The sequence below is a fragment of the Buteo buteo genome, chromosome 9 (genome assembly GCF_964188355.1).
Source record: "Buteo buteo chromosome 9, bButBut1.hap1.1, whole genome shotgun sequence".
NCBI classification, from domain to species: domain Eukaryota; kingdom Metazoa; phylum Chordata; class Aves; order Accipitriformes; family Accipitridae; genus Buteo; species Buteo buteo.
The window spans coordinates 43,913,228-43,981,106 of record NC_134179.1 but is presented as its reverse complement, the minus strand read 5'-3'; the positions used below and the strand labels follow the sequence as shown (position 1 = coordinate 43,981,106).

General features: G+C 46.2%; 5 protein-coding genes and 1 long non-coding RNA gene across 13 annotated transcripts; 2 read left to right on the top strand and 4 right to left on the bottom strand.

Moving 5' to 3' along the window:
* Window positions 1-14,077: 14,077 nt before the first annotated feature.
* On the bottom strand, window positions 14,078-19,037 carry LOC142035075 (uncharacterized). 2 transcript variants are annotated; one of them, XR_012651796.1, is made up of 4 exons: window positions 18,930-19,037; window positions 16,749-16,889; window positions 14,607-14,692; window positions 14,078-14,462 (listed from the first exon to the last, which is right to left on the bottom strand). It is a non-coding gene; the product is annotated as an uncharacterized LOC142035075 (long non-coding RNA). The 2 variants fall into 2 exon arrangements; XR_012651797.1 differs by lacking the exon at window positions 16,749-16,889 and having other exon boundaries at window positions 18,915-19,037.
* A 7,392-nt stretch (window positions 19,038-26,429) lies between these two features.
* CALCOCO2 (calcium binding and coiled-coil domain 2) lies at window positions 26,430-38,478 on the bottom strand. 3 transcript variants are annotated; one of them, XM_075036403.1, is made up of 12 exons: window positions 38,364-38,478; window positions 35,265-35,453; window positions 34,809-34,911; window positions 34,308-34,441; window positions 33,455-33,580; window positions 32,849-32,976; window positions 32,647-32,737; window positions 31,720-31,842; window positions 29,734-29,829; window positions 28,919-29,060; window positions 28,477-28,514; window positions 26,430-27,968 (listed from the first exon to the last, which is right to left on the bottom strand). In XM_075036403.1, exons 2-12 carry the CDS (start codon window positions 35,442-35,444, stop codon window positions 27,786-27,788), a joined length of 1,344 nt encoding a protein of 447 aa, XP_074892504.1. In that variant the 5' UTR covers window positions 35,445-35,453; window positions 38,364-38,478; the 3' UTR covers window positions 26,430-27,785. The 3 variants fall into 3 exon arrangements, with proteins under 3 accessions (XP_074892504.1, XP_074892502.1, XP_074892503.1); XM_075036401.1 differs by lacking the exon at window positions 38,364-38,478 and adding an exon at window positions 36,296-36,410; XM_075036402.1 differs by lacking the exons at window positions 28,477-28,514; window positions 38,364-38,478.
* A 722-nt stretch (window positions 38,479-39,200) lies between these two features.
* Window positions 39,201-41,909, top strand: ATP5MC1 (ATP synthase membrane subunit c locus 1). 3 transcript variants are annotated; one of them, XM_075036900.1, is made up of 5 exons: window positions 39,201-39,289; window positions 39,919-39,967; window positions 40,553-40,630; window positions 40,909-41,084; window positions 41,685-41,909. In XM_075036900.1, exons 1-5 carry the CDS (start codon window positions 39,201-39,203, stop codon window positions 41,797-41,799), a joined length of 507 nt encoding a protein of 168 aa, XP_074893001.1. In that variant the 3' UTR covers window positions 41,800-41,909. The 3 variants fall into 3 exon arrangements, with proteins under 3 accessions (XP_074893001.1, XP_074893002.1, XP_074893003.1); XM_075036901.1 differs by having other exon boundaries at window positions 39,280-39,367; XM_075036902.1 differs by lacking the exon at window positions 39,201-39,289 and adding an exon at window positions 39,425-39,446.
* A 1,837-nt stretch (window positions 41,910-43,746) lies between these two features.
* Window positions 43,747-55,855, top strand: UBE2Z (ubiquitin conjugating enzyme E2 Z). 3 transcript variants are annotated; one of them, XR_012651725.1, is made up of 8 exons: window positions 43,747-44,108; window positions 45,955-46,027; window positions 47,833-48,020; window positions 49,966-50,077; window positions 50,685-50,797; window positions 51,339-51,429; window positions 53,257-54,129; window positions 55,794-55,855. XR_012651725.1 is itself a non-coding variant. In XM_075036399.1 (7 exons), exons 1-7 carry the CDS (start codon window positions 43,777-43,779, stop codon window positions 53,425-53,427), a joined length of 1,080 nt encoding a protein of 359 aa, XP_074892500.1. In that variant the 5' UTR covers window positions 43,747-43,776; the 3' UTR covers window positions 53,428-55,812. The 3 variants fall into 3 exon arrangements, 1 of the variants encoding a protein (XP_074892500.1); XR_012651726.1 differs by having other exon boundaries at window positions 53,257-53,637; window positions 53,971-55,812; XM_075036399.1 differs by having other exon boundaries at window positions 53,257-55,812.
* Window positions 55,856-55,893: 38 nt separating this feature from the next.
* SNF8 (SNF8 subunit of ESCRT-II) lies at window positions 55,894-60,464 on the bottom strand. Its single transcript, XM_075036400.1, has 8 exons — window positions 60,370-60,464; window positions 59,758-59,808; window positions 59,055-59,193; window positions 58,634-58,738; window positions 57,824-57,896; window positions 57,034-57,175; window positions 56,789-56,863; window positions 55,894-56,334 (listed from the first exon to the last, which is right to left on the bottom strand). Exons 1-8 carry the CDS (start codon window positions 60,421-60,423, stop codon window positions 56,197-56,199), a joined length of 777 nt encoding a protein of 258 aa, XP_074892501.1. The 5' UTR covers window positions 60,424-60,464; the 3' UTR covers window positions 55,894-56,196.
* A 1,185-nt stretch (window positions 60,465-61,649) lies between these two features.
* GIP (gastric inhibitory polypeptide) lies at window positions 61,650-66,782 on the bottom strand. The gene is made up of 5 exons (XM_075036899.1): window positions 66,709-66,782; window positions 65,486-65,632; window positions 65,013-65,144; window positions 62,783-62,875; window positions 61,650-61,787 (listed from the first exon to the last, which is right to left on the bottom strand). The coding sequence occupies exons 1-5, from the start codon at window positions 66,780-66,782 to the stop codon at window positions 61,778-61,780; spliced, it is 456 nt and encodes a 151-aa protein (XP_074893000.1). The 3' UTR covers window positions 61,650-61,777.
* Between the last annotated feature and the right edge of the window lie 1,097 nt (window positions 66,783-67,879).

Below are 67,879 nucleotides of genomic sequence, written 5' to 3'. Positions count from 1 at the left end.
GAGCCTGCAGCCGGGTGTGGGTCCCGCAGGCAGCCTGCGAGGGGACATAGCTTGATGACATGCATGGAGGGTCTGGAGGTGAGCCACATTTTTGGTGGAATCAGGAAGATTTTGAAGGCCTATTCTCAAAAATGTGCTCTGCAGGAGGCGAATCTGGTCGTATCCAGCCAGGGCAGGAGCAGCTCTCCCTTACCAGGCATGTCACTGCAGGGTACCTGGCACATGAGGCAGCCTGGGGATGGGAACTGGAGGAATCCCCTTCCCTCGTAGCATAAAATTATAGGCAAGCCTATAAGCTGGACTGTGCCTTTGGTCCGGCACAGCTCTGCTGCGCTTGATGGGTTATCACTCTCTTTTCTGGTCTCTCTGGTAGATCAGAGATTTCTCCCTAGGGCAGAAATTCAGACATGAAGCCTTTGTCTTTTGGACCGAGCCACCAATGCGGTGATCTCCATCGAAGGCCAGGCCCTAACTCACACGCCTGGTGTGATTCATGCCCTTCGCTCAGCAAAGTCTCACTGAGCTCAGTAGGATGGACCATAAATCATGGCAAGATGAGTGATGGCTGCTCCTAGTCCCAGGCTGGGCACGGAGGTGCCCAGGCCTGCGGTGTTCGCTGCAGTGGGAATTATGTCTCCTTCTCTTCATGGCAAAACCTTCCCAGGCCTTTGGGGGAGACTAAGGTCTTCAGAGCAGGTAAAATATTGGGGATCTGAACCTCCTCAGGGCAGCCACACTGTGGAAATGCCCCGCGGAGGTGTCCAGGGTGCAGCATTGCTGCTTTTCTGGCTGAATCTTGTGTGTTTCTCACCTGTGCTGCAGGGAGAGATCCAAAAAGTGGCCAAGTGCTTCATTCAGGCTTCTTCTGCCATCCTGAGCCTGGTGGTAGATCAATAATGCCTAAAAGGGCTTCCGTGCCGGCACAGGGCTGGGCTCAGCATTGCCCAGGCAGAGCAGAGACCATAGCAAGTATGTCGGGAGACTTTGTGATTAATAGATCTCCAAGAGATCACTACAACCGCTGGGAGACGGTCCGTGCATTGCCCTCACCACTGCCATTGCCACTGCCAGACCAGGTCTGAGGAGGTTTCTCCTGTCTCCCCTGCCCACTGCACTGGGGCATATCCCAGTAAGGACAGATGGAAAAGCACCGAGCATCACCCCTGGACCGACCTAGAGCTCCAGTGAGCGCTGGGCTGCAGCATCGTGGGGGACAGGGAGACACATCACTGTCCCGGTGGGTTTTAGTGTGTTTTTACATATTTCTACTTATTCTGTAACTGAAGGGTTGAGAGCAGAGTCTCTTCCCTGTCCCCCCCTCAGCCCTCGAATCCAGTTTGCGATCCCAGAATGAGGTGGGAAGAGCGATAGGGAAGGACTGAGAGCAGAACACGAGATGTGCGTTGCTGGAAAACACTCTGAGGCCAATCTGGGTCCGCAGAGCAACTCTTCCCCAATGCTGCCCCGGTTTCCTTCTCCTCCCGCTCTCACCCCACTGGTGAGGTGTAAAACCCCCCCAGTAAATCAGATGAGGAGGGCAGCAAAGCCCCCCTGGAGCATCCCCGCCCCAAGCTCCGCTTCCCACCGCTCTCCACCATTTGCACCCTGTACCCCGCTCCCCTCCGCAGCACTCACGGGTGGGCTGGGGAAGGCAGGGACCCCAGTGGATGCCCCCAGCTTTGCCCCCTCCCCCCGCACCCAGGGGTGGCCCTGAGCACCGGACCCACCCCAGCTCTGCAGGTGCCCGGGGTGGGGAGGGGGGAGCGGGGGATTTCAAAGGTCGCTGTTCTCCCCCCCCCGCCACCTTCCTTATCTCAGGGGTGGCGGCTGGGACCGCCCGGTGCGGTGGGACCGGAGAGGGTGGGCAGGAGGCGACCGGGGGGGGGACACAAGCAGCCATCCCCCCCTCCCCGGGCTGCAACTAGGGCTCACGGGGGGGCTCCAGGGACTCGGGGTGGGAAGGCTCCGGGGATTTAAACAGCTTTTTTTTTTAGCTTTAAATAGAAGCCGATAGGCAAATCCAGGGATTTCCTGGGATTTTCAGGGGTGAATTCACAGCTTTCCCCACGGTACGTTGCCGGCTGTTAGGATTAGCCAGGTGATGCCAAATTGATTCGGTTTGGGGAAGAAATGCGTTGCTGCGAATCAACGGAACAGCCGAACGCTACTTGCCAGAACGGTGGAAAAAAAAAAAACCCGCCCAGGATTAGTCGATGGGTGAGTGAATTGTTCGTTTACAAGAAGTGCCAGACTACATTAAATCCCACGCGTGAATACAACGGCGGGATTGTTGGTTTACGAGAAAGTCAGGGGCGGATGCTTTGTATTCTGCTTTGCAGGAACATAATTCCGTCCTTTTCCAAAGGGCAAAACACAGGGAGCCCGACGTTTGCAGTCGTTTTTCCTCCCCTCGTTGCCAACCGAGGAAGGAGGATTGCGGGGGGGGGGTCCTGTCCTCAACCCCACCGGCTTTGGGGGTGAAAAGGGGATTTCTGGGGCAGTTCAGGCCGTTTGCACTCAGAAACGGTTCCAAACCCCGCAGGTTTCAGCACACACCGGGGGGAGCTGGACCAGGAGCTCGGGCCGGGGTGGTAGAAGCAGCAATTTCTGTCGATGCAGAAATAACTGGTTTAGGACTGAAGGAATCATGTCTGAAAAGTTTACCGAAGTTGCAGTTAAAGAAAAAGGTAGCTGTCCCTGTCTACACGTCTGAGAAATGAATCCAGCCACTGAAGCAGAGTCGGTGGAGGCACAGGAATTCACATCTCGAGCGGGATAAAAGTTTTAGTATTCACGGCTCTTAACGTCCTCCTGATAAACTAGGACCGTAGCAGAGCAGCAAGTACGTTGCATGGCTCAGACCTCATGTCAACATGAGCATCGATGCACCGAGCCTTTTTCACTCGTTTTCCCTAAAAAGTAAGGGAATTCCTTGTATGTCCCCTTCGCCGCTGCTGTGCAGAATAACTCCTCAGGCGACTTGTGTTGCAAACCAGCCGGAACGATTACCATGGCCAGATATCTCCATCGAATCTTTTTTTTTTTTTTTTTTTTCTTTTTAACCAAATCCCTTTTTTGACCGGCCCAGAGACCCCCCCGAGGCCGTTCCACCCCCCCCGGATTCCTCTCCCTACACTTTGCTGGTTTTCCCGGTGCTCGGGACACAGAGGAAAGCACGGAGATTCCCACGGGGAGAAACCCACTGCCTTCCACTCCGGCCCATGGAGACAGAAAAATTAAGACCCTCCAATTTTCCTCAAGACCCGATATCCCTTTGAGAGCTTCCCTGAGAGATTTCTGTAACTGAAGTGCATTTATCAATATATTTTCTTAATAAGCATACGAATAAATACTAACATTAATCCTTAAATTAGTATTAATATTGATACAGTAATAACTATATTGATAAATATTATAATATTGACACATTATATTTATTATAATAATAACCAGTAACAAAATATCACCCTGGCTATCTTTTTATTTAATACCTGTACCCGCATATGAGTATATACAAAGGAGGGTGCAGAAGGATGCCATCAGGGCAGCGCGAAAGCACCATGTTCCTAAAGTCACAAATACACATTTTCTCTGTTGCGGTTCATGCAGTGGATCAGAAAGTTTTTTTTCTGTTCCTTCCCTTAGTTTATTAGTGGATGCCAAAACGCAAAAAAAAACCCCAAACCACAAATAAAAAAACCAACCAACCCCAAAACCCCAGCAACAGAGTACTGAGATAACACTGCAAAACAGAGAAATAATGATAAAATCGGTTATGATTTTTTTTCTTTTTCACTTAGTCCCTGTGTTGCCCGATTTACCCCAATTCCCGAAGGGAGAGGAGGTTTTCCCTTTCCTCCCTCTCTGTAATATTCCAGCGTAATCTGTTTTTTTAGCTGTCTTGGGAAAACGGTTGGTTTTTCCTCTCCCGTTTCGGTGCCACCGACTTTGAGGGTCTCCATCCCTCTCCGGGCGCTCGACAACCCCCGCTGGGCTTTGGGGGGTGCACTCGCCCCCCAAAAACCCTCCCCCGGGAGGGAAGGTGTGCTGGGGGGGGGAAGGTGTCCGCAGCAGGGAGAGATCTGCCGGTGCCCGCTAATAACCAGCTCCTCTCCTCCCTCATGGGCTGACAAAAGGGATCGAGCTCCCACCCTCTAAGGTAACTGCTTTTTTTTTTTTTTTTTTTTTTTTACGTTAATTATCCGGATTATTAAAAGTGGGCCAAAACTGAAGGTGCCCCCCAGGTGCCCCAAAAGGTGCCAGCGTAGCCATTAATTTAAGGAGAGGTTTAGTCGTGAGCGACTCAGGCGGGACCGCCTCCACGGCTGAATTGTGGATTATTTCGGTTTCATTTTCTTCTGTTTTTCTTTTTTTTCCGGCAAATTTATCCTGTGGGATCCAGGGGTCCTTGAGATCTCGGATGTGAACAGGGGACGGACCCTTGGGACTGGTTGGAAAACCTCAAAACTTTCTCTGTTGAATCATTCGTGTCCTCATGAAACTATAATGGAGATGCAATAATACATCTTTCAGCAACCATTCCCAACCTGATTTAAACCTTTTCACATCTTAGTTTCCAGGCGATCTCTACTGCTTCTTGTCCTCCAGCAAGGAGAATGAATTTTATTTCTTAATTATCAAACAATCAGGATGTAAAAAACTAAAGAGATTACAGCACTATCATAAATTAAAAAATAAAACACACGTGCATGGTGTTAGAGAAGTTATATGCAAACTAGACATTTTTTCTACCATTTATTTCTGTCTGCACCTAAGTTATTTTTCCTTGTTCCCGGTGGCAGGTACATTTCTCTTACCTAGAGACAGTTCCTGTCTTCGTGCCAGGTGTTTATGCATTGTTTGGAGTTGTCTACAGATTATGATTTCACTCCAAAATTCCCCATTTTCAGAATTCTGATTTTTTTAGCTTGCACAGTATACTTAAAAGTCTAGATATTGAAACACCCAGCACCAAAATTTTCAAAGGAGCTGTAGGTTTGGTATACTCAGCTCCAGGCACACAGCCGTACACCTGAGCTGCTCCCCACCTCCCCACAGTGATACCTCACAGCATCCCTGGGGAATCTGTCTTGAGCATTTTGGTGGTCTCAGAGTATATTTTTCCTTCTCATTTTAGTCCAGTCCTTGCTGCTGATCAGTGCAGTTGGGGAATAACTCAGATTTCCAAAGCATAATGTAGGGAAAAAAAGATTCACAATGCCAGGGTTATTCTCTGCCACGCTAGAAAGTCCTTTGAAAAATGTTTTCAGTCATTCCCTTTGATAAACGTCCTTCCAACACTGTCCAGTTTCTTTCCAGCAAAAGAGGAAGACCATGTACATACACTTGCACACCCACACAGCAAGAGACTGTATCTGGCCAGTCATTCTCCTCCCGTTTCCAAGACAATCTAGACTTTTCAATACCTGTGCCCACATCATTTCATATTCACCAGCAGGAGAAGCAGATCTGGGTTCTCCCTCCTTGCGTAGTGTGTACGCCACATCAGAGCACTTCCAAAGCACCCGTCTGACAGATGGTTCACAATTAATGTTGCCTTTCCACTGTCATTATGTACAACTTCTCCTGCTGAGTAGTCACGTACCGCAAGACATCAGGCAGTGCCGGATCATTTTATGAATGCCAGGACCAATAAATGCTGCTTGCTGGTCCTCGGCAGTTGTGAGCAATGTTACCACCCGTGTGACTTAATGTAATCACGTATTTCTGCGCTCAGGCCCCAACTGTTAAAAGCAGGGTGTGTGACATTGCCACCGGTGGCTTCATATTTTCCATTCATTACTGAACACGTGTCAGAAACACTATCGGTTGTTGCTTAAGAAAAGAGATTAAGAAGTAAATATTGTTTCCTCATGGCTGGCTTGCTGTAATCATCTCTTCGCTTGAGCTCCCCTTTTTTTTACTGCTTGTAGAGAAGATATTTTCCTCAGACCATAATGTCTGGTATCCTTCCTAAAGGTAGAGGGGGTTTATCTTGGACATTCTAAAAAAATCTGTATTGGCTCCCCCTGATCCCTACACTTCTCGGGTATAATGACCCAGGGATTTCAGACACAATGCCTCTCCTGGCTCCGCTGTGGGGAAGGGAATCTAGAATAGTTGCAGCAGAAAGGAGTCAGAGCACTCCACAAGCTACATCCCTCCCTGTCTCTGCTAGAATATAAATCTTCAGATATATGTTGTAATGAAAGAAACCATCCCATATGCACTGGAACTAATTAAATCCCAATCACATATTCCCAACAGAGGGGATGTGGCTTGAGAGCAGCACAGCTCCTCCACGCACACAAGCAGAGACTTGCACCTTCCTACACTGGCTGGTAGCTGGAATTACAGGCCCCTGAAAGATGCTGAGCAAATGTTTTGGCTCCTGACCTGTGTTAAGCCTCTGTTCTTCTGGTTTTGCTCCTGTTGTTACTTGTACTAAAGCTGGGGTGGGTATGGCGGGTATGTCTTCTGCTGCTACACTCATATTTCCATTTGTACGTGGGTGTATGTCCCAAGAGCCCTGCCCTAATCCTGCAGCAGGTTATCCACATGGCTTGTGCTGGACTGCAACAGCTTATGTTTATGATAGGACTGTATTAAAACTGAATTAACTGATGGCCATTTGTAGGATGGAGGAGGACTGACCGTCAGCAGCTTAGCCTTAGCAGGCCAGTCGTCTAAGAAGGGGTTCTCTGAACTCAACCCAAAAGGACCCAAATGGCCCCACTGTACCATTTATTTCAGGGAAGCAGGAAAAATGGAAGCTGAGGCTTGTTGTGCCACTAGCTCTTGAAATGAAGCTATCAGAGGATGAATATTATCTACACCAGCTGAAAAGCAATATGAAGGGAAACTGATGCAATTTTCACATGCAGATAAACCCTTTAATCTCATTTTGCATAATTGTATTGTTGCAAGGGGATTATGCACTATTGAAACTACAGATATCCTCTAGCCTAGATAATTTCTCTGAGCCTTTAGTTGACAGTATTGCTGTATATAATAATTATAGCTCATGATCATCTTCCTTTGCCCAGCTGTTATTGATATAACTCATCAGCCAGACGTTGTTCTAAAAACATACTACTAATAAATGCCACTGAAACCTGCGTGCATACAAAATATGATGGAGTGAAAAATAATAAACCCGCTACAGTGAATGATCAGAACAAAGCAATAGTCACGTATAGTGAGACCTGAAAGCCTTCAAGGCAGAGACATTTACTGAAATTGCTTCCAAAATACACAATTCAAAGTGGGCAGAACAAAGGAGGTGGTTTATCTCAGCAAGGAGCCAATTTATACCTGAGAAATCAAGGAGATGGTATTTGAGATTTGTACACAATGGCATGTCTTAGCTATATTAGCTGTTTGCATCCCCTCTGCTCCTGAGCTCAAGTGGCACCAAAGGAGGGGTGAGAATGTCTCTGTGCTTTATAATAGATGAAGCTGCCAGCCTAGTCTTGCGAGGACCTTCCCCACAGAAACACCCTTTTCCCTAGCTTTCCTGTGACTCCTCTTTGCTAGCTCCCATTTCACAGGAGTTAAAATGAAAAAAAAAAAAAAAAAAAAAAAAAAAGGCAGCAGCTTCCTTCTTCTGCCAATTTGACTTTTAAGTGGGAAGCGCTGAAAAGTCAGCACCATCCTGCCTCCCCCCTGGGCTGAGCAGCAGGGAAGTGGCACATGTTACAAGCGCAGATATTGCAAAACATTTCCTCCTAGCCAAATGAAATGAAGACAGCTGAACCTGTACTTGCCCTTAGCTGAAGGGCAGTGTCAATACTTCATTTTCTTTTTGATTAACCCTCAGATTAAGTAATTTAAAGGGAAGGAAAGTGATTCTGCTGAGTGACACTAATTTCAGTCTGATTCATTTTACAGTGTTGTAAAAACAATTATGTGCCTGGCACCCTCCAGAACATTGAACGCTGTTCAATAACCATCAGATCTACTGAGATGAAACTGATACAGCTTGTTAGAGCATAAACTTATTGAAAATGTGCTTTGCAGCCAGACCAAGCGGACAGTGGCGCTTTTTTTTTTTTTTTTTTTTTTTTTAATATGAGCTTGGCTGGTTTTCCTCAACTTAAGCAAAAAGGTGCAGTTGCTATAGTCACTTTTGATCAGATTTTTAAAGGAGTCTAATTCTCATTTGGGAACCTAATTGGATTAATCTGATTTTTCAGAAATATTAACTATCTGTGGAATTATGTGTTAGGGGCTTTCAAAGGACTGAACTTTTGTAACAACTTGGGACAGATTTTTAAGTATTTAGCAATTGTGTAGAAGCCAGAAATGGCCAGCTTCCATTTAAGCTGTTAAATAAAAAGTGCACATTCCCAGTGCAATTGTTCCCAAGGATATGCCATCTTGTCCTAACTCACTGGTCAGGGCCACACACAGCACACTGAAGAAGTTTAAAAAATCCAGTTCTTCTGAAACTAGCTGCTTTGATTTGGTGTTTCTCGACCACATTTACAAATCTGGCCATTTTAGTACCTGAACTGATACCACTATTAAACAAAAACCCAAAAGAATTAGTTCTGTATCCTTTTTCTTTTTCCACAGCGACACAAGAAAATGAAGAACTATACAGCTCAGAAACTTCTTCTTGTAGACATAGATCCTCTTTTATTGAGATTCTGCTATTGAAATAGATGACTTTTAGAAAAATAATAGCTCAATGAAATTCGCTTTTCCAGAATTAAAAGCTAAGAGGTGATGGATGGCCTGAATATATCCAACAACATCATGAAGGTTCACTATCAACTCTGAGATGGTCAGAACAAGGCTGTAGAAATGAATGTTATGGGACCTCACACTTTGTCCAAGAGTCAGGAAGAGCTAAAGCCCCTAAGGGTTATGTTTGCTATCGGTTCCAAGTCTGTGCCATTAACGGCTGGAGCAGGAACCAAAACCAGACTGAGGCTATCAAAATTATCTTCTCCACATTGGAGAGAATGAGATTTGATGCTGTTCCTCACTCTGAGGGTCACAGAGAAAGTTCCAGAGAGGTCCAGTGACACAGATGATCATCTCTGCCAACTAGCAACAAGCTCCGTGCCTCAGTTTCCCTATCCACAATACTGTTGTCATAACCATGTTTTCTCAATCCATTAGTGATGCTTTGTACAGACAGTGTTTCTAATATGCCATGCTGCTGCCCCTCAACCTTTAGTTATGCTGAACATGTCCTTCTCCTTTATACTCAAATATTCTTCCAGTATTTAGAAGGTCTCTGGAAAAACTGAAATTTCTCCCTCCACCTGCAAGCAGATTTCCTTTCATCTCAGAAATCCCTCTACCTTCCACTGTGTAGGTACTCACATGGCAGTGAAACACTGCGCTGAGAATCCAGCTACTAGAAGAAGAGCAAGGAGGCAATTCATGACCCCTTTCCAGGCTCACATGATCTTTCTCACAGTGACCTGATTAACTGCATGTTGTATATATGGTAGTTTCCAGCGACGTACATTGTACTGTATTTTTACATAGGAACAGTCTTGGAGTGGGTAGCTTAATTTCTACCAAAACGTCTATTAAAATACATGAAAAGATTAATGTTTTATTGATGTTCTGCATTGGAATTGTCTTCCTTAATGCAGACACATCTGTCTCACAAGGCTAAATAGCTTGTATCAGGAGCTGATTCAAAATCAGATTGATGGTATGCACTAAATTCATTCTTGGTGCAACATTGCTGAGGTCGGTGAAATGCAGAGCATCAGCTCAGTCTATGTTACAAAACTGGCTACTGTTAAAAAATGAGCTAAAAAAAGGTGAGGATGGGACACCCGTTACCTTTTAATTTTGTTTCATGTTGCTATTCTGCTAGGGCAGAGGTTTTCATCTCTTGCTCAGTCAGCTGCTCATTCCCCACCTCCCCTCAATGACTGCCCACTCTGACCTAAAGGAATTGAACAGTGAACAATTTGAACAGAAAACAATTGAACAGCGTCTGTAGCTACCTCTGCAGCAGATCTGGAAAGTGCTTTTGTTAAAAATCACAACAAAACCACAGCATTTTTCTAACATAATTCCACAGGCAAAGTTCAAAGTATGAGTGCTGAACACTTGAACTGGCATGATTAACAGCAGTAGGCTCCGTACCCCAGGATGAAGGTCAGGCAGAATGAGGCACTGGGTTGTATTGGTTCTGCTGCTGGTAGAGGAAACGTGAAGGATTAGCCTCAAATCCTTCTTTCATCAAGGCGGATGTTGTGAGTGCTTTGGATGGGGACAGTGCCTCCTTATCTAGAGTTTTGTTAATATGTAGTAAGTAAATGTACATTTTCTGAAACTGAGCTTGAAAAATAAGTTGCCTTATCCAATGAAGCAATTTGTCAGACACATAAGGTCTTTTTGCCTCTAATCAGATGAAAACTAGGCCAAGGGCGGGCATATCTGTGAGTAGCTGACTGCTCTCTTAACAGGGTTAAGTGCAAAACGAATGACTCTCAATGGAGCAATATAAACAACAAGCCCTGCCAAACCCCCAGACTTACAAGATCACAGTTGGTGTTCCTCATTTCAGCCTCTTCCACCCTTTATTCTTCATGAGCCTGAGAAGTGAGACTCTGCCATACCACATTAATGTATTTATTTTTATGCTCTTTACAGTCTTATGAAGACTCATAAATGTACAGGTCTGGTTTAAACATATCTTGCCTTGTGAATAGAAATGTGGTGCAAGCACTCAGCTGTTCAGCTGAAGTTCAGTACAGAGAACTTTTTTCCCTCACTAACTGTGTTCCACTAAGTAGATCAGACACCACACTGACATTCTTAGCAAACGATTTTTCATTGAGCAAAACAAGAGCTGGCAGCAATCAGATACCATCATAGCAAGCATATATACATCAAGTTCCAGTACAAGAGTTTCACGTCAGGACACCCAGAAACTCCTGACATTTCTCTTTTAAAGGCAAATTTCACTAGTCATCTATTGATGGATGTTATGTGCTAGCAAAGCTGTAAAAATTGAAGCAATTGCCAAAGCGTATATTTAAAAAAAGAAACAACAAAATGGTTCTGTCAGTTCCTAATGAACAATATTGTCTACAGAAGAGATGATCTCCCTGATTTGGGGAGACAAAATTTTGGGAGTAGAGGTTTGCTCAAGCCCCATAAGGAAGGAAATACAATAATTAATGGTATGTCCACATTACAGGCTGAAACTTTAAACAGCCTAGCTCAGATTCTGGAAGTGGTATAGCTAAGGCAGAGCTGCACTTGCATTGTCAATTCTTGGTGAAGTAAATTAAAGATAGCTCAGATATTGCTTCACAAGGGGGTTCCAAAATTAGCTTGCTCCTCCATGCTACAAACCTGCATGCAGGAAAGTGTTTCATTATTTTGGTGGTACTTGCTTATCATCACCTATGTGCCATTGCTCATAAAGGCATCACAGTTTGAGACCAGCTACTCCATACTACCACTGTAAGACTGCAAAACAGATACATGCTTTGGAAGCAGACTGAAATCATATAGTGAAAGAAAGCACACCCTTCCCCACCAGCTTGTGACACTTCTCCCACAGATTCTGTTAAACCCGTGCTGGAGACTACCGAACAGCTTGCAAAACAGTTCCCAAAAATCCTCTGCCTGGCAGTATATTTGTCCTGTGTTGTTTCCAGTAATGACATGATGGTCAAAGTGAAGGCAGCAGAAGCTGGCACCTTCCTTGTCAAGGTTTTCCCTTCTAAATATAACTTCTATCACATCAATACATAATTTCTGAGACAGTTATCATACACTGAATATTGCTGATTAATCATCTAGCCCAGAAAGCAAACTGGTTCCCCCCTTAGCAGTGTTCAATCCTTCATTCCTAAATCACTTTAAAACTAAAATTAGGAATCTTTTGCTCTTTCAATGCTTTGCCTTAACATCTATAAATAGTATATTAAGGATACAATGCTGAGTCAGAGGAAGAAAAATCACCCGCTGAGTAACTCACATCTCTCCTTACTACAGTGTGAAGTCAAACCTGGCAAATGATGGGCCCTACTGAAATGCACTTTTTCACTGAATGCAGTTCACTCCTGGCTGGCTAGCACCCACTATTTGCAGAATACTTCTGGAAGGTGATAGTTCTTGGACAGATAGATATTACCACCTAGTTTCTCCTCCTCCCCTTCCTTTGTCCTCAAATTTATTTGTAGCTTCCACTGTTTGTAACTTAGGACACACTGTGCTATTCTTTGCATCAAATAACTGGTATGCTGCTGCCACAAGGCATTTAATATTTTATAAGGAGATCTAGGTTTCAGAGGAATGGAATTAGAAAACAGAAAAAACACTATGAATATAGTCCTCTGAGTGTTTTTTACTCGCTAATCTGACTCTCTGATCTGTTGCAGGGTGATGACAACATACTGCACAATCTCTTGGGTCTGGACTGGAGTTGTAGCCATCCAGTGGCTCCAAATCTTACTTGATATTTGCTAAAAACCATACCCAGTCTGGAGCAACAGAGACAATATTGTTCAGCATATCTGAGCTCACAGATGGGCTAAAGAAATGGGTCTATACCACATCGCTGGTGTAATCTCAAGCACCCATACTTGCCTAGAGTTGAACTGTGTTTGTATTGTGTGGCTCCAGAAAACGCTAAAGGAGAAATTGTGAATCCAGTCTATCCTTTGGCATGGAACTTTTTGCAGAAAGCAGAGCCTACAAACTGGGCTCTGCCTCTGGCCCCGCTGCCTTTATTACTAGGACTGATAAGATACGGTAACTGATGTGAAAGCCCTTCCTAAAAGATCCCCCACCTACCTGCCTCAAACTGCATATAAACGGATTTCCTATGCAATTTGATGGCTACCTAGAACACAGTATGTATGGTGTATTAGGAAGTTAAATTATCTCTTACAGGTGACAGAGATGTGTGGAGCCAGGTCAGGGGATGCACTGTGCTTGATCCCAGCATCTAAGGTCAGAGGAAACATAGGAAATCTGGAGTTTTGCTGCTGGTTTCAACAAGGATTTGTGAACAAGGTGCTTATGCTGGAAAAAACACCTTCTTATCCAGCCTGTTCTTGGTAGAGTGATGCCAGCTGGTTTTTATATATATATATTGCAAAGAGGGAAACAAATAAGTAACACGCTCAGTTTGAAATTATAGCCTCAGGTAGAATGCAGAGTTGATACCAATCTAGTATGTGCTGGGAGTAGAAGAGGAGGATCTGCCATTAACTTGCTGTGCTCTGAAAACCACAGTCTGCCCCTTCCATTACCGAGTAACTTCCACCGAGGGTAATGCATAACTCTGAAATACTTCTGTATGCAAAGACCTGGAGTGAAGCTGGCCACAAAGGTGAGGACTCCTGCAGGCAGGCAACGCTCCCCGCATGTGTCCGGGAGCACAATCCCCTTTTTCCCACCGATTCGGTGTAGTCTATCCCCCTCTGCCGGCCACCCACCAGCCAGCCGGCTCCGGGAATCTGTCAAGAGCCAAAACGATCCGAAACTGGTGGTAAGAAAGAAGCTGATGCTAGCAACCAACAGGCTGAAAAAGAGACCGGTAAATACATGATCATGTTGCAAGATCAAGGAAAGACTCTTAGTAGGGTCCTCAAGCAATTGGGGCTTGGATTTGTGATTCAAGATAATATCAAACGTGCGTATTTCGAAGTGAGAACTACCCTGGTGTAACTGGGGGAGCACATGTGATAGTTAGGTTTCATAATAGCATGTGCTGTTACCCATATTTTAATAATAATAATATCTGCTATATGCAGCCACATCTGGCTGGTATCACAGCCATATTTCTGCATGCAGTTGTTAAAAGTGGACAGTTTCCTAGAAAGGGCAGGATATTAGAAACTTTGGTAACAAGCACAAATGTAACTGAACTGGTGTATTTCTACCCTAATATTGCAACAGCTCAATCTCTGTACTGCTTCTTTATATCATTATAACTGTACTCATGCCTAGAAACTTCTATTGCTCAAACTATTACTGAGTTAGAGCAATCCCATTTCCTAGTACAGGAAAGGATTTAGGAAGCAAAATGTAAAGAAGAAATGTATACTCCTGGATCACCTTATAAGAGTTATACCTTGCACAATCACAGCACTGCAGCTGATTTATTTACAAAGAAAGAACACAGAAGGAACATTGCAAAAGAAATGCTTGCAATAGGAAAAAAAAATACGTCTAGGTAAACTAATATAAAACTGCCTATCACAGCTGACAAAGATAACAAATACAGTAAAGATGTAGAATTGTTATAGCATGATGATCTAAGATTACAAGCAAAGTTCAGAGGGTGGTAACATCTTATTAGACAAATCAGTGTACCTGGCAAAAGCAGGCAAGCATTTAATCTCAAGACAAAAATTGAAACGAATCCAATGGATGCTGTCAAGCTGAAGTGGAAACTCCCCTCGTGGAGTATTCTTCCCAATTTTGGTGTTCAATTCTGTTACTCATCTGAGTTTCTTCACTTGCTTTATTCAACAGCAAAACATACAGTGCATTGGGGAAACACAAAGAGATGTTTTGAAGACTTCTGTCAAGCATACGAAGATGTACAGGAAAAGGTAAACACTACCCCCTCTGGGAGTAGCTTAGAAATGTTCTCTCCTTTTTACCTCTTACTACTGGTGTCTTTTTCTCTTGCAGAATTAACTCTGTTCTTGTTAATGGAATAATTTGTCAGATGCATGCATACATTATCCTGTAAATGAATGAACAAGATGCAGGGTTAGAAAGGTATTAGCCTCCTCCCTTCTTCTCTACATGATCCTGGTCACACTGCATAATGTACAAAGCATCTTAATTAAGCACAGAAGATTTAATGGCACTAAATATGATCAGCCCTATACTGATCCCATTACTCTAAAGAACCCAATAAATGAGGCTCAACAGTTTCAATTTCACTTCACTGCAATCTCATCAGCATTCCAATTCCATCACTTCTGAGAAATCAGCAGTTTCAATGGAAGATAACCTTCTTTCTCAGTCAGGCCCCATTCTACAACCACTTATTAGTAGAGCTAATTCTGTGTTGGAATGATCCAGAAGTGCATACCAGAACCTTTTCCAGCCATCAGCTAAGCCACAACTTCTTTTCATAAAGAAGTAAAACAAAATATCTTAGCATTTAGGACCTTTTTTTCTTCCAAGATTTCTTTTTCTTATAAATATATCTCCCCCACACCCCCCCCCCCGCCCCAATAATGCTTCATGAAAAATAGTACCAGAATAATACAGAAAGTTAATTGGGTATGTATTTATAAAAGTACTAACTGTGCCAAAACTTGCATGCAGCACTGATCTGGATAATATAACACATGCTGTATTCTACTACAGAATCTGCTCAAATATTTCATGCATAATTTTATTTATGGCACTCAAATACTACAAAGATGAATTACTAGTATTTATGAAGTGCTTAGAGATTCTCAAGAGAAAGATGCTTCGGACAGTCAAACCATTATGATTTCTCTGTATCTCTGGTTGCTACGTATTGAGCTGTCATTAACTTCTGCTAATAGGCTTGTTTACTTACCACATTATTATGCAAAAGGTCAGAGGATGCTGAAGTAGCAAAATGTGTAAGGCCCTCATTACAGACAAATATTCTTGGAGGGTCACAGGATTTCACCAGCACATAAATCCTCAGATCAAACTTAAATCTACCGATAAAAGGCTGGGAAGGCGAACATGAAGCTGATTTGCTTCTAAACTTGCTTGAAACACATGAACAACATTGGTAACTTACTAATCGCTATAGCAAAGGTGACAAGCCTAGCTGTTGTACCTACTGAACTCCTTTGCCAGATATGCTTCTACCATAGTCTAGCCTGGTGCTGACCTGGGAAAGATACTGAAAATGTCTCTTACTGGAGCCTGTGTCCCTAACACTGATCAAACTAGAGCTTGGGTCTGCACTACAGCAAGTGTTCACAGGATCTCCACTTAATTTAAAGTCGTAGCTGGTCTTTGTACAGCTCAGCAAGTGTTTGAAGGAATGAAACATTAACAGCAGAAAAGGAGCCTGTGGGTTAGTCCACCCTATCTCCTGCTCAAGAAGATCTGATTTCCTACTTTCTTTTCCTCCAAGCCAGAGGCTTCATGTGTCCTCCCTTCCACCTCTTATTATTTTTCCCAGACATTCACAGACTTTCATTCTTACCTTGGAACATCCCCTAAAAAATAACAATGAGGTCAATGCAAAGTCAAACAAATTTAGCCCATAAAATAAAGTGTGTCCAAAGGTCAACAATAAACCAAAGTAAATTAAGGTTTTGCTCCTCAAATTATTGGAAGTCTAAACAACTAGAAGCTTACAGAAGTTTTTATATTAGACTTCATTAGAGACATGACTTAAAAGTGTCAATCAAAAACACTTTGGTGAGACATTTATTTGGAACAGGATGATAGGGCTTAATGGGACTCATGAAAAATTAGTATCTTTTAAGTGCTCATTCACTGATGAGGGATAAAGTTTTTCTTGTTCATCTCTCCGGAATGCCCTGAATTCTTGTCAAGGTGATTCTCTCTCAAAATATTAGAAGTCATTTCTGAACAAGACTTTACAGAATAACATGCAAAGTAGACGTTTTTCTTTTGACAGTGATGAATTCTTTTGACGGTGATGAATCTGAAGAAAATGACCAGTGAATGCTATTTATGGCTGACTGACCACATCAAGGCAAGGCTAAACCAGGTATTAAAACACCAGCTCAGTGACAAAGCAGCAATCTTGAAACATGGAATGGAGGGATTACCCTTGAGATGTAGAGCTGGCAGATCATATCCTGTCCAGGTTTTATGTCCTCCTCAGGTTTGGTAATGAAGATGCCTCTGCCCTGACAGCCAGAGTCCAGTTTACAGATGTAAGTCTTGTGTTTCCTTGATCTGCTATTGGGCTACAAATGTCATAACTATGAGGAGGGAAACAGAACAGAGGGACACTACAAAAGTTACGAAAGAATTGCATTAAAGCTGTTTTCTAAAGCAGATTTTCTAGGCCTAGGTTTTCAAACTATTGCAAGAACTTTGCAAAAGTGTAACTTTAGCTGTAACAGCAAACAGGACTGTAAGAATATTGTAAGATTAAAGAATCAGGACTACTTTCCTTCAGTCCTCTGCACTTAAAAGAATTTTAAGTGACAGTTGCTTACTTTTCCTGATTTCTTTTCCAGCACTAATTTCAGAGAAAACTATTTGCTTTCCTCTAGCCCAGCATATTAATCTTTGTCTAGTATTCAGGAGAGGCTTCTAATATGCTGGAAGGTAGCCCCTTCTGACATGCAAATAATAGAATTTAAGTCTGATAGCCAAAAAATAATTGTGCCAACAAGAAAGTCAGGCTTTAAGAAGGGCTTACTCTGCAGGAAGACACTGAGAAAGAATTTGAATTCTTTTGGGAAGAGCTTTACCACCCTGCTCATGTTCCTAGCCAGCAAATACTTCCTACAGATCTCACTCCTTCCAGGGAAGTGGCTAATTTTCTGGGGAAAGAAGCCCGGGGCAGGGGGAGGGAAGCCATCAACAAATATTTTGATCTTCACCTTTTTGACTGCAAAAAAACAATAAAGGGATCCTCATATGCATATAGCCTAACCAACTCACACTCATAAGTACGTGATTATTTTTCATTTCCATTAACTGATCTGTTGAGACAGTATAATCTGTCCAGTGTGCTGTTCACTCCTCATTCTCTCTTGCTCCCCAAAAGCCATACCCGCTAGCAGCTCCACGCGCTGCATCGCAGAGCAGAAGCAGTTTCAAGAGAATGAAGGTTTGTAATTTCAAACTCTCTGTTTGGACTCAGAGGGAGATGGAGAATCGCTGCTCAATTAGACCTTGGCAATCAATCAAGGTGGATTGCTTTTGCTCACTGTGGATGTATTATTTACAAACTGCCTGCTTTAGATGATAATCTGGGCAATTAGTCATAAACGAGTACCAAAGAAACCAACAATTTCTTACTGTTTCAGAAGCTTCATACTAGCTGGCAATAACTGCTAGAACAAACAGTTCCATTGATATTTCCGACGAGTGGTGAAAAACAAAGATTCCTGGAATACAACTCTGAATAATGCTTTATTTGGATTGGGAAGAGAGCCATTTACACTGCTTCTTCATGTTCTTCTCTCAAGGCACGAATCCAGAAAATACTGGCAAGAGCTCACAGACATATTAAGTTTTGACTTCTTGCCTAACTTCAGTCATTATGAGAGAAATATGTATAACGAACACAAGCTAGTACTTTAGAAAGATTAAACATTAGGGATAGTACATACTCGCAAAGAGCAAGTGTTAGAACAACAGGGGACACTGGGGCCAATAAAGAACTACTCTGACTAATGACTGGTAGCACATGTCTGAAGTCAACTGCATCAGTGGGGGAATTCTGAGACAGGCTGCCAAACTTTGTGCAAAACAAGACGCACGGACACTAAAGCTTTTGACTTCTAACAACTCAAGCGATATGTTGACGCTGTGACCCAGGCACAAATGTAAATTTACTAGTCCTTTAGGAACTGACTACACCACAATTATATTTTGGCTTCCCCATCCAAGAGACGACAGAAATGCTTTCCCAACGCTCCATCCTCGTGCCAGCAGCAGCCTTTCCAACCCAAAAGACCCGTCCAGGGCTACAGCCCAACTTTTGAGGTACTTTTTTTTTTGCCCTCCCCGCCAAGTTTCATCCCTGCACTTCTCAGACGGGACTCGGCATCCATTCAACGCCAGCAGGAGACCCCCCAGGCGGGAACTACCTGCCAGGAGGGCCCTTACAGAGACCGCCATCCCCCGGAACCGTCCTCAAGCAGGCCCGGAGGCACCGCTGAGTTCGGAGCAAGTGCAACTCGCACCCCGCGGCACCGGACCGCGCTCCCCCTCACACCACAGCACAGCACAGCACAGCACAGCACACCACCCACCCCTCCCAGGCCTACACGGAGGCACCGGCAGGACCGAGACGGGCTGACAGGCGGCACGACCCCCGTCCCGTCCCGGGGAAGCGCTGAGGGACGAACACCGGGCCGAGGCCCGACGGCTGAGGGGAAGCAGCACCCCGCCCCTTCCCGCCTCCTGATTGGGCAAAACCACCTGCCTAACACCCACCCACTCCTTCCTCCCCGCCCCTTTATTAACATATCGCCGCTCCATTGGGCCAAGCGGCCGGGAGGGGCTCTGATTGGATAAAAACAGCAAGGGGGAGGAGGTGTTGTTACGACAACAAGAAGACGCGCCGGCGTCACGGGCGTGCGCCGGAGTTGCCCATGCGCATTCGGGCGCTGCCCCGGCGCCAACGGCCTCCTAACGGCCGCTATCGGCCCCGCCTCCTTCGGGGGGGCGTGGCTTGGTTTGAACGGCCACAGCCAATCACAGCTGTGAGGATGGGGGTGATTTGAATATTCGCGAGGGGCGCCGAGGCTGCGCGGGGGGTTGTGGGAGGTGTTGTGTGAGGAGGGGATTTGCGAGGGAAAGGTTTTCCTGACAGGATTTGTCCCCTCTCCTCACGGGCGGGGATCCTGTGGTACGAAACCTGGCCTCACCTCAGAGCACAGCTCCCCTTCTGCGGGCAGGCTTCGTATGGGGGGCTGGCAGCAGAGGGCTCTGCCTTTGGGCCGTGGCGTGGGATTTTGGGGGGCTAGAGGGAGGGAGGTGAGTGGGTGCGAGGCCCCCAACAGCTTCAGGTGACGCAGCATGTCGAAGTTCTTGACAGAGTCCAAATGTTGGTCCCCTAGCAGCAATGGCCTTCCCATCAAGGATTTATTTGTGAGGCAACAAACCTTGTCGTGAGACCCTGTGCGGGGTTAGGTGGGATTTCAGGGCTTGGTTTTAAACAGCCAAAAGTTTGCAGATCGCTCTGCACCAGGTCTGTCTGTGCTAACCTAACTTTGGGCTAATGGTAGTGCACAGAGCCTAGAGCAACCTTGTCTTAAATCTTTAAAACGGCACAAAAATCATCCTAAATAAATAATAATAAAGCAAAATTACCAGCTTTGGGAAACTGAAGTTAGACTCTGAGGTCTGTTGGTGCTGCTGACACAATGGGTAGCACCAGACTTTGCAACAGTTGTATGAATTCAGTTCCTGCTGCCATGGAAACAGACTGAGATGGCTAAAAATGGAGCAGGTTGTTCTAAGCTAATTGTTCGGCACACACAAAAAAGCTTGGATTCCCTTTTCTTTTTGTGATACTGACTCCTTTAAACTAACCTGCTCCATTTCCATGGCAGCCAGCAGCAGATTTACTAGAATTCATTTTAAATTTTACAAGCCTGATATGTGTCATAAGGTTAAGAGTTTTCCAACATTTTCTATAGAATTAAAGATCCAGAGAGCTCCTCAGATTTATTTGAGCAATCTGTAGCATACTCAAGACAATGCACTCAAGTGATATATAGGTATATATAGCTTCTACATTAAAGCAGCATATTTTTCTCTTCTGCTGCTTGTAAACAGAAGGATTGGAGCCTTTACTGGGACTGAAGAAATTTTCATTCAGGATCCCACAGTGATGCATCTAGTTTATCTTTTGTCTCTTGTTGGGCCACATGTTTTAGGATAAAGTGTAAGAATCTCATGTTTAGGGGTTGTCTTATAAAAGTTCATGGAGAAATATGATTTAATGTCTCTTCCAAAGTTTATGTCTCTTCCAAAATATGTGTTACGATTGTAACTCTGAGTATTATAAGATTTCTTCCTTTAAGAGCAGAGGGGCTTTCTAGTAGGTAGCTTGCAAGAAAGTTTAAGCGTCTCCATTTTGCCTGATTTGTTAAAAAACCCACCAGTGTAAAGCAAAAATAACACCTCAAGGCACACTTTCTAGGTATAGTCCTGAAAGGACAGAATACAGGTCATTAAAATTATACTAACAGAGACGGAACTTCCTGAAGATGTAGAAAACACTGAGCTGCCTTAAAAAAATTACTGATCTTCTCATTTCATGTAATGAAGAGCCCCTCTTGAAAAACTTTCCTACATTTTGGATCAGATCTATCCTAACAATAGCCCTCTTTAAGGAAGGATTGTCAAGTCTAATCACTCCATTAAGGCAAGCGTGGGCTCATACATACTGCTACAACCAAGTAATAACTCTTAGGAATTAAAATCCATATGGCTCTCTCAGCTGTACTATATAACATGTGCAGCAGCTGCTCTCAAAAATATTATAATTGTTATCAAAAAAGGAATTAACTACACTGTATGGCTTACGAAACTGCAACTTATTATTAAATAGAAACAAATTTAGTGTAAAAAATGTTCAGAATCTTCAGGCTGACCATCTTTTTTGTCTTTTTCATTGTCCCTATTTGTTTCTGGTTGCATTTAGATGCTGTAATCATGACCAAGGCCCCACAGGAATAGACATTATAAAAGCACATGCAATATTCTAGTCTCATCCTGTTACTGGGGAAGGGAAGCAGGCAGGGAACGAGACGTACAGATGTAAGTGCCTCAGGGCTTGAGTTATCAACTCACTCTCAAAGCAGCTGCTCCCACTGGCGAATCTCTTATGGATCAGTAGAGGAGAAGTACAGCCTGATGAACCCCACCAGGTTTTTCAGGCTGGGAAAACCATTGGGAAGGGTTAAAAACTCCCTGGAGTCTGAAGGGCATCAATCCCTTTTGGCAGCCATCCATTTTTTCTCCATCCTGGCTCAATTCTTGTGCTGTTCAGCTTTTCTCAAAATGAATGTTAAATCTGGTGAGGGAAAGGGGGATTATGCCACAAATTTTCTGAGTGACTTTGGCCAAATTCCTTCATGTCTGCGTAACTGTTTCCCTGTCTGTAACATAGGGATAATATTTAATTAGAACATAAGTCTCATAAGGCCTACTTCTTCGGAGCTTGTCGTGTGACGTTGTAATGTGAAAGGAGCTATATTTAAGGTCATTAATTTAGGATCTATGTTGCTGATGGCTTTGCTGTATTTTAGACCCTCAGTGCCAGACTAGTAATTATATAAGACTATAAGCCCTGGGCACTCTGAAGCTAGTAGAAGCTTTGTCACCGATGTAATTTTTTATTTATATTACATGGTAAACCGGGGTGCAAGCCTACATTTAAGCCTAAACTGACCTTGCACACAAATTTTAATGAGCTCTGGTGCCTCAGAAGGCAGAGAGTCCACATGATCTCTTAAAATAGACCCCTGTGCAGCCTCATCTGCTTTGTGAGTGGGATGGGCACAAGCATGGCTGTGCCAATCATAATATATTCCATAATATCATATAGCCAACGGAGAATGGATGAGTGAGCTCAAGTTCCTTCCTAGAAGACTTTAGTGTTGTATGCAGCAGGGTGCTGTGATCTGAGCAGGCAGCTGAGCTACAGATATTTGGGCGATGACTAAGTCAAAGGGCATACTTTGTAGTAACCCAGTTCCTGGCCAGATCCAGTGAACTACAGAAACATTGCTGTTTGGATCAGGACGTGGGGTCAAATTTTCCCTGAAGGTAGTTTGGACTGGCTAGGAAGGTTAAAAAAATTCAGCTTGAAAAGGAAAGTCCTCTTTGCCCGAGAGCAAGAGACAGTCTATGCAGTGCCACTGCACTAGCTCTACCACTTAAAATGTGATCAAAACCTAACAAAACCCTCTACTTGCCGAGATTTACTGCTTCACAGACCAACGGAGCGAAATGTAAACTGCAATACATCCGTCTTTATTCCACAAGCATCCCTGGTTCTGTTATTCCTCTCTCCATTCCCCCCCCCCCCCATGAATAGCCCTTTCCCCTCACCACGCTGAATAGGCCAGGTGACTCCGAAACCGGCCACCCAGCAGATGCTTCCGCAGTACCAACTGTTCTGAATCCCCCCACCCCATCTCCAGCTTTTTTAATTTTTTTTTTTCCCTCCTTCCCCCATGTCCTACCAATCTAGGCTGCCTGGCACATGCTGCAAGCTGCAGTCCCACTGGAGTGATATTGTGATGGAAATGAGGGAGGGGATGCAGGCAGAACTGCACAGATTTACAGCACTCTAAGGGTTTCCATTAAAATCCTTGACAACTTGTTATTTATGAGTAGACCAACAGCTCTTCTAATATCCAGGGCCTAGACCCCATTCACTTCAATAATGCTGGTTTGGAATAAATGAGCCAGAGGATGGAAACCAGTTCTGTTAGTATAATGGAGGAGGCTAATAGCTGTTTAGAGAAAACAACTGATGTAATTCTGGGACCCAATCCTTTCACCAACAAAACAATAAAGGTTCGATTCTTCAGTGCATTTCACGTAGTGATTTAATTCAGTACAAAGAGGGTGATAAATGGCAGCGTTTGGATTTCGTGCCGTTATATACCCACTAAGCACTCTCTATTTGTACTAGTGCACTACAGATAAAGGGACTCATTGACTCCTGTGCAAGCAGGAATAGGTCAGTCTGGATCTCCACAGCAGAACAAAGATAAACAATGTGTCCTTACAAAATAATAGAAGCGATAACCCCTCCCTCTGCCTAAGTGTAATATCTTCATTTTTCAGTCTCACAGCAGCCTGTGAGCATTTCCTTCCCCAGATTTTTCTGAGGTGCCCCACCTAAACCAGTGTGGCATTCTGTCTAAGTGTCATTTTAGAATATTTTTTTCCACCATTCCCTTCTCTGCTCCCTTCTCCTTCCCATCATTGACATGCTAAATACAGAAGCACCTCCACTTACTAAGTAAGCACAGGAGTGATCCCTGAAATAAGGACTTTCATGATCAAAACACTTTAAACCCTAGGTGTGCATTAAGCTGCTGTAAAGAATTATCGATCTCTTCTGCTGTGTCTTAAAATCAAACTGACAAGTTGATTACCGACTATAACCACTCAATTGCCGGCTTGTACACGGCTTTCCTTTTCCTCCTTTGTTCACCTGCCTATTTACCTTTGTTCACCTTGTCTATTTACATTCCTTTTGTCAGGAATCTTTTTATTTCCTTTCAGCTTCCTCTGCTCTCCATGGGAGCCTCATTAAGGTGAAGCAAAGAGAAGCAGCAGCAGAGCTCCCAGACTGCGGTGAGAGGCAGCACTGCCAGATGGACCCTGCTCCATGCCTCTGCCTCCCCCTCGTCCTCATGCCTAACCTCAGCACTGTGTTTTTGGAGGAGATTGACAATGCTGAAGGTCCGAATTGCTCTGCAGGAAGAGAAAAGAAGACATGGATAGATGAAGAGGAACCAGGAGAAGAACGGGTGGAGGAAAGAGGCTGTTCAAGTGAGGAAGGGGACTGTGGCTGTACGATTGGGAATCGCATCCCGAAAGAAGCTGAGCCACTAGTCAGTTATTTCAGCATCCTTTCAGATACTCTGACTTTCAGGGCTGAAATAGTTTGGGAATCTGGAAGCTGTAACTGCCTCCCTTGTGGACAGTCTCTTTTTTTCTACGCCACAAATAACTTCTCCCAGGCAAAACAATGGTCTTTCCTATGAAATGAACTGACATCAGTCGGTATGTGATGCCCTCTGTGACCATAGTTAGCAGCGTGTCTTTGCAGCTGAGAGAAGTTATCATCTGGTTTGCATTTTACACATACAGAAACATTCCAGTTAATTGGAAAATGATGTGCTGTGGACAGGGACAGATATATTCAAAATATACTCCCTCTGAATGGGAGAGAAAGCCCCAGGAAGAACCAACTTCTTGGAAAAGGAAGGCAAAGGGTCTGGCAAAAATGAGGGAGAAGCAAAAGGACCAAGCAAAGGGAGAAGAGCTCTCTGAGGCTGAGTGGTTTTGCCTGGATGAGAGACAGAAAATGCTAAGCTGCATCCCAGCAGAGATCATTGATGGAAAGCAAACCAGGCCAGTTCCTAAGCTGGACCAAATTGATTAGCTCTGTAAAGATCTAAAAAGATATATATTCACAGAGATTTGGCCCACAAAGTATGACTTCTTCCTTTTAGATACATTTCTAATGAATGCCCATTCAGATGCTACATGAGTTAGGGTACAAATTGTGCCAAACCCCTACTGTGCCTTTTGAAAATTTATTTCAAGGTCCTTATCCAATACATATCAATGTAATACTGGATCTCATCCAAAGTATAACTATATCTAATTATCAGCCATTTGAGCTACTTCTGTATTAAACTATAAAATTGAGATAGGATTGAAACCTCTTACGATTCCAAAGGCTAAATGCAGCAGTAACATAAATAATGCTGTAAATTACAAGCAAAATGAAAACTTGGTCAGAAAATATATGGTGTAATTTGTGCTTAGGGGTAAATTGGTCCCTGGCTGCCCAAGATAGGGAAGGTATGACCTGTATCAGGCCAAAGTATATGGCTGGGAGTCTGAATCTGTGTCATTATTACAGAAGAAAAAATGACATACCTTAAAATACTTCAAAAAGCCAGCATCCTCATGAGATTTATTGCAGTCTGACCCCCTCTGCCGGTCACCCACTCGCTGCCTGTGTCCCAGGGCCGGCACCTCAACATAGGCTCCAAGATTTGTAGAAATGATAGGAGCAAGCAAGTGGAAAATGATAGGTACCCGTGTAAAAGGGATGGAGAGGCAATTCGGGGGCACCGACACTTGGCACCCATAGCTCAAGGACGTAGGCAGCATCGTGACAGAACTCTAACCCCAAGTGACTGGGTTTGGGTTTAGGATATGAGCCGCTAAAGCCAGTACTAGCAATAGTGTAGAAAGGAAAGAGGTCTGATAACTGGCATTTGGGTGAACTACCAGTAAAAATTGTTTTTGTGTCTCTCCACATTTGATCTGCTGCTGTCAAGGTGCAAAGCAGTAAAAGGAAGAAAAATGTAATTTAGAATGAGGACGTATGGGAAAAGGTTGGGGGGGGAATGCATTTTCTTGAAAAACAATGGGACTTTTCCTGAGGAAACAAGTGTTCAGTTAAAAATCAGCCTCATTTTGATGGAATGTTTGATTGTCAAAAATGGGATAAAGCTACGCCAGGAATGTTGAGATATACGACAGTAATCAATAATGTCAAAACATGTACAATACCAAGTATTTTTAAAATAATATTTTATCATCCCGAGTGAGGAGGTTTTCAGCTTTTTCTCCTAGCCTAAGGAAAAAAGGTGTTGATATGCTGAACGTTCCTATGACACAGAAGAAATTCAGTCAGCTCTAGGTTTTTAGATCAGTGCTACTGGGAATGGATATAAACAAACAGATCCCATACAGCTCATTTTAGTTTCCTGATTCGTTCTCATTATCCCATACTATCCTTTGGCCTTCATGATACATTCCCATGCTGTGAGGAGCCACTGAGGATCAACCAGTTAAATAGGTGCTTTCTGTTAAACAGAAACAGTCTCACTACCCGTAGGGATACCATGTTGCATGCTAAAAGTTATTCAGAGAGGTGCTTTAAGTACTTTGTTAGAAGCTTCAGCAAGTAATTGAAAGCCTGCAAATAGCTCCCTTAAGACCCCATCAATTCCTCCAACTTATTTCTTTAAGAATGAACAGACATATCCATCTTTTTCAAAGATTTTCTCCGTATAGCTTTTATTTTTGTTTGCTGTTATTTTCTTTTACAGTTTTTTTAAATAATGCTTACCAGTATAGTACATCTCAGGACAGAAATACTCTATTTAAACCTAGATTGATAAAAAGTTTGTGTAGAATCAAAACCATAAAACATTTTGAAGTCTTTGTTACTCTAAATATTCTTAAAACTCTATGTAAACTTCTTAGGATTTTCTATTGCTTCAGATATTCAGCAGGAAACACAGACTAATACATCTGGATAATAAACCTTTCCCCATTTGTGTTTGCGTGGAAAGAAGAGCTGTTAATTGTAAATTGAAAACGCCGAAGCAGAAATAAAAATAGTAACTGGATAATCTGTGCACAAAGCATTGTAATATCCCAAGGCACTTAGTTTTGAATCACAATGTTTTGGATTGAGAACAGGCTCTTCTTGTTAAATCAAGAAGGTTTAGAAACATAAAAGAGAAATAATCTGAATTAATAATTTCCTTTAAATGAGGATGCCCAGTTTCTGACTGAGACCATTTATTCTCTGTGCTGCCAAGACAACTCAGCTACTGCTTTTCTATGGGCTCCATGCCATACCGACCTTTCCTGTTTCAGAAATTTCAGGTTTTCCTCATCCTGAGACGGATGGAGAAAACTGCACGTGCCTCACCCTAGAATAAGCCATGCTGCCTACTTTGCTGGAAGGAGGGCCCTAGACCTTCAGATCTGCAAACAGGTAGTTGGTCTCCTTATAAGTATGTATCTTTCACTTGCTTTATGACTGACGGTGAAAGAAGAGATATATTTTTATTTAGACCTTTTTAGTTATTATTAATTCATTCTGCATTCCAGAAGCTGAGCAGGACTGAAGGTGTGATCCTGAAAGATTATACAATGTTTCCAGTCTTTGGTTAGCAATCACAGTGCTATATTAAAGAACAACACCATTATAATAGGGATGTATCGGCCAAGTACAGAAAACTGCTGTACTACATCCCATCACTCGGATCCCTACCTGAATGAACAGTTACGTGGCCAATCCTGTTCTAAAGAACTGGTACCACATTCAACTAAATTACTAATTATAGGATTTGTAACTCATTTAACAAGCAGATATACTTGATCCAAGACAGAAGACTTAAGTTTGATGATGGTTATTCAGTTTCAGGATGTGGATGTCTGACCTGATTTATGTGCTGGTCATATGCTGCATGGAACAGAAAGCTCAGAATTACAGTACTAGTGGCATAGTCAGTCTTGTCTGGGTGATCTTAGCATGAATTAAGCCTAGACAGTGATTTTGGTCTATTCTATGCTGCGGCCTCTGCCACCTATTCTACAGAGCAGGTATGGATTCAGAATTCTTCCAATCCATGACAAAAGATATGGTCCTCGAACACCTGCTTATTGGACTTTTCAAAGGTCTCATTGCAGAGTGAGCACTCCAGAAGATGGCTCTGCACATGGGCCTCATACTGACTTGTTTCAATATCTTCAGGAAATACTTCATTGCACATGGGGCATTTCCTTAGAGAAGGCTGAAGTACAAAGCAATGCAAATAAAGTCAGTTTAAAAATTATATTCAAAGAGAAGAAACAGAAAAGTTTAGTAGCCAGGTATTATCACTTTTGGATAAGTCTCTCTGACTTCTAACACTCTCAAGTTTTCAAATGTCTCCAGGCTTCTCTAAATAGCACTTCAAAGTCAAGAGCTTCTGAGAGGTACTCTTAACTTTCCATCCTACATTGCACATGTCCATGTCTCCAAATTAAAATAAGGTATTTAGCAGCTGCATGCTGCTCATTCTGACATTAGGTGCTGCCAAGAGCTGGTCCTTAAAGATTAAGGTCAACAGAGTTTCCTTTCTCTCCCTTAAGACATATAACTCTTATTAATTCTACATGTTAAGCATACATGGCTCCATTTTGTTGTCCGCTATCTTACTGGGACTCAACCAGTTAAGCAGACAATTGGCTACAGAACTGAACTTGGAGCTTTTTGTTTCAAACCACTAATTCATGTCCAGTCGTGTCCACTTTACTTACTATGTCTGCAGCTCCTGCCCCCAGGTTTGTTCCTGTAGCTGGAAAAAGAAGTCAATTTAGCCACAGCAAAATGATTAACAATGTAATGTGGTGATAACTAGTAATTCTTGAAACATGAGGATGTGGCTCTGGATCTAAACCTCTGTATTTAGGACTACGGAAACTGGACATAAGCCACAGAACTAGCTGTCTCACAGCTGAATAAACCAGCTAATAGTTGTCTCTCTTGGCAGAAAATGAACAGACAGCTGATCACTTAAGTCAACTCTTAACACCTGGCAGCATTTCGCAGCTGCCAAGTCATCTGCACACATGTAAAGCTGCACAGAGGTGCTGCTAATAATGTCTTTTTTACAGCATTCAATTTGAGAGGGAGGATAATTTGCTGAGACTTTAACTGCCATGTATTTGTGGTTTCAGACAGAATGCCAAGTAATCTCACCACAATATGGATTTCCAAACAGAAGGCCTCCTACTCCAGGAGCTGGAATTGGAGCTTGAGCTTGTGAAACAACAGAGAAGGGAGAAAACTCTCTAGCCTGCGAGAGATGCCTCAGGAGTCCATCATTCTCTTTCCTGAGTTTCTGCAAAGGGACAGAAAGGCAGAATGAATTTCCAGAAGCTCAGGAGACCATTTCAGAGAAAAGTCATACTTTGCACTAACATCGATCCTCTTATATCAAATGAAAATTGCTCTGAACTTCCTTTAGGTAGCTGCTTGACCAAATGGGAAAGTGAGGTAAGGAAGGGCAAGGATCTATTCTGTGGCTTGCTTGGAAAGGCAGACAAGATGATCACAACAGAGTAATACACTTTAAAAGACAAAAGATTATCATGAAGTCATGCAGAGTAAGGAACAAAACTGAGCAGCCATTGCTTAGACCGGACAAAAAGGCTATGTCCATTTAAATGAGTAAGTCCATTCATTTCAGTGGTGTCAGAATTAAGCTAACATTAGGAGTTTTTGAAAATCCCCATGCTATTATGGGTAAACCAGTCTATTCTGTAGTGGGGGAAAAAGGTGCAAGTTTTTGGACCCTTCCTCTTAGGCTGTACAGATGTGGCAGCAACAACATACTGCAAGTGTATGCACAGAGCCATGTGTAGGTGCCTGCAGACCTAGTGATCTAGGTGATCCGTTTGGTAGATCCTAGTGATCCGTTTGGTAGAAGGGTTAATGGAACTGAACACTGGACTGAGACATCAGTGTCATATTCAATACAGGAGAAAAGCGAGGGAATTGTGCCAAATTCTCACCTGATTTTCCTCATCAGCTTCATCCTTTTTTGCCTGTAGAATCTGAAACAAATGCTTCTGCTCCTCAAGTTCTTTCATCAAGTCACGGTTTTGTTGCTATGAAGGAAGAGTGTTATTTGGTAAATCATGGGAAACTGGCAAACAAAACGATGACAGCTCCAAGCACCGGAGCTGTCATATACTAGGTGCCTCATGCTGCATTTATTACCAATAAATAACCCTTCACTTCTAATAGGAGTCTTACCATTTCATAGTTTGTCACCTAGGATATCTCCATGTCACCACTCACTTATGCTGTGCATTTTCATTACAACATGAGAGATGACACATGACCTCCGAAGGGAACACATGACAGGTCAAACAAAGAGGGAGGCTGAAGAAAAGGAACTCATACAGCTGAAAAATCCACCCTGGCAGGTGAGAGCTATCCAAGTCTGCCAGGTTTCCTGATGCTGTGAGACTTGCATTGACAGTGGACAGCCAGTACATCCTTAGGAATTAATCTTGTAGCTGACTCTTGAATTATATCAGTAAATTAGATAAGCTAGAGTACTTAGGGATTCTGCAGTCATTCTCAAAGTATCACTCTAAGAATCCTGAATATTTGGTATCACAGCAGAGGTAATCACACCATCTATTTTAGGCATCTAATTTTCAATGCCAAAGTGAAAGTAGAGCCTCCAAAAGCTTCCTGAGTAGCACATACAGAGAGAAGCACCTTTAGAAGGTCACTTAGGGCAACAGGCTAAAGATGAAGTGGCGGCCTCAGTCATTGCCAATGATGGTTTCTTCAGTAGAAAGAAACACCACAGCATGCTGCCTTTTTCTTTTATATCCTTCACATTCCTTCAAGGAGTGATTTCCAGTGCTGAGGTTTGTGTATTACTTCTAAAAGGTCTGCAGAAGCTACCTAAGAAAAGCAAGCCTTTTGTCCATAAACTTAAATTTGTTATACACATAGTCATCTGCAACATCATAGGGAAATTGTGATGGTTCTGCAACTCGAAAGAAGGTGGAAAACAGTGCTGTCAGTGAATCTCAGCTCCCCTACACAGGTACCAGCTGGTTCCATATAATACAGCAGAGCTCTGTGCTCAGCACTTTTGGGACCATCTCCCCAGTTGCACTGCCAGAAATGCTGGGCACCTGCTCATTCTGCAGACGGTGGGACAGACAAAGTGAGAGTTTGGCCTCCGACCCCTTCAAGTTTTCCTTGCAATGTTCAAGCTCCTTATTTTGCTCCTTCTGCACAGAAATCCCAGCTTTTCACAAGCAGAGCTGCAAAGAGGCGTTGGAGAAGGATGTGGGGCAGAGCACCAAACTACAGAACAGAAACTTTGTATTGTTTACAGCTTTTTTTGGTGCATTCTGAGCATATTGCATCTATTTTATTGATTATAAAATACCAAATTTGAGATATTAAAGATGAGAAAGAGACAAAAACATCAACAGAGAGAAGATCAGCAAGGTTGCTGCCTCACACCAGTTGCTAGTCAGTTTTCTGTTGGAGGTAAAATTAACAGCATATAGTTGGGGCAGATTTAGGGTAACTTGGTTTATTTACCCATAAGGCCCAGTCCTGAAACAATTTTGCTGGGATGCAACGATTTGCAATTAGCCAAATATGAATCCTGAATTCCCACTGATTTACTTTATCCCTTGAGCTGACTCAAAAGAGATCGAGACTGAATTTTCCTGCTACAGAGAATCAGAATTACATGTCTAGTTATACAGATGTTTCTTCCAAAACTACAACATATGTGCATACTATAAGAATGTATGTATACTATAAGAATCTGTCAGATGGTGTGTTCACAGAACCATCTATGTGGATACCCATGCCACCATGGACATTTATCTTTCTGTCATGCATTCCCTTAAATTCTTGTAAGATTGAACAATATTTGAATGTGGTCACTGCCAAGGACACCTCAGCCTCTCTGCCCTGGCTCCCCCAAGCACCGTGATGCTCAGGGAAGGCCTTACCTGTTGAGTTCTAGTCATGCGTAACTGGCGATTCTCTTCCTTTAAACTTTCAAGCTGCTCTGTCTTGTCATGGTCGATATGAGATAGGTTTTCCACTTCTTTCTCATAACTCAACACTTGAGACTAGGGAGAAAGAAGAGTGTGCAAGAAGTCAAAATCGAACAGCTCTGAGTGAGGAGCACAGACACCTTTTGTTGCAGAAGGCAAAGCTCCAGAACCCGTGGCTGCTTAAATTTTTTTTTTCTGTAAACGTTTTTCCATTAAAACCTTTGTAGAAACTGAGGATAGTTACATGGGGATATACTGGAGCTAATGTATTTGTCAGAACACAGTATTCATTCCTACGTTCTCTGAAGAGCTTTCTAAGTTTCAACACGACACTTCTAGTCTGGAAAGTCAGAGAACAAAGAGAAAAACAGAGACTCTATAGCCAGATGGTTAGCCCATTGTTCTGGGTTTCCCATGTCCCAGACCTAACAATCAAGCTATTTTCAGCCTACCTTCTCTCTTCACATACCTCCCAGCTAGAAGTCTTGTTTTCACCCGAGTACTGAACATAATTTTAGAATGTTTTTCGAAACACAAGTGTTTTCTGCCTGGATCCTTAGCTAGCAGGAGGTAAACAACAGTCTGATTTTGGCCAACATAATGAGCAGGCAAAGGGGATGTTTTTAGGAAATAAAATCCTTACAGTTTCTCTTAGCACATCCCCCTCTACCCTTCCTTCCAGAATACAGCTTTTTTGAGGTTTCCTGGAGGTCAAATCATATCAAAGGTTGACATTTTCTTAAAGAACTCACATAATCAAAAAAGAAACTCACATACACCACATACTTGCTCAAGACAGCTCAGTTCTCTGTCAGAGGGAAAGTGATTCCACCAGAGACAGTTCATAAAAGCAAAGGAGGGCAGCTACATGTTTGCTACCTGCAGCTGGTCCATGTGATCCAGGGCTGTTTTCAGTCTGGTTTCCAGGCGTTCCTTGTCAGAGGTCACCTTCTGAAGTTGTTCTTTGAGTCTACTCAGAACAAATCAAAACACACCATACTTTCACCGACGGAAATTTAATCCATAAAGGCAAGGTGCTTACATGAAATCCTGGTTTGAGATATGCTGTAAATACACTTACTGGTGCAATTCTGCCTCTCTGCAGTCATCCAGCTCCTTTAGGCATTTATTTTCCTTTTTCAGGGAATTCAGCTCCAGCTCCAGCGTCTCTGTGTTGCTCCTTAGAGACTCTAAACTATTCTGCAGCTCCTGAAAATCACAGTGAGGTCGACGAGAGGTAAACAGGACCAAAGCAATAGTCCTGCTCTGCATTGGAGCTGCAAAAACCCTCAAATGCAACACTTCCAGGCAGCCCATCTGAAGGAGGAAACTCTCTCCTTTGCATCCTGACTACTCTTTCAGACCCCATTTCATTTATATTAAGTCCCGAGCAAAACTGAAGGAGGAAAAGATAATGATAATGAGATTTCAGGACAGCCTATAGAACATTTTTGAACACTCCCCATAAGTTCCTGACTCCTGTGTCTGAAGATGTCTCTTGTTCATCATTATTGTTCTTATCACAGTAAACGTGTGGTACAATTTGGTAAAGGATTAAACAGATAACGTGGGGAGAAACCTCTTTAATTTTCTCCTGGAAGCACACAGTGGAACAAGACCTGACTCAGTCCCTCTTCATCTTTCAGACTTAAAGCTTCTGACTTAATATATTAACTTTTTTGTTTACCTGTGTCTTCTTGAGGTCTTCCTGTAGATCCATGTTTTGTTTCTGGAGACTTGCACAGCTTGCTTTCAGCTCCTCGTTTTCTTTACGCAAATTTTTGTTTTGTAGTTCAATCTCTTCTACTTCTCCCTGGCAAGCCACAAAGTTGTTTGGTCATAACAGAAGCACTGAAAAGCTACATTCCAAATGGCACAGTGTGAAGAGCAAAGAAAGATGAGCTCTGCAAAAGGGAACACTGTGTACCTCCCTGTGCTTTCACTGCTAGCACAGACCAGGCTGCTACTGCACTCTCCCCAGGGTGTCCAAAGCTGACCATCCACCCAGTTCTTGAATACCGAGCACATACTACCCCTGATCTTTGGGGATGCTCATTGCCTTCTGTGACCGCAGAAGTCAGCAGAGGCAGAGTTTTGAGGCTTTTTCCAGTTTGTTAGGTTAGGACCACGTGTGCAGTTTAGTCATTAACAAAAGGGCTGCACACAAGACACTGCAAAATAAGAGTGCTTGACTTCACAGCACTGCAATTATTGTCCATGTGCATGCTCTTACTCCCATCTAATGGCAGGTTGTTTCCATGAAAATGACATTTTCATTTAAAGATATTCAAAATGCCCTGAAACACTATGTCTAAGTCACTCCCTGTTACAAAGAGCTCACAATCTAAGTGATAAATGGCAGGTAGAGAAACAAAGGCTGCCCAAATTTGTGTGACAGATCAGTACCAAAGCCAAGAATAGAATCCAAGTCTGCTGAGTTCTAGCTTGGCATCCAGTCTACTGGATCACTCCATGTTAGCAGTGAGCATATGCCAACAAAAGCAGAAGCAGTAAAGAGCAGGGGAAGAGAGGACACATACCTGTGTGGTAACCACCAAGATATCATCCTCAGTCTCTGCTCTGAACTGGAAAGGCACACTGGCTCCACGGACCACGCCATCCTGGTCGATGTAGCAGAACTGGTAGTATTCATCATCTTTCGGTAGGTAGTAAGCTTCAGACAAACACAACAACCCCATTATATGCAGCTTCTAATTATTCAAGACTCTTAACTACATAGCACAGAAAGTGAGGACCTCAGAAAACTGAGACATCCTAGTTCAGTATTGTTCCTGCACCTTTAGTAATCCCTTGTGCCAGCGATAGGAACACAAACCATATCACTCAGTCAGGATGGCAGAATTTAACATGTTCAAATTTATTATGGGATTTGAAATAAGTCTCCCAAAGCATGGTCCTACAGATATTCTGTAATTCCGAATGTAGTGCTCATTAGTGGTAGCAAAATGGGAGTCTGTGTGTGTGTGCCTGTGTATGCACATGCACATACATTCCCCAAGTGATGCAAGCTCCCGACTCACCTTTGAACTGGATCTGTTGCTGCACAGCGGTGTCACTGTGGACATCATTGGGCAAAGGAGCCCACATGAATGTGTAATATTCCCGGGTTGTTTTCCATCCCACCTACAACAGCAAAATTGTTATATGGCATCACAGAGTTCATGTTTATCCTATGGTATTGGGACTGTATTTCCACATAGATCAGTTACTGGTAGGACTTTTGCATTGATATCCTGACTTCTAAGAGTTGTGGTCTATGCACGAAAGGATAATTAGAGTGTTTGATAAGCCTTGAAGCTGTTTGGGTCACAACAGGTCTGGTACTTTGTCCCTAGGCACAATAAAGATGTTCTATTACACAAGGTTATTACTGAAAAAAATTCCCCAACCCTTTTCTATCAAAGCCCAAGCTGTTTGTTTCTGCCTGCTGCTGCTTTCTCGTACTTGGCACATCTGTTTTCACAGCATTCACTTACCCGGAAGATGCCCACCCAGTCCTTCCCGCGAGGAATGATGTTCTGTGTGAGGGTATAATAACATGTTACGTCTCCTCCGGGAACATAAAACTTCTCCACATTGTTAAAGATGACCTGGGAGAAGTGGCAGTTGTCTAAGAGGACAGCAGAGGTGGGAGGCTCGTCTGCGGTCTCGTCCATTGTGGAAGTCTACAAGAGGAAAGAATAAGGGGATTATCTCATCCTCAGATGCTGCCAACATAGTTGTGTCCATGAAGGGTATGAAGAGCTACACTTGGGAATGACGTAGCTGTGAGGTCCAAAACCCCCTACGCACACACCAAGGTTTCTCAGCAAGGCACATGAGCTCATTGGTGTCCCTGCCACCGTGGCCAAGCTGCTCCTGTCATCTGCGGCAGCTTGCAGAACCTCTTTAGCAGACACATGTAGGACTCTCATCTGACTGCTGCTTCCCAGCCATGGTGCCTGGTGCTCTGAGGCTGCCAGTGTGGCACAGCAGCCCCTCTCCTGCGTGGGACCCCAGGAACCAGACCCGCTGACTATCCTACAGATCTGCAGTGGTGCCTTGTAGCAGCAGGAGCACGCGTGCCTGCTGGTGGGATCCCATGCTTGAAGACCCTGCTGGAATGCCGCTGTCCCCACATGCAGCCTTACACCAAGTTTTTAATGTGATTTGACACTCCAGGCACATCCCCACCATATGTAGCTCTTCTGAAATCTGGAGACTAGCACATTGCTTGAGAAGAGCAGAGGTTTCACTCCATCAGTGAAATGCTCCGACAGTAGTACAAGATGAAAACAGCAGCTTACAATCTATCATGCTGGGAGCTCGAAGACTCGTGCACTCCCAGCCCTAACACACTCCACCTTCACGGGCTGACTGTGGCGAGACACACAGGACACACTCATGCTGGTGATAAGCAAACTCAGCAGCCTCCTTGCTTTCTGCATTCAAATCCAACGCAACGACTTGACCTCCAAATACAGTATCTTTCGTCTTCAACTTCCTGACTCCATGGGAAGAGAGGTACCTTGCTAAGCTCAGCTCCCATGGAAGAGCACAAACGGAGGAGATCCTGGTTAGGCAGGTCGTCGTAGTTCTGTCTCACAAGCCTGTGTAATGAGGCTATTATAGCCTTGCTACTCATGACTGCTACGCTGAAACCGCAAGATGATTCTCAGTATCGAAATGAATATGTTGCATGACAGCAGGGTCAAAAAATAGCATTAAAGCTTTTGCATGAGTTATCTATACAGAAAACTTTGCACTGCATTGTGACACTACAAATCACACAACATAAATCTGTAGTGGGTGCATCAATCAAAACAGTATCTAAACTGCCAGGAGCCTAGGCAGGACTGGAAACAGAACACTAAATTACCCTCTTTGCCACTATGTCTTGAAGGCAGCCAGGCTTCAGCCCTGGCAATCTGTCAAGGGGCAGATCATTGCTGAGAAAACCCTGCTGCCAGTCCTGGACAATTCAATTCCAGGAATCCAAAGCCGAACCTTCTCAGCTGATCTTAGTGACAGCAGCAGCCAGCGAGGATTGACCTCAGAACAGAGGGAAAGTTCATCGTGAACAACCATCCCACTGGAGCGTTTCAGGTCATCTCCAATCCAGAAGTTTCACATGGAAATGAACTCCCTGGAACCCTGCTTTATTTTTTTTTGTGCCACCAAGGAGATTGTCTGTATTCTGTGCCAAAAATAATCTGAAAATCAGGCAGAAGTCTAGATGGGGATTGCGGGGCTGTGCTTGCAAAGGAAAAGGCATCCACAGCTGGAAAGAGCAGCAATAACTGCACTGACACAGGCTGCCTTGGGAGGATTCAGAATTCATCCTGCTGGGAGTGGAAGGCAGGTGAGACCCTAGAAATGGATGTGGTGCAATCCTCCAGGACATCCAGGGTTGTAGTTTCACTTTTAGTTATCTCAGTAAAGTGTAGGAAATGGCGTGCGACTCACCTAAGCCTCAGTCTTTATCTGGCTGACGTCAAACTTTCCTACCCTGATGTGCCTTATAAGCCTTATGATTTGCAGTTCCTGAACACCAGGGACCACTTGACAGCCACCAGACAGAAAAAAAAAAAGAAAAGAAAAGAAAAGAAAAGAAAAGAAAAGAAAAGAAAAGAAAAGAAAAGAAATCTAAGGACAGCACGTTAATCATATTATTGCATTGCTTTGGGACAGGACATGAGCCCTTGCTGCCACAAGGGTTAAAATTAATTTGCAAAGAAAATGAAGAATCAGTGTCTGGATGCAGCAAAACAATGCATTCTGCTGAAAAAAACCAAAAAAAACCCAAAACCCAAACCGTTGGCTTTGGTGAAAATACATGTGATCTTGAAGGAAAACAAATGCAGAGGCAGTGCGAAGTTGTGCTGATAGCAGAGTCTGCAGTTCACATCCAGGAAAACACAGCAGTTAGTAGATGGGCGAGGACATTTTATTAACGTTCATATTTTTGTTGCGCCAACAGCTCTTAAGTCATCAGGAGGGGCCCTGCCAGGCTGCTGCCGCCCGAGGGGACAGGGACAGCCACACCTTCGGGGTGTTAATGCCTACCGGGCAGTCCCAGCCCGGGGCTGAGCTAACGAGGGATGATTGCAGCTCACAGGGAGCAGAGCGGAATAAATAACACTTCCTCCGCTGTGCACGGCCCAGGCTCTCTCCAGGGACTCTCTGGGTTTTTTTCCTTTCCTTTCGCCGTTGCTGTTTTCTTCTTGCATTAGCCTGCAGCGTCCCCATGATGTAGAAATACAGGAATTCCCCCTTCCCAAGCGAGACCAACTTCCAGCCGCCGCTGGACACCGGATGAACCGGGCAGCCTCCCCTCGCCGCCGGCAGCGTGTGCCACGGGGGGTCCCCCTTCGCATCCCCGTACGTGGGGTCCCGGCGGAGGGCGGGGAGCGGACCGGGCTGTCCCCGTCCCCCCCACCCAGGCTGGGCACCTCGGGCTCCGCCATCAAAAAACGAAAGTGAAAGTGTCGCCGCCGCTTCGCAGCGGGGCAGCCCCGGCCCACCCCCCTCCCCCCGTACGGCCCCGGTAGGGGGGTATACGGGACCCTATCACCACCGTCCCCCGCCTCACTCACCGAAAAGCACGGCTGCAAACCTCCGGGGCTGCGAGGAGGCGGAGGACCAGGAAAAGGCGGAGCCCCCCTTACCCCCCCATCCCTAGGATACCTCCCCTGGGCGGCCCCGGCCGCGCTGCTGGGACTTGTAGTTCGGTGCGGGGGTGTCGTTCTTTGTGCCCCCCCTGCCCCAGCCCCGGTACCGCCTTTCCGTACCGGCGCTCCGGTTGCGGGGGTGAGGAGAAACCGGGGATGCAGGGGCCGGTTGTCCTGGGGGAGGGAGGGAGGGAATTTGGCAAAGCGGGAAATTAAAAGTCCCGGTAACGGACCGCTCTCCTCCTCCGGGGCACCGGAGGCCTCGGGAGGGTTCACCTCCCCTCGGCTCACGCAATGGTGGTCCGCAGCGGTTGAGGTTGCCGGTAACGGGGCAGGGAGCCGGGCCTTGGCCCTGCACCACGGCCGGGCGGCGATCCCCCTCCCCCGGGGAGCGGGGGCACTAAACCTCGATTCCAACGACGTTCGGCCACGGCTGAACCTGGCGCTTTAATAAACCACAGGAAAACGTTTAAACGTTCAAAATGATCTTTTAGGAGAGACTCAGAACGGGGGCGGGGCGGGTGCCGGGGCGGCCGGGTCCACCCCGCCGTCATCACTCCCCCGCCTCTATGGTAACCTCTATGGTTGCAAGAAGAGCCTCACGGTCCACTGGCAGACCCCCCCCCTCCAGACCTCCAGCCAATCAGCAACCACTCCGCGTAATTACCTAACCAATGACGGCCCCGCGTAGCGCCACCGCCCTCCCGCCCCTTTTGCGCTCTCCCGGACGCTAGTGGGAGGTGCTTCCTTCCTCCGCAGCCAATGGGAAGCGCGGATATTGTCCCAGGATGCCGCGCGCCCTGCGCGGCGGCAGCCAATGGGCGCGGAGGACGCTGGAGGGACACGGCAAGGTGAGTGGGGGCGGGGGCGCTGAGTTTCTCTCACAGCAGCCGCCGCCGCAGCCTCAGGCCCGAGCGGACCCCGCGGAGGTGGGCCCCGCTCTCGGCCCGGCTTTGCCTTCCCCTCACCTTCCTCTGGGCCATCGCGGTCTCCTCTCTGCCCTCGCTGGTTAGCGGGGGAGGCTCTACCGGCCGTGGGGTATCGCTGGGCCCCGGCGGCCGGTGGGGGTCGGTACCCGGCCGTGCCGGTGCCCTTCGCTGGGAGGAGGCAGCTGAAGAGAGTGCGACAAGCGTCGGCGCCTCCGCTGTCCCCACGCATTCCCCCCTCCCCGGGGTTCGGGTGGGCTCGGTTGGGTCTTGGGGGGGGGGGGGGGGTTTCGACCGTGTCGGGGAAGGCAAAAATGTGCAGCCTTGGGGAACGGCCCAAAGAAAGATTAACGGAGGGAGGGCGGGGGGGGGGACGACACGGGGACGGGACGCGGAGCCGTGCGTGGGGACGGTGGGGAAAAGCTTCGGGCACAGCGGAGGGATGGGGCTGCAGATAGACGTGTTGTGTGTCAGTCCTGAGAGGGGGGTGTTGGCTGGCGGCAATAGCGTTGGGATTCCCATTTCCTTTTTGTTTTTGTCTTTATTTGTAATAGGTTAAGCAAAATGCAGGCTCCTCTGGCTCTCCTCAGCTCTCCAGCTGTGGTAAGTCTCTTTTCTTCAGAAGAGTATAGTAATACTTAGCAGGGATACATGATTGTGAAGTCTTTATGTGTGATGCTTGATTCAAAATGCTGTCCTGGACACCCTCAGCTGAGGTGGGATCGTGTGGGTTTGTTTTACTGTGGATTTAACAAGGAAGGGAAACAAGGTGACCTCTGGTGACCGGAGGGTGATACCTACCGTCTTAGTAGATGTGCATTGAACTGCAGGCCCAAGGGCTTCTCCAAAGATTAGTTAACTGTCACAGAGACACTCCTTCACCTCTTTCTCTCAAGGTGTGCATTGGAAGAAAATGTATGGAATTGTAGTAATGACTGAACTACTGTAGCAGATATGACACTCGTGCTGCAGTGTGTGGTCTGTGGTGGTATTACTCATGGACTTAATACAACTGGCTAAACTAGAAATATCCTAGAGTTGCGTATGCCTTTGCTTTTTAGTCTTGTTTCATTCTTGAGATGTTTTATAAAAATTCTAAGGCTGTTCTTCATAAAATAACTGTTCTTTTCTGAGGGTTAGTGCAGACACATCCAATTATAGCAGTTAATTGTCTGTGTTTCACTCCAGTTCCGGTGCTGTTCCAGGGCTCTGGCCAGACCAGTTTCAGTCTCTGTTTTCAGCAGGCCTGAGGTTCAGACTGTACAGGTGAGACTCTTATGTGGCACCTTGGGTCCTATGTTTCTGTGCTTGCTGCTTGTGATATGTGATGGTTTCTCCTGAGATGGAGTAAGTTTGTATATCAAGAGGATGGCTAATATGAGGACATAGCTTCTAGCCCAGATTGGTGACGGCTTTGCAAGCTTGGCTGATTTTTTGCTCTGCCTTGGGTAGAGGGTAAACGTTGATAATGTTTTATTTTAAAAAAAATTTATATTTATGATTAAAAGTGTCATTAGCGTCTTTTTTTTTCCTGTATCCTGCAGCCAGGTGGTGTTTCCCATGCACAGCTGACCCACCGCGAGTTCCAAACCAGTGCTGTTTCCAGGGATATTGACACTGCTGCTAAGTTCATTGGTGCCGGTGCTGCCACGGTTGGGGTGGCTGGTTCAGGAGCGGGTATTGGGACGGTGTTTGGCAGCTTGATCATTGGCTATGCCAGGTAAGTAAGATGCCAGGCTGGCTTGAATTTATTCCCTTCTTCCAGCACTAAATTTGGTAGATCAGTAGAGCTTTCTCTGGAATATATGTCCAGCTCTACATGTGTAGTGTATATAAGCAGATAAATGTGTTTAAGTGAAGCAGTCCTCCTTGGGTTATAAAATGGTTGTTATAATCCATGATTCTATTAAAATAAGAAAGTGCCTAAATTGTTTGAATCCACCCTGTACTTACTTCTGAACGATGCAGCTGCTCTGTGGAGCTCTGCCTGCCTCTAGAAGAAATGAAGCACTAGTTATTAGCAGGAACCATTGCTTGGTGCTGCCAGGGCAGGTGAAACTAGCCTTTAGGGTTCAACATCTCTATGTTGCTAAAACCAGGGAAAAATCATGGCTTTCTCATTCCAGCAGGTGGCTGCCTGCCATAAAACTGGTTTGTGCCCCAAAATCCATTGCCTATGTGACATAATCCTGGCTTTCTGTGATACGGGCTCTGGTTTGGGGTTTGTTTGTGGTTGTTTTTTTTTTTTTTCTCACTGTGGATCCTTTTTTGTATTTTTCCTTCTCTCTCTGGTTTGTTCCTCTCCTTGTACAACATACAGGAATCCATCTCTCAAGCAGCAGCTCTTCTCCTATGCCATCCTGGGCTTCGCTCTGTCTGAGGCCATGGGTCTCTTCTGTTTGATGGTGGCATTCCTTATCCTCTTTGCTATGTGACAACTTCTGGTCCTGGCTGCGGCTTCCATCACTCTGTCCTCTGCGGTTTGAGTCTGCTTCCATCAGAGCGTTCCAGACTGACAATTAAAGAAAAGATTTCTCTAAATAAACTGGTGGTTTTATTTTTTTTTATTTTTTTTTCTTTCTTATGTCCTGGTCCAGTGGTGGGGAAGTCTGTGGGTGACTTGATTGTATTGGTTGAAGAGGGTGATATCCCAGGTATGGGAGCACTCACTGATAAAGCAGAAGGGAAATATGAAAAGGTGATGAGAAGGAAGGAAAACTAATGTGAAGTCAGCTAGGGTAAGAGAGGATGTCCTTGAACAGCTCAAATCTGCAAAAATCCCAACAAGCATTGCCCTAGTAAAGCAAATATTTCTAGATGAGCTGAGAAGGAGTGTTTTTTTCCACATACTGTTGTTGAGGATGCTGTGCCTTTGTTTTTTTTTTTTTAATCTGAAAGACAGTCTGTAGAAAAGGTGATGGGTACAGGTGAGTGTGCTTAGAAGTGTATTAATGGTGTTTGCATAACTAAATTGCCAGTAAGTACACAAGGGTAGGCACTGCTGTATCAGCTGAATGTTCTTTCACAAAGAAGAGCTGGTTTCAAGGTCACACGATTCATGTGCTGCCTCAAAGCATCAATTTACATGAAGGACCACAGCCTAGTTACATTTCTTCTTTTCCCCCCCAACAGTTACATGCTTCAGCTGTGTTAGAGATTGGAGTATACTAGGGAGGAGAAATGCTAAAATCTAACCTGCATCTTGGACCTTGTGGTAAGACAGCTGTGCCTTTAAGGAAGATAGGAAGGTGAGCACTGGGTGAGAGTTATCTGCTTTAGGTAATTGAATTAATGCAGCTACTGTGTGTGCTTAAAGCCTCTGAAGCATTGTTGTGACCTCCCTGGGGATATGAACTGGGTACGGGAACTGCTCTCTTCGTTTGCAATAGCTGCTTACACCCTGTTGAGGGGAAGGTGGGCTGAGAGGAATTTGACTCAAAAAACTGTCCCTGAGACTTCTTGGAGAAACCAGAAAGAACTCAAGAGGCAAAATACTCCATCTGCAGCCAGGCTGGCTTCTGGGGACAAATGTGTAACCCTACAACAGTGATACTGTGCTTTGGGAATCTTCTGTGGGTGTTGATGGCAGGTTGTAGCGATCAGCATGTCAGGCACTCAACACTGTCTGTCTTGGGAAAACAACACTCTTACCTGTCTCTAAGCTGGTTATAGTAATTCTCCCTTACGCATACTAAACTGTGCATAAATAACTTTTGTTGTTGTATCCCTGGTAAAGCGAAAGTGACCTTGCAACGAAAATCATTCACTCTCCGTTGCACACTGTTACTGGAAGGCGCTTCTAGGCAGTTTTGGCGGGTGTTGTAGGGGTGAGGTGGGCCTTGTAGGCCAGAAGCAGAGCTGCTGCCTTCCTGGGAGCCAGAGTAAAGGCCTCCATCCCCCCTCACACCTCTCCGGGCTGGCTGTTTTCCTTCCTGACCCTTTCCTCAGGCTGTGCACCCTGGGGAGGGCTTTGGGTGCTGCCTGAGGACACGGCCTTGCCTCGGTCCGGGCTGAAACGCTGCCCCGCCTGTCTCTGAAGGCTGAGGCGCGGCGACAGCGAGTTTGTTGCAGCAGCCGCTTCCCAATAGAGGGAAAAGAGGTTGTTTTTTTTTTCTCCACCCAAAAAGCCCCAAACTGGTGGTTCTGTTGCCTCCAGCCGGGGAGACCCCCACCAGTAGGGGGCGCGCTCTTCCCAGCGCTTACACTCTAGCCTACCACGAGGCGTCTCTGTGGCAGGGGCGCTCTGGCGCCGGTGGGGAGTTGGGGGGGTGAGGTGGGGGGGGGGGGGGAGCGGGGGAGGTGCCGCTCTGGCCGGCCATCGGTGGTGGAGTCGAGAGGCGGGGGCCGCTCTGGCCGGCGGACTCGCTGGTGCGGAGTCCCGGAAGCGGCGTTCCTCCGAGGCCGGGCGCGGAATGGCGGAGAGTCCGGCCGCCGAGGAGGCGGCCCCGGCCGCGGTGCTGGCGGCGGCGGCGGCAGCGGGTAGCGGCGGTAACTCGGCCGGCCCGGGAGGCGGTGCGGGAAGCCCCGGTGTTTTCATCCCCGCCGAACTATGGGCGGCGGCGGGTTTCGGTGCTGCGACGCCGGGAGCCGGCGTCGCCCCGGGGAGCGGCGGGGCCCCCATCGCGGCGGCGGCGGCGGCCGCGGGGGCCGCGCTCCTCACGCACTCCGCCTTTTGGGACCCCACCGTCAGCGGCGACTGGGACAGCGAACGGCCCAGCCCGGCCTGTCTCCTGCGGATCAAACGGTGAGATAAACCGCCCTTGCCCGTCAGCGGCGGAGCCTCCCGGGCCCGGTGGCCGAGCGGTGCTGCTGGGTGTGACGGCTCCCTTAACGACCTGGGGGGGAGGGTGACTCCGGTCCTCGCCTCTGCCGGCCTCGCCGGGCTCCCGCGGGCCTAGCTAGCTGCGGGCCGGGGAACCCCCACCGCTCTGCCCCGGTGGCTGTTGCGGGGGCTAACCGGGTGGAAAGCGGGCACGGAGCCTGAGGGTCATAAGGCGGCAGAGATGCTTGGCTCATCGCAGGTACGCTCGAGGCGGTAATTGTCCCCTGGGCCTCACCATCCCCTCACAAGAGGCCCCGGCGACCTGGTTTCAGGGCTGGGGACAGCCTCCGGTCCTTCCCTGCATCCCGGGGCTTTCCTGGGGCCAGACCCCGGTCCCCGCCATGCCCCGGGACTCTCCTTGCCCAGGTGCTTGGGCGAGGATGGAGTCTCACACCTCGCCCGCCCTGGAGCCGTGGACCCCTGTACCACCATCCGGGGTCTCTTTCTCCGTCTGCTGTTGGTGGGGCGTTTTGCAGCAGAGCTTCTCGGTGCGCAGCTCTCAGCCTGCCCTCAGGATTGCTGGGTGCTCCTCAGAGGTGCTGTTAAATGGGGAGGGGAGCAGGCTTCTCAGTCCCCATCAAGGGTCAAGTTAAGATGTTTATCCTAAACCTGCCCATAGCGATCCTCCTTCCTGCCAGTGCCCACCCGTTTGGCTGCTCTGACTCTTTAAAGGATCATCTGGTTAAACTTGGCATGTCGATAGCCTTTGATATTATGAGCAATATGGTCTTGTATTGTTAGAAATGCTGGCGCTGTTTCAACAAGTTCTTCCTCTTCCTTTGGAGCAAGTATTACTGCCTGCCAGGCTCTTGCTCATCCTTGTTCTAGAGCTGTATAATGTCTTCCAAAGATGGCACCAGATATTTGGGCAGTTTCCAATCCAAATGCCAAAACCACTAACCTTGTAAAGGTAGGCAGGAAGGCGAGGCTCTCCTCTTGCTCTCACACTTGCTCTCGCCTTGAAACCTCTCTGAGCTCTGGTTGCTTCCCACCTGGGAAGGTCGAGTGGGAGCTTGTCCTGGAGCTCAGTGCAGCTCTGATTATGGGAGGGAGGTTTTGGGCTATGAAAGGTTACAGGTGCCAGTCGGTTTGTCTGTAAACTGCACCGAGTTGTAGGTGATTTGTTGTTTTTCAGTTCATTTGATCAGAGTTCCTAGAGAAACGAGGCCATTGTGATCAAGTTGTGTGTGTGTGCATCCTAACTACTCTTGAACCTGCTGTCTGATTAAACCCAAATTTGTCAGAGCAGTAATCTTCTCAAAGGCAGTTGAGTCATGGTATGTTTGGTGAAAACAAATGACTGGGTATACCAAAGGGATTCTGTAAATAGTCTGAGTGTGAAGAAGGAAAACATGGGGAGGGAAAGTCATCCTGTAAACAACAAAACTCACCTAAGAGAACTTTTAAACGACTACCTTAGGGGAAGTTTATGGTTGAAGTTTTATGTACTGAAGCCGATCTATGGGAAAATACGAGGCAGCAGGTAGTAAAGGTGTGTTTGGTCTGGTGCCTCATGTATTGATTCATTGAATAGTGCTTGTGCTCTTGAAATGCCTCAACTATTTTTGAGGATAAGTTGAAAGAGCTCAGCCAGAAAACAGTCAGTAGCAAAAGAAAAATGTCTAGCTCTTTACGAGTTGCAAGTTTCCATCTTAAAATTCTGTCCCTTTGCATCCGTGCACAGATTTGTCATCTAGAACGTTCACGCGCCTCGAGAGCTGATGAACGCCAAGGGAGATCTTGACTAATTCCTGTTTCCTTTGTTCAGGGATATCATGTCCATTTACAAGGAACCGCCCCCGGGAATGTTTGTTGTGCCTGATCCCCACGACATGACCAAGGTAAGAGAAGATTTGGAGCTGGTTCAACTTTCCGTTTCTCTGTATGTTGCTGTTGATGGCTGCTTTAAGGGTTTGCCCAAATGGAGCATTCCCTTAATGTTTTGAGAGAAGTCAGGGTGAGTCTTGCAAATACATAATGAGGCTCCAGTTTTCTTGGTGACATTGAGATGGGCTGCATTTAAAATGGGAGGAGGCTCTCAAGGAAACTGGCTCTGTGGAGAGATACTATCACAGGGATCTGAGGAGCTTCCACAGGTAAAGCCAGCTCTGCTTTAGTGGCCCTGTGAACCAGTGAGGCGCTGATCCAGCTCATTTCATCCTGTTGAGGCCTGAAAACAATCAATAGAGCAGCTCAGAGAAGAGCAAGCTCCATGGAAAGCCATTGGCCACGGGGGGCTTCTTGGAGGCTGGAAAAGAGAAATGTCCATTAGCCACAAGCAGTGCTGGACTATCTATAATCTGCCTGTGGGACTTGGAGATGTTTAATTGTTGTGAGCTGGTAGAGAGATGCGTCCCTGTACCTGGTCCCTGGCCTGCTGCGGCGCTGCCCGCCAGGTTCTCACAGGTACCAGGGTCGCGTGCAGGTCTGACCCACGCAGCTGCTCCCACCACATTGCCTCCAGCAGACCCACTCCCTAGGGACAGTGGCATGGCTACAGCCTCTCCTGCCTTGGTTCTTCCCCTCCTGGCTCTCAGGGTTTTCCAGGACTGGGAATTTCAGATTATGTCAGAGAGAATGCAGTGAGCTGGGAGGCAGAGGTTGCTCAAATGGTGTTCTTGATGCGACGTGTTTCTTGGCTGGTGCTGCCCTTTCTCCAGCCAGTGTCACCTGGTCTGGCTGTGCTGGTTTCTGAGAGTTGCGTGTGTGTGAGGTTGCTTTGATTTTTCCTCTGCTGCACACTTCTCCTACCCCCTGACAAACGTGGCATCCCCCAGATTCCCCCAAATTCCTGCCGTGTAAGTGCCTGCCTGGCTTGGGGCCCCTGGGGTTTTGGAGGTGGCACAAAGGGAGTGTCTCTGCACAGCCAACTCCTACCTGGGGCAGTTTTAGCTGCAGCTCTGGCTTCCCTCAGCGTTGGTAGCTGCAAGTGCCAAAATGCCCTTCAACGGAAATGCAGGTTTGTAGAACACTAGCCTTGGGGCTTTTAACTGAAATCCTGGGGAGGTAAGAGGATCATTAAAGGAGACTGCTTGGATCACTTGGGGAGTAAGCTTCCTTAATAGCCCAAAGGGAGTAGATTTCCTGGTATACAATTGGGATCTTTGAGGGTAATTAGCAAGGAGAGAATAGGGTCTTAATTTTGGATCCTGGCAGAGGAAATTGAGTGATTGGTTTTAATATGACCAAATCAGCATGAGACCATAAAATTGAGGAATGCTCTAGTTTTGGCAGAAATTCTGAATCTTTTTCTTTCTAAAATTAGATTTTTTTTTTTCATATTCAAAATTTTTTTTTTTTTTTTTTTTTAAGCATAGCTTACCAGCTGAACTGTGATTCAGTCTGGTTTGGACTGTATAGAGATGTATGGGAGGCAGCTGTTGTGGACTCTGGCCAAACCTTGCGTTGGAAACCTGCTTTGCACATTGAGTGTGGCAGAGGGGAGAGAAGTGTGCAGCAGTGACTCTGGCTAACAAGGGAATGAGGGAGGGTTAAGTATGGCCTGCACATGGCGTGTGGTTGTGGAAGACGCTGCCTCTGTGCTGCTGCCTGGGTGGAGATTTCTTGCCTTTGGTTGGCTTTGTTGAGGATTTGATGGTGCTGCACAATTTTGAAGTGGTGCGCAAGACGGGCTTTTGTTTTCCAGATTCATGCATTGATCACAGGCCCATTTGACACGCCTTATGAAGGGGGTTTCTTCTTGTTCCTGTTTCGCTGTCCTCCAGATTATCCCATCCACCCACCAAGGGTCAAACTGATGACAACGGGAAATAACACAGTGAGGTTTAACCCCAACTTCTACCGCAATGGGAAAGTCTGCCTGAGTATCCTAGGGTAAGAGGAGACTTTGGCTGTTTTGATGGGAAATCAGGAGGTGGCTGCAGGCTGTATCCTGCCTCACGCATCCTTCTCAGCGCATTGTGCCATGATCTTGCCCCAGACACGTGCTTGGATGCACCTTTGTGCTTCTGTGAAGTCGTGTGCAGAATCGGAGTCGCAAAGCAGCACAAATTCCTCTACTGAAATAAGAGTCTAACTTGTCTTTAAAAGCACCTGAGAACGGAGCAGAGGAAGCACGAAGTTCAGTGGATGCTGCCGCTTTTCTCCTGCTTCCCCTTGCAAAGCCTCAGCCCCAGCACTGCATTTCTTCTGCTTTTGCGCTTTGCAGCCTGATCCTTAATGTTGTTTGAATGTAGGTTTTTGTGGTTTTAATTCCCTCTCTCTATGTGGGTTTAAAAATAAATAAATAAAATTAAAAGCCGCTAAGAACTTCCTTGAGAGCCATTTGACTGCTCTGGGCTTCCACCTACACATAGTATGTGGGGCTGAGCGGTGGGTGTGATGATTTACAAGCACTGCTCCCATGCTGCCTGTTCAAACAGGCTCCACTGCTGCAAATGCTTGTTATTCACCTGCTTGATTTTTAAACATGTGAAAGTCCTGACTGATTGAATGGCTCTTATGGCTCTGCCAGAGAAACCGTGGCCATGGTGTGATATTCCCAACCCCAGCTGTGACAGTTTCAGTTGCCAGTAAAGAAAGGCTTTTGCTGAGACTCTGGACTGGTGCAGCTGGGTTGATAGTACGTGGTTCCTTCTGCTGCAGAGAGGTAGTAGCGGCAGCCAGGTGAGGAAAGGGCAGTGATGGCTTGAATTGCTGTAGGGATTTGACCAACCAGCAGGAGCTTGAGCACTGATGTGGTTATAAGACTGCCTTTGCTGGGATGGTTTCTGCAGTGCTGTGCGTGTGCCACTTACACCAAAGTTGGTCCAAGTAGCTGATACTCATCAGCTGATAGATACTGGCCCAGGGCTGGTAGAGAGATGCATTGTACTGGGAAACACCTGCCTCAGTGTAGGAGTTTTCCTGATCCAGTGAGCTGGATGCCAGTGCCTGCAAAGCACTGAGATGTGTAGGGCACATCCATATCTTGGGGGTCTGAATGCCCAGTAGTTCCCACACAAGCTGCCTTGTTGCTCATGCAATTGTAGCCCTGGCGTGGAAGCTAAATTATTGAAGAGTGAACAAAGAGCCTCGGCCTTAGCAGAAATGGGAAGCGCAGAGGGAGCTGCAAATGAAAGGATTTAGGAAGAGCATATGTGGGTCAGCACATCCTTGTTCAGCTCACAGGGAGACAGGTCTGTATCTGGAACTAGGATATTAAGGGCAAGAAGCAGAACAGCTTTTTCTGCTTATGCTATTCTGTGCAAACATTTTTGCTACCCTGTGTGTATGAAATGGGCACCTTATTCCTATAGCAGAGCATCCGTTAGTGCTTTTGATGGCAGTCCTTGTGCTGAGTGTCTGCATTACAGACTGCACAAGTGATGGTCTTGTTTGAGTCTCAAAAATCAGATTTCAGTTCTTAAGAGTTGTTTTTGACTTACGGTAGTGCTTGTAGCTTGTGTTGCTCCAGGCTGCTGTGTGAGATGATAGCCATAGCTTTAAAGTTCCCTGTAAAATGCTCAGAAATGTTACTTTTCCTGAACTCACGTGTGATGCCCTGTGTGTGTTAGCAGTGGACTGAGGTTTACAGACTCCCTTGTCTTGCTCAGGCTAAAGTACTCACTTGGTTAAGAGAATAAACTACTCTGACCCTGAAAACTTTCTCTGCGTCCAGTGCTTTCTATATCTGTAGCAGCTGTTTCTTTTCCTGTCGCATTTCTGTAAGGTATAGATGCGGTTTCCCAAGCTTTCTGATCTTTGGTAGTTGGAGGGATGGTGCTCGCTGAGCCAGTCCTGCGTTGTTAATTGATGCTTTTCTGTTTTGATGCCTCAGCACTTGGACCGGGCCTGCGTGGAGCCCAGCACAGAGTATCTCTTCAGTCCTCATCTCCATCCAGTCTCTGATGACTGAGAACCCCTATCACAATGAACCTGGCTTTGAGCAGGTGAGAGTTCAAGGTGGACCGTCTCTGGTTCTGCAGCTATTTGTCTCTTCCCTCCACACCTTGCTCCTGGTGCCAAATCCAGTTCTGGAAATGGGGACAAAAGTAGATTTTGTCGCTTGGCTCTTTTCCAGCTTGCTCTGCCTCTAGTCAGAGCTTGAGGGGGAGTTGCAAGCCAGCTCTGAACCAGAGGCTGCTTAGCTCACGTATGTGTAAAGTAACAGAAGAACATGAGGCATTCGAGAAGTTGCCGGGGAGATGGGATGGCTCTTCATTTCTCTGCTACGTGACTCCTGAAATGGCTTCCTTGGGACGTACTGTCATGCAGGAACCAAACTGCTCAGGTCTTCATGGTCTCCAGCATCTCAGAGAGGCAGGTTTCTGTGCTAACTTTATCAGTTGACCTGTCTCCACAGCTGTGTGAGTCCAAGACTCTGGAGACGTGTAAAATCTTGCCAGCTTTTCATTTGCAATATAAATTAGCTCAGCATACACAGAACAGACAAAGCTGTAGTGGGTTCATGCACCAGTGAAATTCATCAGGCCCAAGAGGGAGAGATGAAGAGCCATTGCAGTCGCGTGGACTCACTGGCCCAAATTCTGTTTCCAGGAGAGGCACCCTGGGGACAGCAAGAACTATAATGAGTGCATTCGGCATGAGACCATCCGAGTAGCAGTTTGCGACATGCTGGAAGGAAAGTGTCCCTGTCCTGAGCCATTACGGTATGGAAAAGAGGCATGGAGGGAGCATAAGAAAGTGGGTGTGGGGAAGCAGGATAAAATCCTCTGGCTGCTCTTCCTGAGATCTTGAGAGTTGCTTCAGGGAAGAGCAAGTCTTTACCTCTGCCTAGTCCAGTGAAGAGTCATTTTGTTTCCCCTGAAGTGGATGGCTGCATCTGTGTGGTGCCCAGGAGCTGTGCGTTGACAAAGGCTGTGTTAATGTGCACAACGGCTGCATCCTCTGACTTGTGTTTGAGAATAAATTTGCCTTGTCTTATGGTGGGGAAAAAAAATCTTGGAGGGAGGGGAGCACAGCTGTTGTGGAAGCACGTGCAGAATCTCTTCAGCAGCAGTGATGCTGCAGTTCGTTTCGCTCTGTGTCTGTCTTTCCTCGTTGTACCCTGTTAGTTGTCTGGGGCGCCCTATATGGGTGTCCATGCTGACTACATGAACTAGAGTTCAGTGGGATGCGGTGACCCTGGATGTTGTGACTGTTGTAACACTGTTGTTTTGTGTTGATTGTTTGCTCTCTCATTGCATTCAGGGGCGTAATGGAGAAGTCCTTCATGGAATACTACGACTTCTATGAAGGGGTGTGTAAAGAGAGACTTTATCTCCAAGGACAGACAATGCAGGTGGGTGGCAGACAATTTTCTTGTTGATAACACACTGCCTTAGATAAGGGTGTGTCCTTAGTGACAAACAACAAGGTGCAGCACCTAGAGGTACATGGAGCGGATCTGGATCTTTTCTATGAACTTTATATTCCAACTTTGAATCACAAAACTGAGACCTGCGACGTTCCTGTGGGTAAAACACTACCACCCCCAAGTTCAGATATGTTTTTAAGGCTGTTACAATTTCTGAGTACTGGGCCTGAGACACTCTCCAGGCAAGCAGGTGGCACTTTCAGCAGTGGAACCAGTACAGTTTGCTTTCACGTGGATTTGGTATTAAGCAGGGAGGGCACATGCAGGTTATCCAATGCTGGTGGCAACTGTACTCTATTGCAGTATTTTCCTGTGGGGTCACTGCTAGAGTTTCTCTTTTTCTGAGGTTCCTTTGCTCATACAGCAGATAGGAACTTCTCTGACACTCCCTATTGTGTCAGATGAGATTGAAAGTGGCTGACTGAGTCAAAAGTTACTGGGGGAGGAAGGGGTGGAGGAAGAGTGACAATATGGCAGACACATCTAGACAGGTTGAATACAGGAGCTTGTTTCTGCAGGAAAGTAAACTTTAAAGAATAGATTGCCAAGCTATTTGCATATGAACAGATGTGTCTTCCTCCCTCATCAGCCACCTCTTGTCTGAGTCATTGAGAAATTCCACTGCTAAGAAAAGTTGGAGGTGGTTGATTTAATGATCTTGTGTCTCTGAGCCCTTTCTTCCCGTCAGTGCCGTCACTGGCTTTGTAATTCATAAATTGAAAGCACTCCCTAAGCAGGAGATTTCATGTTTGGAGTGAGAAATTCCCATAAGGAAGGTCTGTGCCTGACTTAGAGCTGCAGAGAGTACTGAACTGAAGGCTGTGTAGTGAAGTTTGGTGAGGATTGTCAGGTGTGGCCCACTCTTGTTTCTTCTTCAAGGCGCCAGGGCTCAGTTGCTTTCTTCAGGGTTTACAAAGATCACTGTGTTGTCCTCAGTTCCCAGAGGTAGTGACTGCCATAGTTGGTTTTCTGCTTACTTGTAAATAGTAGTGCAGGAAGCATGAACACAACGTGCTGGGGAGATGGTAGTTGTTGTCTTCATGACCTTGTATTTAAAATGAAGTCACTCCAGGCTCAGTATCAGTTGAGTGCTTGCCAGATGTGCTGTCTTGTTAACTCTGGGGCCACATGTTGGCTTGTACCTAAGACTCCTGTCAGATGGGACAGCGTAAACACCACCACCACCTTGCCCTGGCAATGTGTTTTCAACCTGGGATGGGGATAAAAGTAGCAAATGTTAAATAGTCTCCAAAGACTTTCTGCCTCTGACTTGGCTACATCTCAGCTGAGGGCCTTGATTTAAAATGAGAATAGCAATGCTTTCATTTGGACGGGGTCTGTGGCACTAATATAAAGTGTGGTCAAGTCTTTGGCCTCTGGATTTAGAGACTTTCATTTGTAATATTTTCCCTGCCTCCCTGGAGTGGTCCTGAGACCAAATCCTTGAAACAGTTTATTTCCTCAAAGGTGGTAGTAGAAATCCAACCCGTGTCTGCTTGGCCTTTCCTCTGTTTTTGAAGTTTGCTTGGGTTTGTAAGGTTTCCCAAAAGAGACTCCAAACAGAAATTATTATCAGTCTTCAACCTTGGCCATGACAGTGGGAAGTTAAGAGGCTGCTCCATCATAAGATGGTATTTAACCCTTAAGTCTTTAGCCACTTGTTACCCAATTACTACGCACCTTTCTTCTTTCTGCCTCTTGCTGGAAGGATAATGGTCTATATTAATAGGCTTATCTATGGCTTTCTTCCAGGATCCTTTTGGTGAAAAACGAGGCCACTTTGACTATCAGTCCCTATTAGTGCGTTTGCAAGGAATTCGGCAGAAGGTGCAAGAGAAACACCAGCAGGAGAATACAGAAATAGACTCTGAGAGCAGCTCCTCTGAGACAGAGACAGACACTCAAGGTTGCTCTAAAGCTTAGAGCTGTGTTAACAGTGGAGAGGCCAAGCCGTGGGGATGTTCTGTCTTCACACTCAAGAGTACCCCTGACAGACTCGACAACCAAACCAATGCCAGAGCAGAGAAAACTGCGGGATATCTTCTGTCTCCTTTTACTGCTCTGGTGGATAACGCTGAACAAGAAGACTTCATGCTAGACAAAGCCAAGCTTGTGGCAGGCTACTCTTAAAAGGTACTTACTATGCTAGAAAGCCGGAGCATGTGGCATCAGGTTATTTTTTGGAAACACCTCCACTGGTTGTTTTTTTTTTTTCTTTCTCTCCATTTGATTAAAGAATGAGATCTAGACTGCGAATCCTCTTTACAGCTTTTCTGTTCCTAGACAGTGAGCCCTTCCCTGGGGCCATGCTGAATGTGGAGCTGTAGCTGTGGGAGCGCTTTGATGAGTCCAGGGTATGACAGGGCCCATGCACCGTGTGCCCAGGCGAAACCTTTTTTGTGCGGGTTGGGAGAGATGGAGCCTCTCTGCTCTATGGAGCCCATTTACCTGATGTCTTTCTTCTAGACACTGTTCTAGACAGACCAAAGATAAAGAGCAGTGGTGGAATCTGGGCTCCTTTCTGAAAGCTTTACTCACGCCCTGGGTGACTTCGTCCACTGAGACTTCAGGCGCAAAGGGGCAGATGAAAAGTGGAAACTGCAAGAATCCATAAATTGAGTGCAGGTGTGTTCATCCTGGCATTTTGGGGAAGGGAGGGTGAGAAAACCATTGGTCAGAGATGGGGGGAGCACTTAAAAATAAATCTAGTTTGTGTATTATTTTTTTTTTCCAAGTGTTGATTTGAATTTAGCATTCTAGACATACTTTATTCTGGCTGCTCTGAACGGAGCTGTTTTGTTTCCTTAACTGAAGTACTCTTTGCTTTCCACCTCTCTACTCAGTGTAATATTTTATTTTCCTCCCTTCTTCCTCCTGTCACCTCACTCCCTGCTGCTACCTTGATCCATCAGATTGAAACGCTAGAGTAAGGGGCAGTTCTAGCTAAGGAAGCCACTGTTTCTGGCTGGAGTTCTTCGGAGGTGTACGCCTTGTTACTGACAAATTCCTTTGCCAAACTTGGCCGAGCGCAAGCTAGCTGAGTGTCATAAAGTTTAACACTTCAGTGCATTGACCGTTTTAAACAGCAGCTTTTTACTGTAAGCGAAGGCCAGCCTCTTGGAGAGGTGTCTGCTGGCTGCGAGTGCCATTACATCAAAAGATGTATTCGGTGTAACTTGGGTGGAGGTGAAATACCCAGTTTCTCCAGGTAAATGACCCTGGTGATGATTGATTGGAGCAGTATAATGTTTTGTTGATAAAGAGCTTAATCTAATTTTTTTTTAAGTATTTTTATGGGAGCTTTGATAGAAAGCTAAGCACAAAGTTGCACATTGTCCTGGGCCCTCTCCCAGTTTCCTTAAACACCTTCCCACCAGCTCGGCCCTGTTTCAGATTCCTGATGGTGGTGGGAGAACTTCCAATGCAGTCATCTTTGTTCTAAAAAAAGCGCAGAAAGAGCGGCCAAAAGACCCCTGCCGTGTGCTGTACAGAAAGGCAATGCCCCATGCGTCACTAAATTATTTTCAGTCTCTGTGATTTATATCAACTCTTGCAGAACTCAGAAGCCTGCACACTGCTGCTTCAGCAGCTCTGAAAAGCTGAAAGGTGGAAACATTTCTGAATTGTTAAGGTGCCGTTTAACAACTTGGGAACCTTTTTTCCCTTTAGCAAGCAAACTCCCCTGGGTCTGTCATTGGCTTGATTTAGACTTAAACCCTGTCTTCCCTTGAGGGAAAGCTGAACTTACACAGGACTCACTCAATACATACACCAGATGAGAGTAAATAATGCGGTGTTCACCTTGAAATGAGGTCTCAGGGAGGCAGCGGAGTCTCCCGAGAAGTCATGAGCTGTGTGCTACTTCACCGCCTCTTTAATCCCATTGTAAATGTCACGTTGTTTTTCACCATTCAGTAGCATTGTGGGTAGAGCTGTGACTCTGCTGCCTTCCCAAGGCAGAGCTGGTTCTGAAATCTGTTTGTGATGCATGTGGCGTTACCATCCACCGATAAAACAAAACAAGAAAATGCCTTATTGTGGACACTATTCACATAACTAGCATGTGGCTGTAAAAGAAAAGTATTAGTTTTATAGCTCTAATGTTGTCTGTCCTACCATTTCTGAATGTTTCCATTTCAAAGTGACAATCCTCAAATGACTGCTCTAGGCAGAGATGTTTTAGCAACAGATTTTTAGACCTAATTGAGTTGAAAATATATGCACAAGAGTCACTCTAAGATACCTTGTTTATATACTATTGTACATAAGATTTTTTTTGTGCAATAAAGTTTGTTTTGGCAGAATCTAGACTGTGGTACTCCTTAGTGGAACAACGACTCATTCACAGAGCAGAGAGGACTGCAGAACAGTTTCTCAGTGTCACTGCTGGCTCCCAAGATTCTTTAGGCAGAGTCACACTTGCATCCTCCGAGACTGCAGTTGCAATAGCAGCTTAAATAATTTTCCTCTTGCTGTGACAAGGTAATTAGTTGTCTGTAACGGTAAGTGGCATTTCCATGCACAACAGAGGAGAAAATTCAGAGGTAAGCAAGTATGAATTAGTCCTATTAAACTTCTCAAGCTAGACACTTTTTACAAAACTTTTATTTCAAGTCAGCTGTCCCTGTGTTTCAGGTGATATGCAAATAACCTCACAAGAAGAATTGTATACAGGCACAGAACACATATCGGTCAAGGTATTGCCTCCTTGGCTTCCTCTGGAGTGATATCCTGAGAGTACAGCTCTGTAAAGAGAGCAGGCAGCCAGTACTGAGGTTCTCCAGCTGCCTGAGTATCCAGCCAGGCCATTCCTTCTTTCAGCAAGTGTTCCTATACAAACAGAGCGGAAACTGTGAGTGAAACTTAACTAAATGGCTGAGAAGCCATTCACAATAGAGGCCTGGCCCCACATTTATTTTAGGGTAAGGGAGGGGGTGTAGCACTTGGGCTACAATAATCTTTTACTCAACTTGACCGGGAGAAATATAGTTCAGACATCCAGCCATGCCCACCCTGCATGTTTATGTAGGACCTGAGCTAACAAGATTCAAGTTTTAATAGAGATTAGTGAAGCCACAGGAGTATCTGCAGCTTCTGAGAGTCTGCTTTCCTCATTCTATGTTTATGCAGTGTGTACTCTGCCTTTGGTGTACCAGCTAGCTTAGGATCCCCTGTGCATGCCGTGATAACACATCCCCAGCCAACTGTCTGCTGCAGGGCTGCAGGAGCAGTCACTCTACACTGTCACTGAACTCCACTGTGCACATGAGACCTTCATACATACCAGCACTTGCTTTGCACGTTCCGTCTCCCACTTCAGACTGGACCTGATCTCACTGACTGTTACATAGCCCTTTTTCTGAAATGAGAGGAAAATTATTGTGTGCTTACAGTCAAGACTGAAGTCCATAGTTTAGAAGAGAGTGTGGGAAGTTTTGCCTACAGGCCTGGTTTAATCACAGTTCCCTGTCATGGAAGCAATAAGGTTCTTTCAAGGTGGTTGTATTTTAAAATCTCCTGGCTCAATACCTCTGCCAGCTGCAAGACGACAGTGTGATCCATGTTCAGTTCAGCTGGCACCGACTGGATCAGATATGTTCCACCAACAGGAATAATCCCAAAGCCATTCCCCAAGACCTTCAGTTTCTTGATTGCACGAAGGAGATCATCCCTGAGAAGCAGAGGTCAATGCAAGGCTTTAAAGCAAGAGCCTCTCTGAAGCTGCACACTATGTTCTGTAAATAAGGAAGAATTGATGTGCAGAAGCTATGAGCAACAATAGCTCTTTGGAGCTTGCTGCAGTTTCAGGTAATCAACAGCTGAAAAAAATTTTATAAACTTTATATAGCAATTTAGAATTAGTTTGCCTGTCTGTGGCCCCCTTCAGAAGTGCAGAGTTGCATTAGAGACACGCTTGTAGTACCTGAGCTGCAAATGCTAAACTTTAAGATTCAGCCCCAATTAGTGATCACGATGGCGAGTTGTGTCCTAAAATCTGCTTGTGTAATGACATGCGTCAGTCCTTTACAGCTCAGGAGACCTCAGCAGACTGTGCCAGTAAGAGAGCTGGATTTGCAGGGTACTAATTGTCTCCAGCTCAAGGCAACAGTCCTTTATGTCTTTGGGCTCCCAGAGAAAGCACACTGCTGCTTTCTGAAACGGTTAAGTTGTTAATTGTGGATCATGTGTAAGTGGCTCCATTGCTAGAAGTTACATTTGGAGTCCAATTAACAGCAGCACTTTGAAATGCTGCTGAGGTCACCCTTTTCTTCCCCAGATGCTACTTGAGTCCCCTTTCCTGCAATACACAGACACTCACTGGCTGACATCCTGAGCAAACTTCCCCCTTCCCTTCAGCACTTGCTGATGAAGTTCTTCCAGTGTTATCAGACCTAGGCGTGAACAAAAGGGGACAGGAAAGCATTACAGCATAGCAACAAAATTACTCCAGCAAGAGCAGTCAAGGGTCTTTTGTCCATTTGCCGCTGGCTCACCCCTGCCTTCCATTTTACAAGCGGCTGTTCATTGTTCCCAGTATCCAGCCTTGGGTGAGATAAGCACTGAGTCCCTTCTGTTCCCAGAACTAACATGCAGCAGTCAGCTGTCGCCTTCTCCCACAAATGTATTGGACTCAGGTTTCAGCTGGCTTTGCTGCAGCCCTTTCCTGGTCTCAGATTGCCTTTTTCGGAGTGAAGAACATCTACACTCTTTTCATTAGGCACTTATCGCTGGTATTCCAACTCTTTGGGATATTGCTGTGATCCGTTAGAGACAATCTTAGTGCCAGGCTCAAAGCAGTAACTTATCAGTTTCATACTCCTTCAAGATTGGCATTGATGCCTGCTCCTTCCCCACCATACTGCGAGTTATGGTTTTGTTACCTAAACAGAGTTGGTTGATTTCTGCAGGAATCAATGAAGCTGGGTGATTACCAGCGGTGTAGCCTTTATACATGTTACAGAAACAAAACAAGGCTTTTTGGGGACAAGGAAGACAAAACTGCCACCTCCGTAATTTGTGAAATCTAGTAAAGAACACTAGACTGAGCCATGCGACTCATTTTCCGCAGGGAAAGGGTATCCTCCTATTAGCTGTATCTCCTAGAAACCACACACAGTGGGATCCTCACCTCCATTCCTGTGTTTCAGAGCCAGGCAAACTTCAATGATCTGCACACCCAGTTCATAGTAAAAGTCTCCAACTCCCAACATCTCTGACCAGAATCCTTTACCAGCTGTGAAGTGAGAAAGGGGAAAGCGACAGGACCATTGGCAAAAATATCCTTCCTTAACAGTTACTGGTGCCAGGCAGGCTGCTTGCAAACCCCGCTGTGAGGACTCTCAGAACCGTCACTGAAGAGTCTCCATTTTGGTTACTGTTTTCCCCCACCCTTTTAAGTAAATAACACCCAATTACACCAATTCACAAACCCCAAGAATCAAACCAGCATCAGCTCTCCTCAGGGAAACTGCAGCTTCACTGCGAGCTGTTTCCAGTATGAGAACAGTGAGATGAATCCTTAGTCATTAACCCTGGTGCCTGTTCCTCACATGCCAAAGGATCCACTCCAATTGTTGCACACATATCCTGGAACTGGACCCGGAACTCAGGGTTTTTACGGATCTCTTGCTTGTGTTTGCTGGCAAACTCTTCTAAGTTGGTCTTAAACATGTCCAGCTGCTTAGACATCTGAAAGAGAATTGCAGAGAAGTGTTTCTGTCTTAACACTTAATGCAGTTTTGCATAAACACAGCCCCCCACAGGCCCTAAGTCAGCAGAGTCCTCCAGAAACACTGAGGACAGGTATCTGATGTGCTGCCTACCCAGTGCAGATGGACCCAGTGGTCTTAAAGGAAGGAAACAAGATAAAATCACTCGATGAAGTCAGAATTCTCCATGCTTTTAACACTGAATTCATATCAATATCAGACCACAGTGGAGATATGACAAGGCAAAGGGCTGTTCTGAACCAAGAGACAGGCTCAGAAGGGGAGGCAGCAGTTATTCTGTGATATATGTGGGGCAGAAACAGTTCTACAGAAATGAGATGTTGCTGAGGTCTTGAGAAATGAGGCAGAGCGAGACCTGTAGCAAACATCACAGCTCTCTGATGGAGATGGATGCCATCATTATCCACGCTGCTCACGGATAATGCTCTGCACACCAAAGCAGAGGGGGAAATGAAGCCCAGGTTTGCGGCTGGGCTCACAGCCACGGTTTTTCCCACTGCCAGGGCAGGGGTGGATCTCCCACCTGAGCCAGCTGGTCTTCGGCCAGGACCGTCCCTCGCTCCTTGTACTTTGCCTGCAGGAGGAAAACAGGACGATGGAGACAGCGCTGAAGGACAGATGGACCAGAAACCAACACTGGATGAGGGAGACGCTCATTTCGGGATGGACGAGCCAGGAGAATGCGCGGCTCCGGTGCCCTGGGCAAGCAGGGAGCCTGCCAGCAAACTCAGGGCGCCCCGGACGGGGAGCAGGGCTGGCACAGACTGGGAAGGCAGATGTGAGGAGGAGGAGGAGGAGGAGGAGGAGGAGGAGGAGGAGGATGGCCCCCACACCCCCCGCCACAGGGCCGAAGGGGCCTGCCCCCCGGTACCAACGGAGCTTGGCAGCTCCCCACCCGAGACCGGTGGGGTCTGGCACCCCTCCGGAGCCTGGCACCCCCCCCCCCCTCGGGGGCCATTGGATCCTGACACCCTTCCCACGGACCCACTGGGTGCTGGTGTGTCGTCCGTCCCCCCCCCACGGGCCTGGCACCCCCCCACGGGCCTGACACCCCCCTCCCACGGGCCTGGCACCCTCCCACGGGCCCGGCACCCCCACCCCATCCCTCCCACAGCGGGGTCCCGGCGTCCCTCACCTCCGCTAGCTTCTTCTTGGCGATGGCGCCCGCGCCCACCCCCCGCCGGTGCATCCCGGCCCTTCTTGCCCGCGCCGCGCTCCGTCTGACGTCATCTCTCCGCGACCGGCGGTGTGACGTACACCCGGGGGGGGTGGGGGTGTGTGTCTCACTCCCGGGCACCCACGGCTCAGACAACCCCCCACTGAGGGCCGGGGGGGGGCACTGAGGGTCTTAGACCCCCCTCGGGGGTCTTTGTGTGTGTGTATGGGGGGGGGGGGGGTGCCGCCCGGGTGGGGGAGAGGCCCTTTTTTGGGGGGGGGTGGGTGCTTTCTGTGGGAGGGTGGGAGAGAGGCCCTTTTTTGGGGGGGGGGGGTGCTCTCTGTGGGAGGGTGTCCCCCTCCGGGGTGGGGGAAAGAGGCCCTTTTTTTGGGGGTGGTGGGTGCTCTCTGTGGGAGGGTGTCCCCCCCCCCCGGGGTGTGGGGGAGAGGCCCTTTTTGGGGGGTTTGGGTGCTCTCTGTGGGAGGGTGTTCCCCCCCGGGGTGGGGGAGAGGCCCTTTTTGGGGGGGATTGGGTGCTCTCTGTGGGAGGGTGTCGTCGTCCCCGGGGTGGGGGAGAGGCCCTTTTTGGGGGGGATTGGGTGCTCTCTGTGGGAGGGTGTCGTCGTCCCCGGGGTGGGGGAGAGGCCCTTTTTGGGGGGGATTGGGTGCTCTCTGTGGGAGGGTGTGTGTGTGTCCCAGCGTGGGGAGTAGCCCAGGTTTCGGTCTCTCCCAGGGTGTGTGTCGGGGGGAAGCCCCGCTTTAGGTAAGGGTGACACCCCCCCCCCCCCAAGATGGAGGTAAGTCCCTATCTGTGGGGCTGGGTGCCCTCTGAGGGAGGGTGTCTTCTGTGGGGTGCAGGGGAACCCCGGTTTTGGGGGGTGTGGGGGGGTGTCAAGTCCTGAGGACTCCTTTGGAAGGGCAGGCTGGCTCCCAGGCAGGTTTCAGCAGGGCCAGCCCTCAGCCAGGGTCTGTTCCCCTGCAGCCCAGGCTGAACTTCACCACCCACCGCCGCCGCCGCCAACAACATCGGTTTTGAAGTCACGGCCCAGCGGCAGGTCCTAAACCCCCCCAAAAACCTGCTGACGGGGATCGTTCTGTGGTAGGGTTCAGTTAGCTGTAGGCGGATTCACTGACACTTGCAAGGTGTGTTGTGACCCTCATGAGCCTTGTTTGGATGGACACTTATTTTTTAGCAATTTAGTCATGTTTTATAGCCCATCCCCAAATTGGGTATTATTTAAATCTTATTTCAGCTTCAGAGTAAACTGTTTATTGCTTGCGTTAGCAAAATAGACAATATGCACAGAACAGAGAGAAAATAAGACGTCTTCCTCCTTCTCACGTGTCTTGGTAGGATGAAGAGAGAGTTCCTTGGGGGGGTCCTGGAGTTACATAGTCCTAACAAAGCAGAAGTGGGAGAGAAAAACATGAATTCCTGTGGTACTGCACTTAACCCATTTTCATTTGATTCCTATAGGAAATGAGGCATAAGTTATTGCCTTCTCTACCCACCAGCCCCCCCTGATATCTTGCAAATCCATTTTGATAGCAAGACGTGTTTCAAAGTTAGTATCTAATAGTAAGTACCTACAAGTTTCGAGAAAAACCAGCAACTGGTTAGAGGAGAGAGATACAAATAAGTGTTTCTCTGCAGGAAAGGCTGCAGTATGAGCTCAACAGTTATTTGTTTTCTCTGGCCTGCTGGCTGGCCACTCAGCTCACATTGTCTGACCAAGCTGCACGGAATTGTCTGTAGCACAGAGCTGCCTCTTATTTCCAACCTACATTTATTCATGGCCAGTTCATCCCTTTTTGTTCTTGTGCCAACTTTTGCCATTAGCATAAACAGCTCTTTTCTCGCTCTGTTTTTTTAATAGATGGTGACTTTGTCTCTCTCAGCCTTCATTTTACTCAACTAAGCATAGGATGGGCTTGCCGTTCCTTTGAGCCACCCGGGACCCTCCCCTGCACCTTTTCCATCCCAGTTTCTTGTGTTTCTCTCTGAATGCCTTTCATAGCAGTGTACAATGCACAGGAAAAATATTTCCTGTAAAGTGGTCTGATGAACACCTCCTTTTCTTATTAAAAAGAGGGGAAAAGGATTTACTAACCTCCCTTCTCTAGACAGTGATTTTTCTGAAATTTGTCTTCCCCCATCTTTGTTGTATCAGTGATCTGAAGATACTTTTGCAGAACCAAAACAAACTCTGGCCAGAGCTCTTAACTCTCCAGTCAAATCCAGCTGAGCTGTGCCATCTAAGCACTCAGTGGTTATCTAAAGAAATCCTAAATTCATGGACTGAGCACTGCAGCAAGTACGTTTGGGGACAAGGGCTGCAAAAGGATCTGTAGGGATGCTTGTAACAACAGGAATAGGTAGAACAGCAACTCACGTTGGTCTGCAGAGATCAGTCAACATCAGCCATGTCAGAAACTCCGGGTTCAAAACATCCTTCAAACCTTCTGAACTTTCCAGAGAAGTAAAACTGCAAGAAATGTGCCATGCCATAAAGACAGAGAGGGCACAATCCAGATGCAGTATATAACAGCCTCGTATCCCAATCCCCTCAAGTTCACAGGGGAGTTTTATTTTCCTTCTAATATCTTTGACTTGGATAAACCCACAAAAAAAGCTTTAACCTCTTTTTGACATGGTGAGGTCCCTGCACACAACAGTGCCTTGATCTTGGCATGTTTGAGCTGCCCAGCAGTGAACATGTCTGTCAGCCTTGGGGGGTGAGAAGGGACGGTCCCGTGACCCCCCTGCACCCCACCTCCTCTTAGACCCAGCAGGCATCAAAACAAAGGCAGAGCGTGGGTGAAACAGCATCTACGCTCCAAACTCACAAAGGAAAGTCTTTGTTTCCAAGAAGGACTTTCCCCTGCAAGTCGCATTTTTTATTTGCGATTAGGGCGATTAAGGGAGACACTAGAAAACAATTTTTCAAAAAAATGAAGTTAATCAAGCTGATTAATCTCTAGCATCAAAGGTTTCCCTTCCCCCCTCCACCCCCACCCCCAGAACAGGTTAGACAAACATCTGTCAGGAACAGTTTAGGGTGCATTGATCCTGCTTTGGAGCAGAGGTCAGACTAAATGACCTCTTGAGATCCCTCAAAGCCCTCGTTTCTTTGATTTTGTATTTTCAGTATGACTAGCAATTCTCGGTGTCTGATTTTCCGAGTGCTTGGCCTGAGACACCTCTGTGAACCATAACTGTGCTCATTTCTCCCACCACGGGTCACCCCCCGCACCCTGGTTTCTAAAGCAGTTTTCATGCAAAGGCTGTAAAAGACAACAAATGCCCCCAGATTCTTGTTCTGGGTGACTGTCCCATGACTCCCTGTAGTTAGAAATTCCATTTTTTTGCCAGAAGACACTAGGATTGTGCCTAAGGGATGCGGGCTGTGTGCGGTAAGTGCTTTTTTTCCTTCTTGCCACCATTTTAGGACTAAGCAGTAGCAACCTGTTAGGTTTTGTAAAATCCCCTTCATGTTAAAGAAAGAAAATGTATCCCTCATTCATTTGTTGGTGGGGTTTTTTTTCTTTTTTTAAATATAGAAAGTGGCCGAGAACAGATTTTTCTTTGGACTCATGCGCCTAATTTGCTTTTTGAACATTTGTGACATAAGCTAAGATTGGGGGAGGTGAAACAGGCTATTGACAGGCTGTGGATGTGCTGACACAGCACAAAGCTGCGCAGCGCTGAGATACACAAGTGTGCTCTCAGCCAGATGGCTTGGGAAACGAAGGCATGAGCTGCAGCAACAGAGAGCTCCATATGGACTCGGTTACCTTGCCCAGAGGTACCTGTTCTGGGCGAGCTCCTGTCGCCATCATTACTGTGTTCATGACAATTTTAAGACGATTTCATCTTAAAAAAAAAAAAATCTGTGCCCTTTACTAGGGACACTCAGATCAGAAACAAACTGGAAAATTCCTCCTGGGTCAGGCAGGCATCTCTCCTGCATGGTTTCACGTTTAGATGACAGGCTTTTCATAATAAGAGCTTGTAGCAGAGATACAAGGAAAGAACCATTTTGTTTCTTTTTTTAAAAATGAACTGGTCAACATGCTGAGAGTGTGAATGAGTGGGATTTTTTCTTTCCCCCTCTGTGTGGGTTGATTGGATCAAATCAAAATGTTTTGCAGAAATGTATCAATTTAATCTCATTTTCGCTGGAGAGTTTTCTTTTGAGAGGGCTTTGTTTTGATTAGGTCAAAGCATTTCGACTTCTCCGTTATGGTGATGGTGGGATGTTAGAGGAATGGATGCACTTCAGCCCTGTCAAAAGCCCGTGCTTTGACCTTATCAAAGCGCTGGGTTTTGATGAGGCTGTGCTGACATTTGCAAAACCAAAAAAGACCCCAATCGTCTATATTTTTGAAATTTGTATTTCGTGAGAAATTTCAAAATGAGAGAGGCTTTTTTTGTCTTTGTTCTTTTCCTCACTCATGAGGCAGAATTGCAAAATGTGGAATTTCCTTTTGAAATGAAAGTCCTCTTGTTTTCCTATGTGAAGCCGTTACCATAGATTCCTGCCCCCAAATACTCCTTTGAAAGTTAAACACTTGGGGACTTCATCCCTCCCTGCCACCAGACTTTCTATTCTCCCATCTCACCTCTGCTTTTTCTTGGCTTTTAGAAGCCAGCTGAAGAAGTCTTTGGCTTCCTGGGTGCCCAGGTCCAATCTTTGGCCATTCGCAGCAGATACTTGGGGCTCAGCTTCCCTCTTGTACGGCTCAATGATGTTGCTGGAAAGGCGAAATGGGAAGATACCAGCCCGAGATGCCACAAGAGGGTGCCAAAATGCTGCTTTTCCACAAACCCCAGCTCCCTCCCACTCCATCTACCAGCAGCCAGAGAAGAAAGGCGGTCTTGGACAGGGAGAGGGATAGTTGTGCTGTGTGCCGACAGACCAGAAACATTTCTAGGACTTAGAAAAATAAAAGAAAAAAAGAAAACCAACTCCCTAGAGAATCGCTGCTGCAGTCCAAGAAAAATAACCTCGGCTCTGCATTCTTCTGTAGCCATCAGTTGGCTGACGACAGCTGTAAGTTTGGATCGTAGGAGCATTGAAAGTCTACACACTTACTCGCTTTTCTTCTCCCGTCTGGCTAGCAACCATTCCACAAAGTTCTTCTTCAGCATGTTATCCATCGTGCGGCTGTAATCGCTTGCCAGGGTGGCCTCAGAGTAGCGTCTTTGCACTGGTCTGGCACTGGGAGTCCTTATACTTACGCTGGGGTAAGAGCACAGAGACAGAGTGAGTGCTGCACAGACCAGGAGCAGCACACGCCGCCGTGCAGATTTTTGCTTGGATTGCACGCGGTGGCCCATGCGGTCCCTACAGTCAGCAAGGGTTTCGCGGTCACTTCTAACGTCTCTTGGTACAGGTGACCATTCCTGCACTGTAAAGTAAGGAGATGGCCACAGAAGGGGCTAGCAGGCTCCTCATCCGTTTTGCTGGCTACTAGCACAATTCCGATTTGAGAACTCGGGAGGAGATGAGCTCAGGATCTTTGCTGATCGTCTGGAGTCATGTCGTTTTCCCTGCTGTAGCCTGATTCACATGGACTTTGGCTCCCAGCTAAGGCACCGAGTGTGCTCAGGCTCCCTTCTCCAGCGAGCTGCACATCTAGGACCAAGGGAACCTTCTCCTGTGTCCTCGAGAGACTTAGGGGTGGACGGCAGGAGACAAGGGCTGACCTGGAGCCCAGTGCTGATCTGACAGTGTAGGCATAGTTGGTGGCTGCCTAAGTTAGCAAAGGATTTCAAGGCTGAACCTTTTTTAGTACTACTATCTGGGATTACAGCAACTCCTACTGCTCTAATAAGGGTTCTTTTGGGTCTTCTCGGGTGGTAGTTGGAAATTTTGTAGCAGGAGTCAGGGAAAGAGAGGGAAAGTCTTTATAATATACCTGCTTGATGTAACTGGTCATATTTTCAGAAGCTTCCAAATACCGGATGCCCCCTAGCCTCATTCGTGTGAGATGATTACATCTCATTTCTAGTTCTCAGCCAACCTTTTTCTCTTCCTGGTTGACTTCCAGCTTGTTCCTCCTAACCCAGAGCCATGAAGTTTGTAGGGAAAACTTGGGAGTTCCTGGCTCTGGCTCAAAGGCTCAGGGCTTTAGTTTGATCTCTCTCTTATCATTTGCTCATCTCTGTACGCCTGGGTGTCTCTATTATCTGAGATCTACCTCAGGACTCATGTTCTCACCTACTTACCAAGATGCCAATGGAAAAAGTCCATTTGCCTCCAGTGGGGAGCTGGAAAAGGCTCAAAATACACCGTGAGCTTTCCAAAACACTTACCCTGAGACGTTTTCTTCCATCAAAACAAAGCCCAGAGAAGCGAGGAGCAGAGAGAGAACTTTGAAAGACATCATTTTCTTGGCTTGTTTCTCTGTTTGAGAGCAGGGGGCAATCCAGATGTCCGTCCCCTATAACACATGGGACACATAAGTGACAGGACAGTGAACCCAGCGAGGTGTGCGGTGGTTGGGCACGTGCCTGTGCTTGTAAATGTGTTTCTTCAGTCCTTGTGCTTCGAGCAGCCTTCTCCATCCTACAAAGCCCTCTTCTGCCATTCCCAGTTAAATTACTTTTTCAATGCCAATGCTCTTTCCCACCGTGGTGTCTTTTAATGTTGGTTCTCTATACTTTTATTGTAACCATCAAATTCATTGTGGGTTGCACGTTCCCAGAGGCAAGGGCTTTGTCTTCCTCCATGTTTACAAGCTGACCCTGTGGGTACCTCATTGTGCTTTAAGGGTCGATTCAATCTTGAGGATGTGAACGGCAACATACGTTGGATCAGGCAATTCAGTAGCAATGGCATCCTGCTTATGCCACACTGCGGTTCTGCGGGGTTTAGGAGCCTGATCTAATTTCTGGGAGATTTTCTGTTGGGATGGATAATGCCTTATGTAGGGACTGGAGCCAGAGTCAGTGAATATCAGTTATGAAAAATATCCCATGGACAGTGACAGGATCGGATTCCAAGATTTATTACTTTCAAGCTGTTCCTAGTGCTCATGTCCACAGTTCAGCTCAATAGCCCTTGGACATTTGAGCTCTTTTAATTACTATTCCAGCTCTGCAAACTCCGTACAAAAATGGTTTTGATCGTGGCTCAGAGATATATTTTGTTGTCCCTCATCTCACTCTTTGTTATAGCTATTTCTGGAAACTGCATTACAATGGAGAGCTGCTATTAACAAGAATAACACAGTAAGGAAAGGTCTAGATCAGGACTCAGGTATCACATCCTTCAAAAATTTATTTATACATTGATAGAACTTTAGTCCTCTAAGTAGTTACTTGTACTCTTACAACAGCCCAATTATTGTTTTAGAGAGAGCAAGAATTTGCAAGTTTGGATGTTGTTTGTAATTGTGGTGTTTTTTATTTCTGGAAAATTGTCACATCTTTTACAAATGTTTTCAGCCCTTCCTATTAAGTGAGAAAAAATACTAAATGTGTT

Bases quoted from the DNA above. Each gene is read 5' to 3' on its own strand.
- CALCOCO2 (XM_075036401.1), bottom strand. From the start codon at position 36,316: ATGGGAGCTGAGCTTAGCAAG. The intron at 34,912-35,264 runs GTAAGTGAATGC...TTGCTGTTGTAG, and splicing joins ACTGGGTGGGCATCTTCCGG to GTGGGATGGAAAACAACCCG. The intron at 28,515-28,918 runs GTGAGATTACTT...TTCTTTTTCCAG, and splicing joins GTTTGGAAATCCATATTGTG to CTACAGGAACAAACCTGGGG.
- ATP5MC1 (XM_075036900.1), top strand. From the start codon at position 39,201: ATGGGAAGCGCGGATATTGTCCCAGGATGCCGCGCGCCCTGCGCGGCG. The intron at 40,631-40,908 runs GTGAGACTCTTA...TGTATCCTGCAG, and splicing joins CTGAGGTTCAGACTGTACAG to CCAGGTGGTGTTTCCCATGC. The intron at 41,085-41,684 runs GTAAGTAAGATG...TACAACATACAG, and splicing joins TTGATCATTGGCTATGCCAG to GAATCCATCTCTCAAGCAGC.
- UBE2Z (XM_075036399.1), top strand. From the start codon at position 43,777: ATGGCGGAGAGTCCGGCCGCCGAGGAGGCGGCCCCGGCCGCGGTGCTG. The intron at 48,021-49,965 runs GTAAGAGGAGAC...TTGATGCCTCAG, and splicing joins GTCTGCCTGAGTATCCTAGG to CACTTGGACCGGGCCTGCGT. The intron at 51,430-53,256 runs GTGGGTGGCAGA...GCTTTCTTCCAG, and splicing joins TCCAAGGACAGACAATGCAG to GATCCTTTTGGTGAAAAACG.
- SNF8 (XM_075036400.1), bottom strand. From the start codon at position 60,423: ATGCACCGGCGGGGGGTGGGCGCGGGCGCCATCGCCAAGAAGAAGCTA. The intron at 58,739-59,054 runs GTGAGGAACAGG...CTCACTTCACAG, and splicing joins TGGAGTGGATCCTTTGGCAT to CTGGTAAAGGATTCTGGTCA. The intron at 56,864-57,033 runs GTATTGAGCCAG...CTCTCATTTCAG, and splicing joins TCGTCTTGCAGCTGGCAGAG to AAAAAGGGCTATGTAACAGT.
- GIP (XM_075036899.1), bottom strand. From the start codon at position 66,782: ATGATGTCTTTCAAAGTTCTCTCTCTGCTCCTCGCTTCTCTGGGCTTT. The intron at 65,633-66,708 runs GTAAGTGTTTTG...CTCTTACCCCAG, and splicing joins ATGGAAGAAAACGTCTCAGG to CGTAAGTATAAGGACTCCCA. The intron at 62,876-65,012 runs GTGAGATGGGAG...CATTTCTTGCAG, and splicing joins AAAGCCAAGAAAAAGCAGAG to TTTTACTTCTCTGGAAAGTT.